Raw genomic sequence first — 72,089 nt, forward strand, 5'->3', positions numbered from 1 at the left:
TTCCGTGTACTATGATATCGAAATGAGTGTCCGTACGTGTCAATAACCTACATGTGTACTAATCTCGTTAGACACTAGGTCTTTCGGACCTCGTACAAGTTGTTCATCTTGAATTCTTTATTATGTTCTCGTTTGTCATCTTTGGAACAACTTTGTATTTTAGAGCGTTGATAGTTTACTCGCTCGATTGTTATGTACATACATGTATTCTATACGTATTGAATTATAGGTGAAAGGGCTTCACCCTTCATATGTCTTCGTGCCGCGCACACGTGTAATTGAGCCCTTGCTCATGCCATTGGGGCGAGCCCATGTCATCTATGTTACCGTATCTAAACCATGTTTTAATGTTATTGGGCCTAGCCCATGTCATTGGGCCGAGCCCATGTTATATTGTCATTGGGCCATAGCCCATGTATTAAGGTATTTGGGCCTAGCTCATTACTAGCTTTGATAAGCCCAATTCTAACTTTATGAGTCCATTAACATGATCTTGCGATTTTTACCAAAATGTTACCAAGTAGTAAACTTTAAATAAGTTCATTTTTCCTATGAAAAATACTTGGAAATTTGTATAGTTTTCGACTTTCCAGATTCTTGTTATCGATCGTTTAGATATGTGCTCGTTTTAATGTCTAAAATATGTTATTTTAGACTCGACTTTGTGGTAACTTGTTCACGATATCGATACGCCCAATTTGTCATCATCAAGTGTTATGTATTTCTGTTTCGACCATTCTATTTAATTGTCCGATTTTACTAGCATTTCTTGGACCATGTAGGAACATGTATGTATATTGTAGGATTGGATTCTGACCCGAACGAGTCAATCAGAGGAGTTTGATCAGATACAGGTGCGGAAAACAAGTACCTGACGTAGAAACAGCTAGATATGCTCTTAATTCTCTTTTCTGATTAATTTGACACCTTTTACATTCAGTTCTCACACCGGCAGCACCTCGGTATGGAAATCTAAGAGTTACAAATGAGGTCCTCTTTTGTGGTATTTATAGGTGAGTAGGTCCTCTTTTATGGACATGACGAATAAGAGGACCTCCTATGTACGAATAAGAGGACCTGTCATAAAAGAGGATCTCCTATGTCCGAATAAGTGGACCTCCTCTCTACAACACATATCTCTAGTTTTCTCGCAAAACGCGCCATAATCTATACATTACAATGAAAGACTCGATCTAAGACGTAATCAATAGATGTAGTGCACCAACAGACTCCCCCTCAGATGTTGATGGAGTCGACTATCGAGTCACAACAATGCTGTGTCTTCACATCTTCAGTCTTGATCAGTCTCTGGGCTTTTCTTTCTTTTTATCTTCAGACTCCCCCTCTCGATTTACTGGTATTCCTTTGTTCTTCAGTAACATCTTCAGGATCGTTGTCTGTCTTTTCATCTAACAGCTTCGTATCTTAACCTGCAAATTCTCTACCCAAAACATAAGTTTTACAATTTTAGAATAAAGATGTATGCACTAAAACAAACTCTTTCTCAAACCAAAACTGAAACTTTATCAGTGACAATATTGATGAACCACCTGAAAGGTTAGATTATGAAAACATTTAATTCCACACATACACTCCCCCTCAAATATTGCTCATCATGTTTAGCACTCGGAATTTTGAAAATCAGCTTTTCAATATCAGTTGTCGAAAATCTTTTTGATTTTTTCAAAATTTTATGCTAAAACACACTGAAAATCTTTTTGGATTTTGAAATAAAGAAATGTGTAATGTAGTAAAGAAATATATACAAAATAATATTTTTGTGAGTTCGTGTAAGAGGATCATATCAGTTTATGAGACAAGTCACCAACACCGTTAAGCTTCATTTCATTTTAAGTTCTAAACAATTCACCTAGATTGTCAGTATGTTTGTCCACCTATGTACGAATAAGAGGACCTGTCATAAAAGAGGATCTCCTATGTCCGAATAAGTGGACCTCCTCTCTACAACACATATTCTCTAGTTTTCTCGCAAAACGCGCCCTAATCTATACATTACACTGAAAGACTCGATCTAAGACGTAATCAAGATGTAGTGCACCAACATATATTTATTTTGATCACCCTATAGGTATCTAATACATACATATATATAGCACACATTACATGCATTTAGCAAGTTTCCAAAAATATATAATTTTTCTTACCAAAAATTATATTTACACATTGTTATATTTTCACCCATTTATTTTTGTAAAAATATAAGTTTAAGTTCATAAGAACTTCTTGAATATTTAAACCTTAAATATTCCCATCAAAGTTTCCATGATGACGTTTAAGACCACTAATCACGTTTAACCTTGTTAATCACCCTTTAATCCCTCTTTAACCGTGATTATATTTTTAGAAAAATTCGCCATAGTTTCCCCTAAAACTATGACGTTTTCCCACGTTATAAAAACGCGTTTAAATCACCAATCAATTTCCAAATCACCCTTAATTCATCAAACTTACACTTTTCATTATCTAACCTCAACACTTCATGAGCTTGTATATATATACACTTTTCCATGTAGCAAAAATTTAGACTTTTTAATATGAACTTTTATAACAATTATTTTGTATAACTTATCCTAAAAAAAGAACAAGTTCACTAATCTTCTAAAATTAGGTTTTAAGTTCATTTAAACCCTTATTTCTCCAAGTATTCCAAAAATTATATACATGGCTCATGAGCATGAAGATGATGATCTTTTATGATTTAAACATATCCATTTTTAAATCATATTTTTAAGTTCAACATAACCATATTATCATGCTTATAAATTACTACAACATATAAGCATTAAGATCATCATAATATCATTTTTCATACAACTAGTCTTAACATAATCAACATAAATAACAAGATTACACTAACTAGTTGCGCTAATCTACACAAATTAACACATAATATGGTTATATTTAGTGTTTATTAGCTTTGAGATTAGGGTTTTTGGTGTGATTTTTATTAATCTTTGAGATGATCAACTTGTACATCCATAATCTATACATAGTAATGAACTTAAATAAGGTGTTTAGGAGTCTTACAACTTTGCACAAGATGATTAAGAAGATTAAGAAGATGTTTAAGCTCCAACCAAGCTCCTAATGATCTTCCATGCTTAATCCATGCATTAATGACATTAATGTGCCTTGAAAGTAAGTAATTTATGGGGTTTAATGGTGATTAATGAAGTTTTATGGTGGGTTTGTGGGGTTCCTTGTTTGGCCGAGAATGGGAAGACAAGAATGGGGTTTTGGTTTTAATTTTCTTGTGATAATAAATGATAGAAATGGTAGTCTTCAAGTTATGGTGAAATGATGGTGTAGGCTAAATAATTTCAACAACCATGTCACAAGCCATACTCCATATCTTTCAAATTTCAAACAAGGTAAAGTGGGTGGGACCCACTTGTTGACCGAATTGACCATGGGGGGGGGGGGTATCATATGATTTTTTTTTATAAAAATGGTTAAAAATATAGATATTTTGGTCTTTAACCAAAGTACGGTGATTTAGGGTTTAATTACACCATTAAGAGGTAATTGGTGTTTCGGAACCAAAATTATTATTAACTAGATCCCTAAACTAGTAAAAATCATGTTTTGATACCTTGGTTGCCTTTCGTTCGGTCATGGGTGGATTTACGGCACTTTTGTGGCGTATCGACGGATTTTGTCGCGAGTTGTTATTTCACATCCGAACGATGTAGGGAGTGGTTCCGAGTTCCAAATTAGGCTTAACTAGTTCACCAGAGTTTTCATTTGGTTGTTACGATAACAGAAATACTGCTTACTAGCTCGTCGGTTCGCTAACAGACTAGTTTAATGCATAGCGATATAATATCGGAAGGTTATGATTCTGGTCATCTCATTGATATCCTTAAAATGTTTTAGTGTGTTTTTCATCAAGTGACATAATTCCGAAGTCCCGGAAATGCTTTGTTATAGGTTCGGACAAGTTAAAAGTGCTATATTTTTAGCCGAAATAGACATTTTTGAGATTAGGGCGTTATACCGGAAAGTCTTGTTTCTTTGCAAGATGTGTTTTCATAATAATGTTTTCTTATATAAATGGACTCAGTTATGTTATCTGACTGTCGTTTTTCAGTGTTTCGGTCTGATTTCACAATTTGCTGGCATGAATAGTGTAACCGTGAATAGTGCACGTGGCACTTTCTACCAACACTTTTAGGACGTTGTTTGCCTGATTTCGCAATGTGCCGAAAACCAACATATGTTTTAGCATTGTTTCCTTGTCCTAACCTTGTTATCCAATTAACGACACTGTTACGTAATTAAATTACGCTAAATGCATGAGATTATGTAAATAAAATAGTGATTAGTTTGTACGGAATTGTCGGTTTATTGCCATTTGTCACACTTCTGTTCCTCTTTATTAAATTTTGTCACTGGCACCTGAACACGGGGCCGTGCCCGGTCACCACGGGGTCGTGTCCAGAGTGCCAGTAACATAAAATTTTGCTTTTAACACCCATTTACACATTCAATCAACCTAAAAACTTATATTTGGGACACATTGAGGACAATGTGTACTTTAAGTGTGGGGGGATGCTAAAACTTTGAATCTTGCAAGTCCTAATTAACAAGCCTTACACAAAACTCTATTGGAACTGCTAATCACCCGAAAATTTTTTCAAAAAAAAATTCATTTTTTACTTGCCTAAGTTTAAGTTGGGAATTTCAAGTTCTAGCAAGGTTATATTTTTACAAGTTTACAATCGATAGCGTCGTGATAAAAAGAACCAACATAAGAAAATTATGAAACGGCATGACAAGCTTAATTAAAATTTGATTATATATACTTGATCACATAAAAACCCATTCCCACAAAAGTGAGTTTTGAGCCTTTATTGAGCATACAACTACATATCTTTACACTAAATGCTCATTTTTCGTTTCTTGTGTGAATAGCCGCTTGGTTCGTACGACTCTAGAACTTGCCACGACAATGCATTCCCGGTCCTTACCAACTTAAACCCGAGTAAGTAAATGATGGAGGCATTAGGACTAACCCTTTTTTTCTTTCTACACCATTATTTTTCATTTTTTACCACCTACCCAAAAATCCCAAAAGTTAACCCCTTTGAGCCTAAACCTTTTCATTTCTTAACCCAAAACAATCACCCTTTTTACCCACCTAAACCTTTTTATTTTAACCCTTTCTTTTAGTAACAAAGCTCGGTTTTTCTTATGACTTTTCAAAAAAAAAGTTGATGAAACCAAATAAACAAACAAGTTCATCAAAAATTAACCTTGTTTGAAAGAAATGGTTCATCAAAGTAAAAAAAAATTAAATTTATGAAAATAAAAAGTCTTTAAAAAACCGATGCTTTTTACGCTTTTCGCCCTTTTACTAACCACTAACCCAACCACCCACCTTTAGCCCAAGCCTAATCCTTCACCCAAAAAAAGTCCTCTTGATATTTACAAAGGTATATAGTTAAAAAGGAGGAGGATTGATTGCTTGGCAAGCCTATGGTAGGAGTAAGTTCCATGCCGCTCTCGAGTGATTCACTAAAAATACACCTTCGGCCGAGTGTTAAGTGATCCCCCGTGAGGTATGTGAACTTGTATATAAATGGAATTTTAAAAAGGCATGTTATGCCCTAATAAGTAATTTATCTTATGAAACCTTTTTAATAAATCATGACGAATAGGATTGTAAATAAATAAAAATAAAACTTAAATAAAGAATCTTGGAAATCCCGACACTCTATGACAAGTCCAAAAACCTTCTCTTCTACTCATTCCATTTGGGAGTGAAAAAGCCACATTATAAAGAGTTTTGCTTGAGGACAAGCAAAGATTCAAGTGTGGGGGTATTTGATGTGCACAAAATGCAACATATAAATTACATCAATTGTGACATAAAACTAACCCTTTTTAGTACTAATGTTGGAAAAGTGTGCTTTTGTCTTCCTTTTGTATTTTCAGGATTAAATGAGCTCAAATGAACAAAAGAAGCAAAAAGACAACTAAATCTAACACAAATACAAGAAAAGGAACAAACGTGGCATGCCCGACCTCCCGACAGCATCTTCCCAAAAGCAAAACAAGAAGACAGAAGGCTGGACACGCCCGGTGCTCAGTGAGCATGGGGGCGTGCCCATATGTCAGCAGAAAAGACAAAGTGATAGAAGCATCTACTGCCCACCAGGGGCCGTGCTCAGCGGACACGGGGGCGTGGTCAACTGTTGCAAACGCATTTAATGAAATTACGAATTGCAATTAATGAAGAAAGAGAGTCGTATGGACACGGGGTCGTGCCCAGGCTTCTGTTCAGCCTATAAATAGGAGTGCTTGGAGCTCTTGCAACTCATCCCTTGGCACACCACCTCTCTGACACTTCACCCACCACCCACCACCATCACAACACCGTCATGCACCACCATCATCCATTGTCCATCATAGAGTGCGTGAGTCGTCTCGGGATCCAAGATTGATCGTAAGAGTTCTTGACAATCAAAGGCCATGTTTGCCTAAGTCTCTTACATCACTTGGTGAAGACAAGTGTTTAGTGTAATACTTTTATTTTTAACCTTTTGCACTTTTTAATTGGTTTTGTATTAATGACTTTAATTACTAGTTTCTTATGTTGAAGGTGATTCTTCCTTATCGTTTGTCCGTGGTGTCTTAGCATTATTTTACTGTCTATATAAAACAAAAGATTTTCACCATTCATATCTCCGGTCTATATGGAGGTATGTTGGCTACCTGGTCGGGGGTTAAGGGAACGGTTTGGTAAGAGTCTTGCCATTGTTCAGTGTATAGATCCTGCAAAGGACCTGGGTCAAATTTAGTAGGACCTCCTTCAATACCCAACGGTATTGGATGGCGGGGGTCCAAACTCTTTGATACCCTGATAAGTTAAACTACTATTAAAACTTTAACCCGGCTACTTAGGGTAACGTCGCCTTCAAAAGAGGGGCCTACCACATTAAGCATTAATAACTTAATTAATTATCTTTCAATAATCCGACCCTTTAGGATTTTATCCTTGCTGACTCAAACTACTGGGTTGAGGGTAATGTCACCTTCAAAAGAGGGGCCTACTACAATAACTAAGATAATCTCTTAAACAAGTGCAAAAGTGCGAAAATAATCAAAGGTTACACTACACACGAGTCGAATCCAAGTGATTCTTCTTGTCTATCTGTTTTTACTTTTATTTTCTTTTTCAGCATTTTAGTTAGTTTTATTTTTCTAGTTTAAAAAACTTTTTCTAACATTTTGATTTGATTAGACGTTGAGGATAAACCGGTACTAAAAGCTCTTGTGTCCTTGGACGACCTCGGTATCTTACCAACACTATACTACGTCCACGATGGGTGCACTTGCCCATATGTGTGTTTAGTGTTAGTGAATATCGTCTTTATAAATTTAAAACTTGGCTAAAAAGTGTAAAAATGGCTTAAAATATACACCTAAACTATATACACACTAACACGCATCACGTATCGATGATACATAGATTGAAGCTAGCCCATAAAACGATTCATATTCTTTATGTACCTATTACTGCCAAATAATGGAAAATTATTATCAGTGGGTATGCATCGAATTGTGGCTTTACTATTGTATCCGCCACCACGATCCCATCGTAACCATATCTTCATTGTCCTTACTAACGACTCTTCACTTTTTGTAATCGTTCGTCGGGTCACAATGATGTAACCATTCACAAGTTCTCTTCTGTAAACCCAAGCCTTCAACTCGTCAAGAGAGATGGATTCCTGAAACAATGGTATGTTAGAACTATATGTATTGATTGAATAAAATATTACATGAAAACCCACTTTCTCCCTCTAAAATGTGACAATAAAACTTTAGAGAAAGTTACCTGATACAAACACATCTAATTATTGCCCTTAATACAAGTACACTGTTATATATAAAATCAACCTTCTCCTTCTAAAATCTATTTATAGCCCCACTTTCTCTCTGTAACATGTGACAATGAAAACTCTAGAGAAAGTCATACATGCTCCTAAAATCTATTTATAGCCCCTATACAATTATAAAAATCAATTTTCTCTCTCTAAAATCTCTTTATAACCCTAATTTCTCTCTCTAAAATCTATTATAGCCCCACTTTCTCTCTCTAAAATGTCACAATAAAAACCCTAGACAAAGTCACCTGATACATGCTCCTAAAATCTATTTATAGCCCCCTATAAATTATACAAAATTAACTTTTTCTCTAAAATATATTGATAGCCCCACTTTTTTTTGGGTAAAGGGTTACCCGGTGATTCTATTAAAAACAATCCCAAATAAGTACAAGTAGTGAGGATGTGTTCCACACTAGTTCATATATAGGACATGCCCCATATATGTAAGCCAAAACAAAGATAAACAACGATACCTATGACACCACAAAAAACCTAGTCTACTACACATTATGGAAAAATATCTAGTAGACAAAACAAACCAAACCAAACCAAAACTAAAAATCATCCTCCATCATCAAAAATGAAATTTCCACAGACGAGCAGCCCCTTGATACGAACCATTAACAACCTATCCATTGGAGAACTTCGAGGACGAGGTGCTTGCCCCTGCTTTCGACGATACTGGAAGTGAACCCGAAGTCATAAACTCATTAGTTTCATTATAGATTCCAATAACCTCCTCATCATCCGAGTCCTGCTGATCATGATTAGCTTCACCAGTTTTACCCACATTGTTACCCTTATCCACTAAAACATCAAATGGATTATGCGTTTTGACACTAGATGACGGACCCGAGGTAGTAGCCCCACCTTGAGACTTGGAACCTATCGGCCGATATTCAAATTTCTGCTTCTGTTTATTAACAGGAAACCCTGATTTCCTAGCCGCTTTCTTGCGATCCACATCCATAAAATGATAGCCCCACTTTCTCTCTATAAAATCTGAAAATGAAAACCTTAGAGAAACTCGCCTAATACATGCTCCTAAAATCTATTTATCAATCATACAATGTATTAACTACACAACTTAATTGATGTATTGCCACACAAAGTGCATCAACATTATATATATCAATAACATGTAAGAGAAGGGAATGCCATACTTGATCGGTTTCAAACGAAACATTTGGGTTAGGTTCTTCGAGGTTGTAACACCTTCCTCGAAGTTGTTATCACCTTCCTCATACTCGTTCATTTGTTGTTCTTCCACTTGCGAATAGTAAGTCCTGCATGCGTACTGCATATAGCGTTGTGCCACGTAAGATGGTTCAGCTTCTTCTACGAACTCCTAAAACAACTTAATGGTGAGACTTTGGTAACCAAAACGACAACACATCTTATATAGATTTTATACCAGCTTCAAATTGGGCAACACTCTCCAATCATTACAATGAACCATGGAAACAACCTCCGCATCTCGTTCAACGCCCTGAAAACGCTTTTGGAGACATATGACTTGTTCGAATGTTCACCAAAAACATAACTAACATCCCAAGAAGACATTGTGATACAGGGGCGGAACCAATGTTGAACAAGTCATAGCACGGGCTACAACTCAACCCCGTATTCGCAATGTAATTTTTTTTTGTTTTCGGTTTTATACATAGGATACCCCAAAACATATACGATGATACCCCTAAGAGAAAATTATGAAACTTGATATTATTCATTAAGCCCAAAACTTGTTTATCAACTAAGCCCAAATAATTAGTTTTATGATAAGTAAGCCCAAATTGTAATAACTAATAAAGCCAAAATAATATAATAAATGATCTTGTGCGTCTTATGGTTGAAACGAGAACACATAGTTCATGTTTTATCGGATAATGAAGCTAGTTTTGGTTTTACCAGTTGAATGGGCCCAAAATTTTTGAACAATGCCATATTTGTGCGGTCGAAAATGATTTTTTTCACAAAGTAAAAGATGATGATGTGATGAAACGATTTCATGCTATGAAAAAAAGGAGAAGGCAAATCTATTAGGTATTTATTTTACTTTATTTATTTATTTATTGTCATTTTTTTAATATTGTATGATTGCACGGTAATTTTTTTTATACCCCCGATTTAATGGGCTAGTTCCGTCACTATTGTGATACGAACGATTTGAACGGATTAATTTGTTTGTAATTTTTCATTTGAATCATATGGTCCCTATAAGCTTGGATTTATAACAAATTTCAAAACCTATATGACAAGTATAGGGTGATACGCGTCATATAAGGTTTAATGTTACACTTACGACCCTTGTATTCCAGAAAGTACAAAACCTACTGATATTCACTAATTTACACATATTTTAGTCCCCCATTTTATGCGTCTTCGGCCGTAAAACCGTCATTCGGATACTTAATCAGGTATATTTGTGTTTACAGGCCTAAAACAGCATACCAAACAAGAAAATGATGAAAACGATGATTTTTTTCGGGTGAAACGACAAAGCTGCGAAGATTCTGTGAAGAAATCTGATCTGGGCAAGTTGCACCCCCGTGCGGTTGGTGGCACCCCCGTGCGGATGCGACAACAAGGCTCAGCTCGGCGTTGCACACCCAGTGCGATCAGGAGTGCAACGAAATCTTGGGAACGCACCCCCGTGCGAATGGTGGCACCCCCGTGTGGATGCGACAACAAGGCTCAGCTCGGCATTGCACACCCAGTGCGATCAGGAGTGCAACGAAATCTCGGGAACGCACCCCCGTGCGAATGGTGGCACCCCCGTACGGATGTGATGACCAACACCAGCCCGGATATGCACTACCAGTGCAGCTGCTCGTGCCACCCCAACCCCGGAGACGCACGCCCGTGCAACCCATTGCACCCCCGTGCGGATCTGAAGACCGGTCAAGATCTGATGATGTCATGCGGTATGGTGAACAGTAACTCCAATAATGCAAAAAGTGAACGGTCGTGCCATAAAGTGCATGACCATGAGATCGCAAAATGATATAAAAAAACTTGCAGAAACATTCTGCTCGTAACTCTGGAATTTTGGAGAGCTCCACAGGCGATTTTCAGGCTCCGGAAGCATTAGCTTTAGCCCGGATTCAAGCCACATTGCCCGGTTTAGCTCGGTTACTATCCGGATTCTCATTCTTATGCTTGTTTATGGTTTGGTTTCTCAAATCTTTCCATAATTTTGTTATGTTTCAAGCATTTAGACTGATTATTATGTATTAATGTAAGCCTTTGGGCAAAAACACAACAATCCCTTGCTTGATTATAGCCATTAGTATGTTAATCTTTGTTTGTAATGACATTTGGAAGTATTTTCTATGATTATCTTTGATGATTAGTTTGCAACCTTGTTATTGATATTGATTTCTTGATTATAAGTAATTGTGTTGGATGATTGGTGCTTGGTTAGTTAAGATAGTTGAAAAATGAAGCTTAATTAAGCATGTATTAGTAAACTTTTAATTTGGTTAACTAGTTTAACTTGGTTAAAATGTGGGCACCATGATACTAGAAATGGTTAGTGGTTTAATAAAATGTAATTATTGTTAATCAAGAAAGCTTGCCCTCACAGAAGGACTCTAACGGGTTAGATGGTGTTGTTATGAATTCTTGCCATGATTTGTTAGCTTAGTTAGTAGTTTCGGCCAAAATTGCTATCTTGGTGAATTTATGCGTGCGATTTGTAAAATGAACTCGGTTGTGATTTAATCTAGTTTATGCTTGTCTTGGTGGTTGCATTGTGTTTATCGGTGTCGCTTTCCTTGTTTAAGTGAGGTTAGAAAACTCCTAACGGATGACTAACTTATTTTTAAGAGATTTTCATAGACATTTATCAATTGTAAGTTAAAGAATAATTTTAGGTGGTTAAATTGTGTTTATCGTTTTAGCTTTCTGAATGATTGTCATGTTAGGATTCCCGAAAGGGATACTAATTGTCTTAAAAATGGAAAATTGACCGAATGCTTCTAGTGCCAAAACCGACTTAGTTGACATGCTTTGGTTGTGTATTAAGCAAGGCTATTTATCTATTTTAGTATTTGAAATCTACTATGTTTTATAAGTATTTGTTTATGCTTACTTTAGTTTATTAAAAATCAAACAACTTATGTTTTTGCCGGTAGTTTAGTGACAAAGGTCTAGTATTATTTCTCCGCCCATTTCCTTGGATCGATACTTGGTTCTTACCAATACTTTACTACATATATGACGGGGTACACTTGCCTCTTTCGTGTGTGTTTTGATGTAAAAGTAATAATCACTTTTATAAATTTAAAACCAAATCGTGTGTAATTTCACTGTAAAAATATGTGTAGTCGCGCACACGTCAAGTTTTTGGCGCCGTTGCCGGGGAAATGGCGAGTTTTAGGAATGACCCGAGTCATTGTTTTATCGGTGTATATACTTGTTAGTATTTGTGAATATTTTCTTGATTATTTATTTGTTTATTTATTTGTTAATATTTCTTGATTTTAATTCATTTTATTCGTTTTAGAGATTATTTTGTACACTTGTGAAATTTTTTTTATTCCATTTATTTGTTCGAATTCGAACTCATTATTCATTTATTCTTTGAGTTTCCGGCTCTGAAAAAAAATCATTTTTATACTAGCCAATTCGATTAGTTTCATTGCTTTAATTTTATAAAATTTCGGGCCTATTTTCGGATTTTTATAAATTTTTCAGCCCATTTAAAACAATATTCTGTTTCTTTTCAAAAAAAAAACAGAATTATCATAATAATATAATATTCATATGTGTTGGTTTTTCGTTTGAGGTTGTTGTCCTCAACCCCCGCTCCCGACGCTGCTGAGCCTTCAGACGAACCCGAGCGTGATCTGAGGAGACGTCTTCGTGAGAGATCCCGTGCGGTTGCGCTGCAACTCGTAGTAGCTGTGGACGAGCAGGTGGTACCCGCTTAGGCCGAGGGCCCAGCCGATGAAGGACACATCATCATGGCGGACGACAAGACAAGAAGCATGTTTACGAAAAAGGCATGCCATTTACCGGTGGAGTTGGAGCATTAGGCAATGTGGGCTTTAAAAACCGTAAATCTGAATTTAAAAACCGGAGGTGAAGCCCGGTTTCTTCAGATTCATGATTTGTTAGATTCATGAATTGGAAGAGCTGAGACAACACGCCTATGAAAGCTCCGTGTTGTACAAAGAGCGCACAAAGAGATTGCACGATAAACGCTTGAAGGACCACAAACAATTCCAAGCGGGCGACCTTGTTCTTCTTTACAACTCGCGGTTGCGCTTATTTCCAGGAAAGCTTCATTCACGTTGGAAAGGACCATACACAGTAAAGGAGGTATTTCCTTATGGGACTGTTGCAATAGAGAACGCGGACGGCGTTATTTTCATGGTAAATGGGCATCGGTTGAAGGTTTACATTGGAGGGCCGATCGAGTCGGCGGTGGAGGTTATCGAGCTCCACACCCCGCATACAGCTTAAGTGTGGGGACATGAGTCTTGCTATCGACTCGCGGACAAAAATTTAACATGAGTCTTGCTATCGACTCGCCGACAAAAAAAAATTAGCATGAGTCTTGCTATCGACTCGCCGACAAAAATTTAGCATGAGTCTTGCTATCGACTCGCCGACAAAAATTTAGCATGAGTCTTGTTATCGACTCGCCGAAAAAAAATTTAGCATGAGTCTTGCTATCGACTCGCCGACAAAAATTTAGCATGAGTCTACGCTACTGACTCGCGGATTAAAAATGTAGCAAGAGCGTCTTTGTCGCTTTAGGGGTAAAATTGTCTATATTTGTGTTTTTGTCGTCTTTACATAATTTTGGTGTGTTTGGTAATTTCCGTAGTCGTGTACAATTTTTAATCATACCGAGCGAAGGTTCTATGTTAGACAAATGTTAAAACAGTTGCGTGTTGCAAAAATGGCGAAAACGGCCAAAAAGAGAGCTGAAACTGGTTTCTGCAGCAAACAGACACATCTGCAGATTTGGCATGGCCGTGCCATGGGTCGCACACCCGTGCGATTTCGGGCTGGCCTGCACCTCGAGTCGCACCCCCGTGCATTACCGAGGTCAGCGTGCAAGAATGGGTTAACATCGGATCCGCACGCCCGTGCGCATGGCCAGGGGCATGTTGTCCTATAAAAGGTGGTTCCTAACGGATCTTTGTCCTATATATATATATATATATAATTCGATTTGTTAACCTAAACTCCGATAATCGAAAACCCAACCAAATTATTTTTAATTTCTTTGTTAGACTCAATTTTCAAGTCAAATGATGACTCAGATTTTACCTTTTTTAATTGAGCCATCAAACCCTTCTGAGCCATCTCCTCCAACGATTCAGCACTAATCTCATTCACGTTCATCACCTCAACGACTTTTTCTTCTTTCTCGTTAAAAGTGATCTATCCAAATGGAAGTTCCTCTCCTGAGAAAAATCCTGCAAAATTTTCAATAATATCAAGAGGGAATATTTTTTTTATTTGTAATTTTTAGTTTTATTCCAATCACCAGGGCAAATTACATAAGGATAGCAGATTGACGAGCAACAAACTGCGCTACTATCCCCTTCTGAATAGAAAACCCTACTCTACTAAAAACAAAGCCTCGCCCATGAGGGACCGAAAAGTTGTTGTGGACCACACGCTGAACTCTAGCCAAGAACCGAACCGCCCCCAGCGCCAAGGAGCCATACGTGTTAAACGCCCGGGGGACAAAGGCATGCTGATTATCCTCACAAGCTTTCGCATGCTTTTCCACCTTCTTTGACTCTGCTTTCAGTACCGCTTGCGCCGCCAGAAACCCGTTTTCCCGGAACCCAGCTAGGGGGGGATACACCTGTGATATAAGCATGCTTCTCGCCTTCCTAATCAAAAACTAGCACGTCAGCCGGGCGTAGGGTGGACCTCCCTTCCGTCGGGTCTATAAGAAAATTAATCGGTGCCTCTTTCTTTGCCGAGATCCCTACTGGTCTGAGAATATCCATTAACGCGTCTCGAACAAAGTCATGGCGATACTTAAACCCCGGCAACTCTCTACAGTGTAACGCATGCTCCCCGTATTTATCCAGACATGCTTTAAGGCAGACTGGCCAAGTTTCATCATTGGGGGACACGGGGATCATCAGACAGAACTTAAGGATTGAATGGTACTACACCGCTGACATACGTTGACCCAGACCTTCAATAGGAATAACAGTTAAGAAATCCTGAGTGTGAGACCTCTGTAGGCATTCAATGACGACTTTCTGGCAGGGGAAAAATGGAAATCTTCTCCCAAACTTTGTGCGATTCGGTAACAAAGGGCATTCGCCAAATTTTTCTGTGGCTTTTTGGGGGTGGTGTCCTTGTTAGAGAAACCACCGAGATCAAGTCAGGTAGAGATTCATGCAACCATTCCAAAGCGCTGGCATAATCCGAGTCAGTGTCAGCAACCCCACTGTTACGTAAGATGTGGTCCTGCAACTCCCAAGATTGAGATCTGGAAGCCACAAAGGCATAGGCAGCCACATCCCGAGCTGAGAGAAGGCCCAACCCACCAAGCCGCATCGGCAAAGTCGCGATCCGCCACTGGAGTTCACCAAAAGAGGCCCCCCACATACGACACTGTCTTCTATTCCCTTTCGAAGATCTTTATCAAAACATGAAACAACATCATCCACAAAGGGGGGCTGACAAGTTCGCAAACCAAATAACAACTTTGCACCCCCATACAAGATCTAAGCAAGAGGAGTTCGCTTTGAGGATCCCGCAACAAGGGAAGGTTTCCCATAATGTCAACAGCTCGTGTTGCCCTCTTAGCCGCTAGACCACTAATAAAACTGGCATCACGGCTGACTGCCCCTCCTAACAGTTTGACACCTCTCTTCGGCTTCCCAATCTCACTGGGGAAAAGCCCTGGCCGGACCTTCACCCCATTGCATGTCGGCCAAAATATCTCTGTTTTTCTAATATTAAGCCATATCCCCAAGTCTGGACCCTTCGATCCGATGATGTCAAGAGCTTTAGCAACCTGAACAGCGTCCCCGATGACCATCCCGTCATCCAAGTACCAAATATGGAAAGGGAGTTTGCAGTTTTCCTGCACCTAAAGCATTAAGGGGTGTAAGGCTAGGAGAAAAAGCAAAGGTCCCAAAGGATCCACTTGTTGGACCCCCGTGAATGCCCCGATGCGCTCATTCCCCACGTATAGCCTAGCAGGCTGGGCATATAGAAATTAAACCCACGGGAATATGGATGGGCAATGGTGATAGACCTCGCGAAGCAAAACCGAACGGTAAACTAAGTTGAAAGCATTGGAAAAATCAACCTTAAGCATGGTCACGGAGCCATCTGAATTGTAACACCTCGAAAGTTTACGTCCTATAATGTATTGACACGTATCATAAGCCAAAGCGTGAGAAAGAATACTCTAGAGGGACTAAAGTTGACAAACATAGAAAGTATGTGAATATAAGGGTTCAAAACGTCAACAGGGGATAAATATGCTTTACAGTAACCCTGCATGATGCCCATACCTTCCAACGAATGAATCATGGATCATACGGAAAAAAATATGGAAGAAAGTGAGAGATTTCAAACTACAGGGGTTAAATGTGTCAACATGTTTAAGTTATACCTCTGAGTGACCTTTTAGCAAACCCGAAGCTTTGTAACGGTAAAATATGCTCACTAGAATGCACGATAAAAATTTCATGAAGTTTCGTTATAAAATAAGGAAGATATGATCAAATTCGTATATGAGGGGTTAAAGCGTCAGCGTAGAAAGTTATGACTTTTCGGGTAATAACAAGGTGACCAAGGACTTAACAAGATGGGTAAAAGTCTCGAGACCCTTATACGTAAATAAGAAGGGCTCATAATGCAAAGTTACCCCTTCGAAGAGCCAAGAGCCAAGCCTGTAATAATTGAAAAGATTTGAAATCTTACAGCAGGTCTCAGGCGGGCCGCGTAAGATTTAACAAAGGCTTACGCGGGCCGCGTCTGTAATAGAAAGATTTGAAATCTGTTAGAATGATTCAGGCGGGCCGTGTAAGGCTTAACAGACTCTTACGCGGACCGCGACAGACGCCCAGATACAGAAAAAGTAGACAGCAGCACTGTTCAGCCTTTTAACCGACTTAGATCAATTATTTCTTAGCATGGGCGACCCCTAAACAGTTCCTAGGCCTTAGGGGCACTTGTAAATGATCTGGGAACAATGGTAGACTTAGTTGTCATGATCTTGTGCAACCAAGAACATTATAAAAGGCCCTTGAGTTGCAACATTGTGTTCACTCATTTCTTCTGCATTTCTGGAGCTTCCTGGAGCTTAAGAGCATACCCTAAGCCTTCCTAATCGTGCATAGGACTTCAGTAAGTATGCTTAACCTTTCTTAGTTGAGTTTTTACTTAGTTTTAGCTTAAAAGTCAAACCATCGTAATTAACGATTGACTTAACGATTAATCATTGTTGGTCCAGTGATTAGTCGAATCAAAGATAGTTATAAGTTGGTAATTAGGTGGGCATTAAACCCTTAAAAGGGCACTCCCTGATTCCCACTCTAACTAGATCAAATGTCGGGTCAAAGTTGTTTAGAAAAAGTCAACATAATGCTAATTTATGAATTAGCACATAATTAACTATGTAGAAGGCATGTAACCTATTTTATCACTCATATAACTTGGTAATAAGCATAAGAACTGGTCTAAGCTTGTTTGATCCGACAATTTTCTGTTTTGACCCGGTTCGGAACCGAAAGTCGCAAAACTTTGACTTTTGCTTTGACTTCAGTTCTGACCTGTTTTAGTAGAGTCTAGAAATGCCTTAGGACTTCCTTAGGACCAGGTTACATGATACTATAACCCTTTGTGACTGGTTCATTGATTTTCCGAGTCGTTTGCACATTTCGTTAAATGCTTAAAAATTGACCATAATAACCTTTTGATCATAAAAAGAGAATTTTGGGAATGTGAGAGAGCAAAATCGTTGTTACTGATTTATAAACATGTCCCTAAAGTTTCATAACAATTCGAGGTCCAGAATAGGAGTTATGCTAAATAGCGCAATTAAGAAATTTTTGTTAATTAAACGGCGCACTTAGCATAAAGCCTATCTAAAACCCAATTTCGACACCAAACCTTTTACACACTGATGTAATATAATATTTTGAGATTTTTAAAGATTTTTAATTATTTTTAAACAGCTCATAACCTAAGGTTATGGCGTTGATTCGGTAAATACCGATTATACCCTTTTCGGGCATAAAATGAGTTCTACATAGTATTTTGACACAAATCCAATTGCTACTGATTTTATATAATAAATAAAGTATTTTGAACTATGTAACCTGATCAGAAAACTCAGATTTCCTGTATAACCCGGAAATCGCTTAAAATGGCTTTTTACGCGTATTAAACGCCTAGTATAGCTTTAAAACCATTTTGTCACATAAGACTTAACACCAACTGATTTACCCTGTTAAAATTAAGTTATTTTACTGATTTATTCAGATCCGAATCACAGGAGTTAAATTAATCGCTTTTATAATCTTTAAAACGACCAAAATACCCCTACGGGGCGTATAATGGGATTAAACTCGTTTTGGGCATCATGGGAGATATCCTACTGATATCACAACATATTTAGGGCATATTCAAATAATTATCCCAAGTTAAAAAAGTTTGTGCCTCGTGCATTCAAATCAATTTTATTAAAACTTTTCAAACCGAGTCGGTTGAATGTATTTACCAGTGTAAACTGACGTATTTTCCCAAAAAGGTTAAGTGCAGGTACTACGCGAACTAGGCTGGCTTTCTCCTAGCGTCCTCAATAAGTCTCGCAAGCTTGGATGTCAAACTGTTGAACAATGTTTCCTATTTATTTTGATCCCCCTGTGGATTATTTTCAACTGTTTGTGATACTTGATATTACAATATTATTCGGTTGAAATATATCTATCTTTTACTTCCGTTGTGCATTTAAATATTGTGTTGTTTGACTGTAATGTTGCCAACTACGTCACGATAATCCCCCACCGGGCCCACCGGTGAAACGTGTAAATATCGGGGTGTGACAGGTTGGTATCAGAGCCAACGTTGAGTGAATTAAACACTAGCCTTATGTGTTTAATCTCAATGACACAATTGCACATACTCGAGTCTAGACAAGAACTTAGGACGAATCCAAATTATTGCTTTAGTTTGTCCTTTATTGTTTGTTATTTATTTCAATTGCTTAATCAGGAAATATGCCACCAAGAATCAGAAGAGGAAGAAGAGGCAAAGGGCCCATCTCTACCCACAACGATCACGAGGCCGGGCCTTCTCACCTGCGAACTCCTTACACTACAATGAGTGCCGAACCCCAGAGGAACAAGAGGAACTATTTTGAGTCCGCTAGAAGGTCTGTCTCGCACAGTTCGACACCTTCTTACCGTCACTCTTTTGGGCCGCACTCGGAAAACGAGCCCGATAACCCTCAACCTTCATTCATACCTCTCCAGCGTTCCGTTTCGCACCGTTCCCTCGGCGACCCTACTCCTGTCTTTCAGGGCCGGTTTAACCCGGCAAACTTTATTCAAGAACCAGTGGGTTTTAACCCTCTTGGACCAGAGGACCATTTCTCAGAAGACAATGCAATGGACATGGATGAGGACACGGATCCTGTCGAACCTGCAAGAGGTACCCCCAACCATCCCATCGAGATCTCTGATGGATTATCTTTCCATGGAACACCCTATCAGGGTCCAAACAATTACCAAGCAAGGTTCAACCAGTATGAGTGGTACTTTACACCCTCTCACCATTTATCACCTCATAAGCAGCAACAACAGCAGCAACAGGATCCCTCCCAGGATTCGCGTTTCGTGGCAGTCACGCCACCGCCTCCATCGCCGCCAGTTCATCAAGCACCTCCAGAACCACCAAGGCGTAGGAGATCAGGCGCACGGATATCCGCGCGAAGAGGGGATTTTCATTTTAGCACCCCTCGACACTCCAGTGGCAGTCATTACCCGCCACTGCATGAGACCCACAAATGGGTGGACCTTCAAACCCAATTCAAGAGGCGAATTCTGCACCAGTTGCACCACCACCGCCACCGTTTGGTTATGATAACCCGATACCTACATACGCCTGTTCCACAGCATATAACCTGTTTGAGCTGCCAGCTCACACTCACTACAACTATATTGATGTCGACCCATACCTAGAAGCGGCGGCAAACTACAACGCCCTTCATCCCGAAGGACCTTATGGAACTCCTTGGGGAATGGGATACTCAACTCATGGGTATCCAGTACCTGCTAGACCTCCGGCTCAGCACCTATGGTAGCCGCCACATTTTTCCCTACCGGAGCAGGAAGAAATCCTCCACCGTTTAAACAGGGTGGAACGAGATTTTGAAGAAGAACGTAAGAACAACCGTGGATTCCTCAAGGGCCTGGCAAACCTGTTAAAAGGAAATAAGAAGCGAGATCATTAATCTCTATATGTAATATTGTCTTCCCTATTTCAATCAAGTCCCTGCGTGGACATTTATATGTGTATTTAGTCCCTGCATGGACTTGACTTTTAGTCCCTGCGTGGACTTGTCTTTTGGTCCCTGCGTGGGCTTGTCTTTCAGTCCCTGTGTGGACATCTATCCTAATATTGGTCCCTGCGTGGACTTGTTTTCTAGTTTAACCTCTGTGTGGGTAATTCGTCTATTAAAAGGTCCCGTTTAGGGCAGTGTGTAATCCTTTTTATGTTTAATGGAATGTTAAGATCATGAAATTCATTTTTGTCATTATGTATGTTATATATGAAATAAATAATTCAAAATCATTCCTTTTTAATATAATCTGCCTACCAAATATTAAATAAGAATCTCAAGGGTATAACCTAGCCTACATGTCTTTATAAGACTTGGCCAAGATGGTAAAACCTGTTTAAAAGATTCAGATCCCTGTTAACCTCTGTAAATATGTTAACACTCCTGGCAGACGTGATTTGTTAAAAATAACACACGTCATTCTTATATGAGGATTCTTCAAAAGATTCCTAAACCTAAATTAATGATCTATAAATCATGGGTTTAAATCATCAATTAAGATGATCATATGTTGACCATACATTGATAGTATAGTGCCTACGGGCCATACTCATTATCATATAAGACAAAAGACAGTAGTAGTCTATGACTCCCTATCAGAAAAGGGCAAAGAACTATGTTCAAACCTTCATGCCTTGATCCTCTGAAATCATGTCTTATAATTTAGGACGTCCCTGTGACTAGGCTTTTATGACACTAATAATATTGTTTATAATTAGGATAAGTTACCTTAAAATCCTAAATAAATGTGAGTAACAAATTAACTAAATATGGTCTATGTTTACCATGGTTAATGAATTACCCAATAAGGGCAATTCCATAATAAACTCCCAAATAAATTTATGCCGATATCTTATGTAACAGTTCAAGATACAATGGCTGATTCGGATGAAGTAAATAGTCACCCAAAGGAGAATCAGAATGATGCTCGGATTAATATAGCGGGTGCGGAACTCCAAGCATTAATTGACAATGCTGTTACAAAAGCCTTGGACAGGCAGTATAGCGAATCGAGCGGTATTCAGAGTTAGACTCTATCCGCACCGCATTCTAAGCCCAAGACTCATTCCGGGGCGCATACCAAGCCTCCCTCCAAGAAGGAAGAACCAAAGAAAGATGATGACGATCGTCACTCTTCAAACCATCATAGTGTCCCATCTCAAGGTATTGTGCTGAATCAAGGACCCCGTGATAAGGGTTGCTCCTACAAATACTTTGTTTCATGCAAGCCCCGGGATTTTACGGGGGATAAAGGAGCAATAGACTGCATGACTTGGTTGGATGAGATGGACACAGTGGTTGATATCAGCGGGTGCGCTGAAAAGGATGTGGTAAAGTTTGTGTCTCAATCGTTCAAAGGTGAGGCCTTAGCCTGGTGGAGATCATTGATTCAAGCTACAGGAAAGATTCCACTGTACAGTATGTCATGGGAACAATTTGTTGCCCTCATCCGAGAGAACTACTGCCCTCAGCATGAGGTAGAGAAGATTGAATCGGATTTTCTGTCATTAGTTATGAAGAATCTGGATTGCCAAGCTTACCTTACGAGCTTTAATACAATGTCAAGGTTGGTTCCCTATCTGGTGACCCCGGAACCCAAAAGGATAGCTCGTTTCATCGGGGGTTTAGCCCCAGAGATAAAGGCAAGTGTAAAAGCCTCTCGGCCAGCTACTTTCAGGTCTGTAGCTGATATATCCTTGTCCCTCACACTGGACGCGGTCAGGCAGAGATCACTGAGGAATACGGATACCGAGAAAAGAAAACATGATGATGGCAATTCACGTCGGTCAAACAAAAAGCACCGAGGAAACAATGACCACAAGAAGGGATTTAGTTCTAAGAAGTATGGGCGCCAATCTGGAGATAAGCCCAAGTGTAAGACTTGTCAGAAATACCACTTTGGGAAGTGCAGACTTGACACAAAATCCCAATCTCAGTCAAGGCCTTGTGGGATTTGCAAATCCACGGAACATAAAACCCTGGGGTGCAAGAAACTGAAAGACGCAACATGCTACAGTTGCAACGAAAAGGGGCACATTAAGACAAATTGCCCGAAGTATGCAAAGAAAGTTGATGAAGGAAAGAAGACCAATGCTAGAGTCTTCAGAATGGATGCAAAGGAAGCTGTGCAGGACGATAATGTGATCACAGGTACCTTCCTTATAAATGATGTTTATGCGAGAGTGCTATTTGATTCAGGAGCTGATAAATCTTTTGTAGACAATAAGTTTTGCAAATTGCTGAATTTACCTGTTAAAACCTTAAGTGTGAAGTATGAGGTGGAATTAGCAGATGGCACCTTAGAAACCGCCTCAACCATATTAGATGGATGTTTCATATCCATTAAGGACCACTCTTTTCCGTTTTCCCTACTTCCTTTGAAGTTAGCCGGTTTCGACATAGTTTTAGGCATGGACTGGTTATCTCATAACCAGGCCCAGATTATCTGTAATAAGAAGCAAGTGGTGATCAAGACTCCGTCTGGTGAGTCACTTACCATTCAGGGAGATACCCGGTATGGACTGCCGGAGCAAGTATCTATGCTCAAGGCCTCTCAGTGTTTGAAGAAGGGTTGTGTCATCTACATGGCACAAGTGACTATTGATGAGCCGAAACCCAAGATTGAGGATATCCCCGTCATTTCTGAATACCCTGAAGTATTCCCCGAGGAACTACCTGGTTTACCACCAGATAGACAAGTAGAATTCAGAATTGACATTATCCCTGGAGCAGCACCAGTAGCAAGGGCACCTTATAGGTTGGCACCAACAGAGATGAAGGAATTGAGAACACAACTGGATGAATTGCTAGCCAAAGGTTTCATTAGGCCTAGTTTGTCTCCTTGGGGAGCACCAATCTTATTTGTCAAGAAGAAGGATGGATCGATGCGTCTGTGCATCGATTACCGTGAGCTTAACAAGGTTACTTCAAGAATAGGTATCCATTGCCCAGGATCGACAATCTGTTCGATCAACTTCAAGGAGCAAGTTACTTCTCTAAGATTGACTTAAGGTCAGGTTATCACCAACTGAAGGTTAGAGATGAAGACGTACACAAGACTTCATTTAGGACCCGTTATGGTCACTACGAGTTCCTAGTGATGCCTTTCGGGCTCACTAATGCACCAGCGGCATTCATGGATCTCATGAACCGTGTCTGCAAACCATACTTGGACAAATTTGTTATCGTCTTCATTGACGAAATTCTGATTTATTCAAAGAATCAAGCTGATCATGAGAAGCATCTTCGATGTATTCTTTCACTACTTCAACAGGAGAAGCTTTACGCCAAATTTTCTAAATGTGAATTCTGGCTTCGAGAAGTCCAATTCCTTGGACATATGGTTAGTGAGCGTGGTATCCAAGTGGATCCCGCTAAGGTGGAAGCTGTCATGAATTGGCAAGAGCCTAAAACGCCAACAAAAATTCGCAGCTTCTTGGGATTGGCAGGATATTACAGGCGTTTTATTGAAAATTTTTCAAGGATTGTTGCACCCCTAACTTCTCTGACTAGAAAGAATGTTAAGTTTAACTAGGGTCCTAAGCAACAGGAAGCCTTTGATATCCTTAAACAGAAGCTAAGCAATGCACCTGTGTTAACATTTCCTGATGGAATAGAAGAGTTTGTGGTATATTGTGATGCATCACACACCGGGTTGGGATGTGTGCTTATGCAGAAAGGCAAGGTTATTGCCTATGCTTAACGTCAGTTAAAGGTGCATGAAAAGAATTACACCACCCACGACTTGGAGTTGGGTGCCGTTGTATTCGCACTGAAGCTATGGAGGCACTATTTATATGGCATCAAGTGTGTGATCTATTCTGATCACAAGAGCCTCTAGCATTTGTTCAACCAAAAGGATTTAAACATGAGGCGGCGACGATGGATGGAGACTTTGAATGACTATGATTGTGAGATAAGATACCATCCTGGCAAGGCAAACGTAGTCGCCGATGCCTTGAGTCGAAAGGAAAGGGTGAAGCCTATAAGAATCAATGCCAAGAGCATCGAGATAAAGAACAGTTTGAACGAAAGGTTGTTAGCTGCACAAAAGGAAGCTGTGCTGGAAGCTAACTACCCCTATGAAAAGCTAGGGGTAACTGAAGAACAGTTATTCTATGGCAAGGACGAAATTCTAAGGTTAAATGGACGAATATGGGTTCCAATTTATGGAGGACTTCGAGATGTTATCCTCCAGGAAGCTCACAATTCCAAATACTCCGTTCATCCTGGAGCTGACAAGATGTACCAGGATTTGAAGGCAAACTTTTGGTGGATAGGCTTGAGGAAGTCTATAGTTACCTATGTAGCTAAATGTTTGACATGTGCGCAAGTCAAAGCTGAACATCAGAAGCCGTCAGGTTTGCTGCAACAGCCTGAACTTCCCAAGTGGAAGTGGGAAATGGTGACGATGGATTTCATCACCAAGTTGCCGAAGACAAGGAAAGGAAATGATACAATATGGGTGATAGTTGATAGGTTGACTAAGTCAGCCCATTTCCTACCCATTAAGGAGACTTATAGCTCCGACATGTTAGCACAATTGTATGTAGATAAGATTGTATCTTTACATGGCGTACTGTCACACCCCCAAAATCCACCTGCGGATAACACCCGCTTCGAGGGCGTGACTGACCAGGATCCAGCCACCAATTATACCGAATACTTAAGTTGATAACAAAAGTAATACTTACTATTCATAAGCTTAGCAAATATTAAGTTCCGAGTTTAAAGATTTAAGTTCAAAACAGTAATAAATAGCGGAAGCATAAGTAAGGTAGTTTAAAACAAAGTTCATGTTTCAAAATAAGGTAACACCCAACACAAGGGTGAACAGACACTACACGTTCCCAAGCAGCAAGCTCCACCGTCACGGGTTACCTGCAAAGCATGCAGTAAGGGGGTCAACAATAATGCTGAGTGAGTTCACTAGTTGTCCAGTTTTAATTACCAAAAACTTTGTTTCACCGGTTAATTTATCCGTTTATACATGCCCTGGGGAGCTACCCCAAAAGTTAGCGACTAAACTGTTTTTCCAATACCGAACACTAGGTAACCGTTGCGTATCCGCAGGATGCCCCGATGTCAATGTTCTATCATCATTGACGGATTTCTGAGTACATTAGTTCACGCCCGTCCCAAACCAGGGCACGGTGTGAGGCTGGTAAACACCTAAATAGCGCTATCAACTAATAACCCGCTCGCCTAACCCGGCGACTAATCGGTATTTGTAGTAGGGACTTGAGTGATAGAGTTTCGTTTAGTGCCGTTAGTTGCAATCCGTATAAACAGTAATTAACCAAAAGATTTCCCAATACCCGGGAAGGAAAAGTAAGTTTTGTTCCCAATGACTAGGGAAGGTATGTAAATGGTATCCCCTTTTACCAGGGGATAGGGTTGTTAGTCTCGTGTCCCAAACCACCGGGACGCATGCTTTTAAGTTGTGAACTCACCTTGGGTTGCTCGGTAGGTTAAGGTTACTTGTCAATCACGTTGGTCACCACGTCCTAACATGGTTACCGGTATAGGTCAGGTTCGGAGTACAAGCATTCACGTAAAACACATATAGGCACGTAACTAACACGTATCAAGCATATAAGTAAACAGTGGGTTACTGGGCCGGCCTAAGTAATTAAGCAGTCAACAGCAACACATAATCCAGTCAACAGATAGTCCAAGTTAAACACATATGGGCCCAGTAACCAAGATGAACAGCCCACTCGCAACCAGCTGGTCTCGAGTCGCAACCAGGTGGTTTCGGCTTGTCACGTTGTGGTTGCGAGTCGTAACCGTGGTCTCGAGTCATCATGCTGTGGTTGCGAGTCGCAACCGACGTAGTCTCGAGTCGCAATCACGTGGTTTCGACTTGTCATGCTTTGGTTGCGAGTCGCAACGGTGCGGTTTCGAGTCGGAAGGCTGTCGTTGCGAGTCGTAACCTGTCACTTTCATGTACACGTGATGATGCAGGTGCATCAGTCCCTTTTGTACCAAGAATTCAGGCCCATTTTAGGAAACTACCAATAAGGTTTCACTAACACTTTGCCAAAGCTGAATACTAGTAAAGATAGATCAAACTTTGCCATTTTTACATCTTCAAGTCATATTCAAACAAGTTCATCCTATCTTCATATTTTTCTAGGGTTTTCATGCCAATATAAACACATATTTATGAACCGAAAATCACACATTTAACAAGATCTTGATGCTAAACAAGAAAACATACATTATAGCCGAAAATCTTATGCTAAACATCATCATTCTTGCAAGAAACAAAGAAGCATAGTGTAGTTGGCTATGAACACTTGTAAACTACCAATATCATGTCATTTTTAGTCATGTTAACACATATTCACAAACTTTACAAAACATCCTAATAATCATGCATAAACTACTAACCAACCATTTCTTAGTTCATACAACATACATACATCTTATACACAAAAGATAACCCACAAGATAGCACTAACCGGTTATGAGAGGAGGAGCCGAAAACAAAGAAAAGAGAACCGAGAAGATGGAATGTCCGAGTGATAGTCTTGACCGAGTTTCTTGTCCGGGATCTTTGCTTGAACCGAAAATAGGAAGGGATTGGGGTGTGTTGTTGAGGGTTTCTAGTTGAGAGAGTTTGAGGAGTGTTTGTGTGTGTAAAATGGAAGAAGTGGGGGAAAGGTGGGATATATATACAAGGGGATGTTTCGGGTTGGGCTTGGGGGTTTCGGCCCAAACCGGTTTCGGCTCAACGGCCCACTCGAGACCGAGTGGCCCACTCGCAACCGCCCGGTTGCGAGTCATGGTCTCGGGTCGTGGTCTCGGCTCTATTATATATCTATACTACATATATAATACATACAACACATAAAATGCACAAAGGATCACGTTTTCATTTAATAATAATCATATACACAAAATATTACAAGGTGATCGTTCGGAAAAAACCTCGAGTGTCACATTATCCCCAAGTTTTAAGAACTTTCGTCCCGAAAGTTGAAGCAGCCACTGCCAAGCTAGCGTGTTTCAACGGGGTGTCACATCATCCCCCCGTTAGTTTGGAATTTCGTCCCGAAATTCGGTTGTAGCTTCAGTGCTGGGGTTTTCGTTTGGGAATAACTGGGGATACTTGGACTTCATCTGGTCCTCCCGCTCCCAGGTAAACTCTGGGCCGCGCCGTGAGTTCCAACGAACTCGCACAAGGGGTATCTGGCTACGTTTGAGGGTTTTGATTTCTCGATCCGTGATCTCAATCGGTTCCTCAGTAAAGTGTAGCTGTTCATCAATCGTCAGTTCCTTAAAAGGAATTACAAGTGTCTCATCCGACAAACACTTCTTCAGGTTAGATACGTGAAAAACGTTGTGCACTGCACTCAGCTCTGCAGGCAGGTTCAATCTATAAGCAACCTTACCGATTTTCTCGGTAATTTCGAACGGTCCAACATACCGTGGATTCAGCTTGCCTCGTTTACCAAAACGAACCACACCCTTCCAGGGTGAGACTTTAAGTAGAACCCGGTCCCCGACCTGGAATTCTAATGGTCTCTTACGCTTGTCAGCGTAGCTTTTCTGACGGTCACGAGCTGCCGCCATGCGTTGCCTGATCTGGGAAATCTTTTCCGTTGTATCTACCACTAGTTCTGGGCCTGTGAGTTGACTGTCACCTACTTCCGCCCAGCAGAGAGGTGATCGGCATTTACGACCGTACAATGCCTCAAAAGGTGCCGCCTGAATACTAGTGTGGTAGCTGTTGTTGTAGGAGAATTCCACCAACGGTAGATGCTTCTCCCAGTTCTTGCCAAAATCGATCACACATGCTCTAAGCATGTCTTCCAGGGTTTGGATGGTGCGTTCAGACTGCCCATCCGTTTGCGGATGATAAGCGGTGCTCATGTCCAAACGTGAGCCAAAGGATTTGTGCATAGCTTGCCACAATTCGGAAGTAAAACGAGCGTCTCGATCGGAAATAATAGAAGTTGGCACCCCGTGCCTGGAGACTACTTCCTTTAAATAGATTTCTGCCAAGGTAGAAAACTTGTCTGTTTCCTTAATGGCCAGAAAGTGTGCAGACTTAGTCAAACGATCTACTATCACCCAAATAGTATCATTCCCGCGTTGAGATCTAGGTAGCCCTGTAACAAAATCCATGGAAATCTGTTCCCATTTCCATTTCGGGATTTCGGGTTGCTGTAGTAGGCCTGCTGGTTTCTGATACTCGATCTTGACTCTTGCACAGGTCAAACATTTGCCAACATAGGTTGCTATGTGGGCTTTCATGCCAGGCCACCAGTATGTGGTTTTCAAGTCGTGGTACATCTTATCTGCACCAGGATGTACTGAATAACGGGACTTATGGGCTTCGTCCATCACAAGCTCTCGTAGGTCTCCGTAAAGTGGGACCCAAATGCGCCCTGCCACATAGTAGGCGCCGTCCTCTTTCTGTTCTAGCTGTTGTCTTGATCCTCGCAGGGACTCAGCCCTGATGTTTTCCGGCTTCAGAGCTTCAACCTGAGCATTTCGGATCTGGGTAGGGAGACTAGACTGGATGGTAAGTTGTAATGCTCGCACGCGCCGTGGTATAGTGTCCTTTCGGCTGAGGGCGTCTGCCACGACATTGGCCTTGCCCGGATGATACTTGATGGCGCACTCGTAGTCATTCAGAAGTTCAACCCATCGACGTTGACGCATGTTTAACTCCTTCTGCTTGAAGATATGCTCGAGACTCCTATGATCGGTGTAAATGGTGCACTTGGTACCGTACAAGTAATGTCTCCATATCTTAAGCGCAAATATCACTGCTCCCAGTTCCAAGTCGTGTGTTGTGTAGTTCCTTTCATGTGTCTTAAGTTGTCGAGAGGCGTAAGCAATAACTTTCTCGCGTTGCATCAACACACAACCGAGTCCATGAATAGACGCATCGCAGTAGACCACAAAGTCGTCAGTGCCTTCAGGTAACGAGAGAATAGGAGCACTGCAGAGGTTATCCTTAAGCCTCTGAAAAGCAGATTCCTGTGCTTCATTCCACTTGTAGGTGACGCCTTTCTGAGTGAGTGTAGTGAGGGGTTGAGCAATCTTTGAGAATCCCTGAATAAATCTGCGGTAGTAGCCTGCCAATCCCAAGAATTGGCGAACTTCAGTCGGAGTCTTAGGGGTAGGCCAATTCTTTATAGAGTCGATCTTAGCTGGGTCGACGTGGATTCCATCCTTGTTAACCACGTGCCCAAGGAAATGAACTTCTCGAAGCCAGAAGTCGCATTTCGAGAACTTGGCATACAGTTGCTCATTGCGAAGGAGTTCGAGGATAAGGCGTAGATGCTGTTCATGCTCTTCCTGACTTTTCGAGTAGATCAAGATGTCGTCTATAAACACGATCACGAACTTGTCGAGGTAGGGTTTGCATACTCGGTTCATAAGATCCATGAACACTGCAGGGGCGTTGGTCATTCCAAAGGGCATAACGAGGAATTCATAATGACCATAACGAGTTCTGAATGCAGTTTTGGAGGTGTCTTTGTTACGGACCCTTAACTGATGGTAGCCTGATCGCAGGTCAATCTTAGAGTAGTAGCTCGATCCTTGCAGTTGATCAAACAAATCGTCGATTCGAGGGAGAGGGTAACGATTCTTGATGGTAACCTTGTTCAACTCACGATAGTCAATGCACATTCGGAACGTGCCATCCTTCTTCTTAACAAAGAGTACCGGTGCTCCCCAGGGTGATGAACTAGGGCGGATAAACCCTTTATCCAAAAGTTCCTGTAGTTGTGTCGAGAGTTCCTTCAATTCTGCGGGGGCTAGTCGATAAGGCGCACGAGCTATAGGCGCTGCTCCGGGAGCTAGCTCGATTTGGAATTCGACCTGACGATGGGGAGGGAGTCCAGGTAATTCCTCAGGAAATACCTCGGGATAGTCGCGTACTACTGGAAAGTCTTCAATCCTCTTTTCCTTTTCCTGCGTGTTGGTAACAAGTGCCAAGATAGCGGTGTGCCCTTTCCGTAAACACTTCTGGGCCTTCAAGAACGAGATAACGCCTGAGACTTCTCCGCCTTTGCCACCTTGTACAATGAGGGGTTTGCCAGAACGGCGAGGAATACGAACTGCTTTCTCTTGACAGAGGATCTCAGCGCGATGCTTGGATAACCAATCCATACCAATAACGACGTCGAAGCTTCCAAGAGTAACAGGGAAAAGATCGATACTAAACGTCTGACCAGACAACTCTAGTTTGCAACCCTTGACAACGTGTGAGGCCTCGATGCTTCTACCATTAGCTAACTCGACGACATGAGGAGAACTTAGTAACGAAAGCGGACGCTTAAGCTTCTTACTAATACGTAGGGATACATAACTAGCATCGGCACCGGAATCAAATAACACAGAAACATAACGATCATCGAGTAGGAACTTACCCGCCACGACATTGGGGTCATTCCTTGCTTCACCAGCTCCAATCACGAAAGCTCTTCCTCTAGCACCATTCCCAGCATTGTTGTTCTGATTGTTGTTCCCAGCTCCCTGATTATTGTTGCGGTTCTGATTCAGTTCAGGGCAATCCTTCTTAAAGTGTCCCTCAGCTCCACACTTAAAACATGCCCGGTTGTTTCCCTGCTGCTGTTGCTGTTGGGGTTGTTGCTGATTCTGTCTAGCTGGGAACTGACTTCTACAATCCTTGGCTTCGTGCCCCATCTTGTGGCATCGCTGACACTGGCCCTTGTTACACACTGCCCGCTGTGATGTCGATTGCACTTGTTGCACTTGGGGTGGTTCCCACGATAGCCACCCTGTTGTTGAGCGCCCTTGTTGTTTTCAGTTTTCCTTTGCTGTGCTGGGGCCTGAGTGGGGTTAGCATCCTTGCTTTGACTTCCTTCCCACTTACGCTTGCTGTCACTAGAAGTTCCAACAGTGGCACTAATCCTTTTGGGCAACCGGCCCTCTTCTACGGCCTGATCTGTAAGTTTGTGAGCAAGTCGAACAATCGGCTGAATGGTAGTGTGGTTGGCTGAAGTTACATGGCTTCGAATCTCTGGAGCCAAACCCTTGATGTACAGTTCGATCCTTCGGTACATTGGTCGAGACATGTTCGGGCAAAGAGCAGCATAGTCATTGGACAACTTGGTGTAAGTTTCAATTTCCGACCCAACCATCTTGAGTTCATAGTACTCGTTTTCAAGCTTGTGGATGTCATCCCGGTGACAGTATTCATCCTTAATCATATCCTTGAAATCCTCCCATGCCGTAGCATTTGCAGTTTCCAAACCAAACATCTGAATCTGCGCCTTCCACCAAGAAAGCGCGCTTCCTTCAAGCGTAGCAGTAGCAAATTTCACCCAATTTGCAGGCGGACACTCGCAAACAGCAAAAACAGCTTCAATTTTCTCAATCCAATGCAGAAGACCTATGGCACCCTCAGTGCCGTTGAAAGGGAGAGGCTTGCAATCCATGAAAGTTTTGAAAGTACACACTGGTGGTTGCGCAGGTGCATGCTGACCTATAGGGTGAGAAGCGAAACGTATAGGTTTAGAGGCGAAAAGTCGATGTGGCGGTAGGACCTAAACATCCTAAAACAACGAGCTTACCTATAGGGTGAGCTGCAAAAGCCGCAGCCACTGTGTTGAGCAGGTTAGTGAACTGAGCCTGCGTCATGTTAATGTTTCCTCTTCCGCGTCCACTCATTGTCTTCATAACCAGAAAACACAGTATGAGTGTGATGTCGTAGTGTAGCGAGAATGAGATAGAAGAGAGAGGTGTATCTATCTAGTTTAGGCACACTAGTACGTATAGCATAACAGGAAACATAAAGCAAACAAGTAAACACTGGTCCGAGCTATGAGGTCAAATGTGTCGAGCCTTGCACTTGGAGTGTAGTGTCGTTACGAGTCACGGGTTATAGTCTGGTTTTCTCCAAAAAGATTTTTCCCTTTTTTTTTAAAACCAAGTTCACTATAACCAATGGCTCTGATACCAATCTGTCACACCCCCAAAATCCACCTGCGGATAACACCCGCTTCGAGGGCGTGACTGACCAGGATCCAGCCACCAATTATACCGAATACTTAAGTTGATAACAAAAGTAATACTTACTATTCATAAGCTTAGCAAATATTAAGTTCCGAGTTTAAAGATTTAAGTTCAAAACAGTAATAAATAGCGGAAGCATAAGTAAGGTAGTTTAAAACAAAGTTCATGTTTCAAAATAAGGTAACACCCAACACAAGGGTGAACAGACACTACACGTTCCCAAGCAGCAAGCTCCACCGTCACGGGTTACCTGCAAAGCATGCAGTAAGGGGGTCAACAATAATGCTGAGTGAGTTCACTAGTTGTCCAGTTTTAATTACCAAAAACTTTGTTTCACCGGTTAATTTATCCGTTTATACATGCCCTGGGGAGCTACCCCAAAAGTTAGCGACTAAACTGTTTTTCCAATACCGAACACTAGGTAACCGTTGCGTATCCGCAGGATGCCCCGATGTCAATGTTCTATCATCATTGACGGATTTCTGAGTACATTAGTTCACGCCCGTCCCAAACCAGGGCACGGTGTGAGGCTGGTAAACACCTAAATAGCGCTATCAACTAATAACCCGCTCGCCTAACCCGGCGACTAATCGGTATTTGTAGTAGGGACTTGAGTGATAGAGTTTCGTTTAGTGCCGTTAGTTGCAATCCGTATAAACAGTAATTAACCAAAAGATTTCCCAATACCCGGGAAGGAAAAGTAAGTTTTGTTCCCAATGACTAGGGAAGGTATGTAAATGGTATCCCCTTTTACCAGGGGATAGGGTTGTTAGTCTCGTGTCCCAAACCACCGGGACGCATGCTTTTAAGTTGTGAACTCACCTTGGGTTGCTCGGTAGGTTAAGGTTACTTGTCAATCACGTTGGTCACCACGTCCTAACATGGTTACCGGTATAGGTCAGGTTCGGAGTACAAGCATTCACGTAAAACACATATAGGCACGTAACTAACACGTATCAAGCATATAAGTAAACAGTGGGTTACTGGGCCGGCCTAAGTAATTAAGCAGTCAACAGCAACACATAATCCAGTCAACAGATAGTCCAAGTTAAACACATATGGGCCCAGTAACCAAGATGAACAGCCCACTCGCAACCAGCTGGTCTCGAGTCGCAACCAGGTGGTTTCGGCTTGTCACGTTGTGGTTGCGAGTCGTAACCGTGGTCTCGAGTCATCATGCTGTGGTTGCGAGTCGCAACCGACGTAGTCTCGAGTCGCAATCACGTGGTTTCGACTTGTCATGCTTTGGTTGCGAGTCGCAACGGTGCGGTTTCGAGTCGGAAGGCTGTCGTTGCGAGTCGTAACCTGTCACTTTCATGTACACGTGATGATGCAGGTGCATCAGTCCCTTTTGTACCAAGAATTCAGGCCCATTTTAGGAAACTACCAATAAGGTTTCACTAACACTTTGCCAAAGCTGAATACTAGTAAAGATAGATCAAACTTTGCCATTTTTACATCTTCAAGTCATATTCAAACAAGTTCATCCTATCTTCATATTTTTCTAGGGTTTTCATGCCAATATAAACACATATTTATGAACCGAAAATCACACATTTAACAAGATCTTGATGCTAAACAAGAAAACATACATTATAGCCGAAAATCTTATGCTAAACATCATCATTCTTGCAAGAAACAAAGAAGCATAGTGTAGTTGGCTATGAACACTTGTAAACTACCAATATCATGTCATTTTTAGTCATGTTAACACATATTCACAAACTTTACAAAACATCCTAATAATCATGCATAAACTACTAACCAACCATTTCTTAGTTCATACAACATACATACATCTTATACACAAAAGATAACCCACAAGATAGCACTAACCGGTTATGAGAGGAGGAGCCGAAAACAAAGAAAAGAGAACCGAGAAGATGGAATGTCCGAGTGATAGTCTTGACCGAGTTTCTTGTCCGGGATCTTTGCTTGAACCGAAAATAGGAAGGGATTGGGGTGTGTTGTTGAGGGTTTCTAGTTGAGAGAGTTTGAGGAGTGTTTGTGTGTGTAAAATGGAAGAAGTGGGGGAAAGGTGGGATATATATACAAGGGGATGTTTCGGGTTGGGCTTGGGGGTTTCGGCCCAAACCGGTTTCGGCTCAACGGCCCACTCGAGACCGAGTGGCCCACTCGCAACCGCCCGGTTGCGAGTCATGGTCTCGGGTCGTGGTCTCGGCTCTATTATATATCTATACTACATATATAATACATACAACACATAAAATGCACAAAGGATCACGTTTTCATTTAATAATAATCATATACACAAAATATTACAAGGTGATCGTTCGGAAAAAACCTCGAGTGTCACACGTACCTGTGTCAATTATCTCTGACAGAGATACTAGGTACACATCTCATTTTTGGAAAAGCTTCCAACAATCTTTGGGCACGCGCTTGAATTTCAGTACGGCTTACCATCCTCAGACAGACGGACAGAGTGAGCGTACAATCCAAACCTTGGAAGACATGCTTCGTGCATGTGTGATTGACTTAGGTGGTAGTTAGGATAACCACCTGCCATTAATCGAGTTCTCATACAACAACAGCTACCATACCAGCATTAAGGCTACGCCTTTTGAGGCCTTGTATGGTAGGAAGTGCAGAACGCCCGTTTGTTGGGCGGAAGTTGGAGATGTCCAACTGACAGGACCAGAAATAGTCTTTGAAACGACGGACAAAATTTTCCAGATTCGTGAACACCTAAAAGCTGCCAGGGATAGGCAGAAAAGCTACGCAGATTTGAAGCGTAAACCTTTTAACTTCGAGGTAGGTGACAAAGTACTGCTTAAAGTATCACCCTGGAAGGGAGTGATGCGATTTGGTAAGAAAGGCAAGTTAAGCCCGAGATACATTGGATCATTCGAGATCATCGAACGTGTCAGATCAGTTGCTTATAAGTTAAAGTTACCTGAAGAGCTCAGTGGTATTCACAATGTGTTCCACATCTGCAATCTGAAGAAGTGTTTCGCTGATGAATCACTAGTCATACAACATATAGATGTACACATAGATGAGAGCTTGAAGTTTTTGAAAAACCTGTGTCGATCGAGGATCGACAGGTTAAGAAGCTTCGAAGGAAGTATATACCGATTGTAAAGGTTAAATGGGATGCTCGTAGAGGTCCCGAGTACACGTGGGAGGTAGAATCCACGATGAAAGAAAAGTACCCTCATTTGTTTCAGTAAATCTCAAGGTCGAGATTTCTTTTAAGGGGGTGAGGATGTAACACCTCGAAAGTTTACGTCCTATAATGTATTGACACGTGTCATAAGCCAGAACGTGAGAAAGAATACTCTAGAGGGATTAAAGTTGACAAACATAGAAAGTATGTGAATATAAGGGTTCAAAACGTCAACAAGGGATAAATATGCTTTACAGTAACCCTGCATGATGCTCATACCTTCCAACGAATGAATCATGGACCATACGGAACAAAATATGGAAGAAAGTGAGAGATTTCAAACTACAGGGGTTAAATGCGTCAACATGTTTAAGTTATACCTCTGAGTGACCTTTTAGCAAACCCAAAGCTTTGTATCGGTAAAATATGCTCACTAGAATGCACGATAAAAATTTCATGAAGTTTCGTTATAAAATAAGGAAGATATGATCAAATTCGTATATGAGGGGTTAAAGCGTCAGCGTAGAAAGTTATGACTTTTCGGGTAATAACAAGGTGACCAAGGAATTAACAAGATGGGTAAAAGTCTCGAGACCCTTATACGTAAATAAAAAGGGCTCATAATGCAAAGTTACCCCTTCGAAGAGCCAAGAGCCAAGCCTGTAATAATTGAAAAGATTTGAAATCTTACAGCAGGTCTCAGGCGGGCCGCGTAAGATTTAACAAAGGCTTACGCGGGCCGCGTCTGTAATAGAAAGATTTGAAATCTGTCAGAATGATTCAGGCGGGCCGCCTAAGACTTAACAGACTCTTACGCGGGCCGCGACAGACGCCCAAATACAGAAAAAGTAGACAGCAGCACTGTTCAGCCTTTTAACCGACTTAGATCAATTATTTCTTAGCATGGGCGACCCCTAAACAGTTCCTAGGCCTTAGGGGCACTTGTAAATGATCTGGGAACAATGGTAGACTTAGTTGTCATGATCTTGTGCAACCAAGAACATTATAAAAGGCCCTTGAGTTGCAACATTGTGTTCACTCATTTCTTCTGCATTTCTGGAGCTTCCTGGAGCTTAAGAGCAGACCCTAAGCCTTCCTAATCGTGCATAGGACTTCAGTAAGTATGCTTAACCTTTCTTAGTTGAGTTTTTACTTAGTTTTAGCTTAAAAGTCAAACCGTCGTAATTAACGGTTGACTTAACGATTAATCATTGTTGGTCCAGTGATTAGTCGAATCAAAGATAGTTATAAGTTGGTAATTAGGTGGGCATTAAACCCTTAAAAGGGCACTCCCTGATTCCCACTCTAACTATTCCGGTCTTCGCCTAATCTTGCATTCGAACCGTATCTTTCGTTGAAACTAACCGGTCTAAGTTTAGACTTAATTAAAGACCCGTTAGGATTCTAATAGTTTATTATAAACCTTCGTTGCAGAATAGGAGACGCGGTAAAAGCTACCCGCACTTGCTAATTGTGATTGATACTTGCAAAGGTAAATACTTTTAACTTAGTTTCCCTTATACGGGCTTGGGGTACGGTATATAAAATACCGCTTGGTCCGGCATTGAATCTTTAATCAAATAGAGATTAAATCATTGATATGCTCTGTTTTGAAATGTTTTGTTTGCTTAAAGCCTTTGGGGGGTTAATGACCATGTCTCGGATATCCTTGGCATCATCTTACGAGATGGCCACGACCTGAGCACGGGGTGTAGGCGTACACCCGTCAGTGCATAAATGAATAAATAATGTGGTGTGTCTATTGATCTTTAACCCGGTCTTCGGATCGGGCTACTAAACGCATAAGAAACATGTAAATCGTTTACAAGTATTATATTCAAATAATTATCCTAAGTTATAAATGTTTGTACCTCGTGCATTCAAATCAATTTTATTAAAACTTTTCAAACTGAGTCGGTTGAATGTATTTACCAGTGTAAACTGACGTATTTTCCCAAAAAGGTTAAGTGCAGGTACTACGCGAACTAGGCTGGCTTTCTCCTAGCGTCCTCAATAAGTCTCGCAAGCTTGGATGTCAAACTGTTGAACAATGTTTCCTATTTATTTTGATCCCCCTGTGGATTATTTTCAGCTGTTTGTGATACTTGATATTACAATATTATTCGGTTGACATATATCTATCTTTTGCTTCCGCTGTGCATTTAAATATTGTGTTGTTTGACTGTAATGTTGCCAACTACGTCACGATAATCCCCCACCGGGCCCACCGGTGAAACGTGTAAATATCGGGGTGTGACATGAATGAAAAAAACTAAGGTACCTCTTAGCGTTGTGCAGCACCGCCTCCGCTCCATTGGGGACCCCCACCCCCAAATTGGTAGTCCCTCAAGTACTTAACAGCTTCTTTCCCAACTTTCTTCATGGCTACTTTGGAGACCAATCTTCTCTAAAATTAGGGCTGGCAATAGATATCTCTATAAGACACGATTAGACCTGTTTACTGAAAAATTACACAACGAGATTTTTTTACTTTTTAAAAATAAATATAATTATGAGGTTAGGATCCATCATTTCTTCTTCTTGGTACATAAAACGTAAAACGGTGTTATAAACATGAGATATAAAGTAGTTAAACGAGTTGTATTCATGTTTAATACTTGTGTTACACGTGTTGTTAGAGACCTGTTAAACCTGATAAAACACGATTTGCCAGCCCTATCTAAAATATTTGGATGAACAATAAAAACACTTCTCCTCTTTGACATCATTTGTCGGTACTAATTCAGTTTCTGTGGTAGATTGTGTTGATTCAGCTTCAGTGACAACCTTTGATTCTTCTTTAATCTCAACTTCATCAGTCTTTGCTTCCTCAGTCTTTGCTTCCTCAGTTTGTTCACATGCAACAGCAACCTCTTCAAACTCTTTGATTTCTGCCATCAATGCTAAACCTTTTGTTTTTTGATAAAACTGAGTTCCAGTTAAATCCCTCATCATTGTGAACAAAAAACCAAAGCCTTTTCAGTAGAATTTGATGAAGATCTTCCCTTAACGAGTACATTCCGGACACCGCCATGAGCCACTCGAAGAGGAAAAAGGGGTTGTCATTGAGTCAAAATCGCGCTTCAAGTTGAAACGCGGAATTTTGATGTAATTGACAAAATGTTAGCATTGGCATTTCATCAAACACTTGAGGTGCATTCGTAGAAAAACTTCCAATTTAAATCAGTGGCGGAACTAGCCCAAAAAAGTTAGGGGTATCCTAATTTTTTTTTAGGATCAGTGGTATCATTTATATAACAGAAACGAAGTTGGGGGGGTATTTTTACACTACGAAAATGGAGTTAAGGAGTATTTTTACACTATGAAGACGGGGTTGAGTGGTAGCCCGTGCTACCCTATTAACCCTCTAAATCCGCCACTGATTTAAATCGATGGCCTTCCTTTCACCCAAAATTTGAATCCCTCACCCAACTACATCATAAAAAATGTTGTAGTTACCAATCCCACTTTACAGAATCGTTGTTTGGTGTGAAACATTGAGAATTTAAGAACCTAGATTTAAATTCTTTGCCAATGGATCACCACCACCTCATTCTCATTGAATACAAAGGCATAAGGTTCCTGCCAATTGGTTATCTAAAGGCATAAAAGAGTACCGGTTACTTTTTTTTAATCAAAATTGGCTATCTAAATTATAGTGACTAGGATCAAATAGTAGGAAACTGATAAAATATAATCTTGAAAAAACAATCCCCAAAGTTGGCGCCTCCGTCATTCATTCTCCACGCGGGTTGCCGGTCGGGTTGGGTTGAATTATACAGTCTCAGAGGTATTGATAAACGGTATGTTGAAATTATTTTATCTTTTATTTTTTTGAATAAAAACATCAAGGAAGGAGGGACTAAGCAACAAATATTCAAGGTTTAGTTCAACGGAAGTTAGGTGCTCACATTTTATTAAATGCCTTGCGTAGTAGATTAGATAAGTTTTAATTGGGATGATCATGAGCTAAGATGATGCATATTAGGATGCTCAGGATTATTCGAGCATACATAATTACGCATTGTGTCATAATGCACACCTGATCCTAATGATAATGAAAAAAACCGGACATTTTCAATAGAGGATCTTGTACATTAATCTAAAAGTGTGAAAAGTGTATTATAACAATATATATAACACTATATAACACTATATAAACACCGTATAACACTATGTAACACTGTATAACACTATATAACAAATATAACACTATATTTTATATAACACTATATTTTGTCTGATAGCATGTCTATGATAGATGTATAGTGCTATATTTGTTATATAGTGTTATATAGTGTTACATAGTGTTAATATCGTGTTATATGGTGTTACATAGTGTTATACGGTGTTTATATAGTGTTACATAGTGTTATACGGTGTTTATATGGTGTTATATAGTGTTATATTTAGTGTTATAATACAATTCTCACACTTCTGGATTAATGTAAAAGATCCCTTGCCCTATATATTAAAAATCAAAATGAATGAATAGTAAAATCATTGACCGATGAACAAATGGTATCGGGTACAGGTATCAGTATTAAATTTATCAAATCAGGTGTATTTTCGGTACCGAGCTTATCAATTCCTGTAGCAATGTAGCAATGCAAGTAATTGCACCGTTTAGATTATTTTTCATACACATAGTAAGTAAACTGTATTTCATTTGAATGAGGTTTTATATACATAACAACTTATTTTGCTTTCTTTTTTGTCTTTGAATGGATCAAACCGATTGAATATGGTAAGATAATGAAACCATTATTTGATTAGGGTACAACCACTTAAGCACAATTTACAACCATACATGCATACAAAAAGATTGAATTTAGTAAGGTAATGAAACCATTATTATTTGATTAAGGTACAAGCACTTAAGCACACATTACAACCTATATTTGGTTTTCATACTAATAATTAGCAACTTTTTGGTGTTTTTGGTGTTGTATACCATACATAGGGAGTAGGGAGTTTTACCAAAAAAAAAAAAAAAAAAAAAAGATTTTTCATTTCTAAATCAAAAGTTTTCATTTTTTGCATTTTAACCTTTTTGATTTTTTTACTTTTAGTCCAAACGTTTTCATCTTTTGTAATTTAACACAAACATTTTTTTTATTTTCAATTTTGGCCCTCCATACTTTTCATTTTTCGCAAGTTTTTCGTTTTACGTTTAATTCTAAATTTTGCAAGTTTACACGTTGTAACGTTCGTGTGGGGTTTACTGTTTTTTCGTCTATTTTTCCCCGTTTGACAGGTCTGTCGCAATGCGTCTATTTTTCCTCGTATGACAACTGACAAGTTCGTCAAAAAGCGCGAGTCCTAGATCGACTTAGTTATGTTTTTATGTTTTACGTTTCGGTCTAATTTATTCGCATTAACACACTGCTACTGGTGTGCATGGTTCAACGACTTTACGTCTGCTTTTCATTCGGTGTTATTTTTTTCATTTTTTATTTATTTTGTTTTGATGAGATTTTTCGATGTTGGTGTTCGCTGGCATTGGTGCTACTTGGCACGGTTTTACAACTCTCGTCGTAACGTGGGAGTTTAATACTAGTTTAATCCAAATGGTACATGTTAGTGCTTAAAGGTTCATATTACCCTATCTTTACAAGGATGTCCAAACGATTAAAATGTTAAAGCAAAATGCATAACAAACTAGGGGATTCTCCGCCAGCGTTGCGGAGCGATGACTAAATAATTCTCAACCAATTAAAACAATAGTACTATAATTTTGCTAGAAAGAAAAAGTAAAAATAGTGTTAGGCAGCTCTTTGACATGATTTTTAGCTGGGGTAAAGTCATATTTTTATTTTTACTTGGGGGAAAAATCAATTTTTTTTCCCGAGGGTAGAATCCTATTTTTAGCCAGGGGAAAACCATATTTTTATTTTGCACTGGGGGCAAAAACGTAAATTTGATTTGAGGGTGATATCGTAATTTTGAATCGAAGGGAAATTCGTAAGTTTTAGCTAGGGGCAAAAGCATAATTTTATTTTGAACTGAGGGCAAAGACATAATTTTAAACTGAGGGCAAAACCGTAATTTTAAAGTGGGCATAAAATAATAAGCTGGTGTAAAATCGTAATTTTGAGTCGCGGGGGGGGGGGGGGGGGTGTTATTTCGAACTGGGGAGAAAACGTAATTTTGGCTGAGGGTAAAAGCGTAATTTTTTTACCGAGGGCGAAAATGTATTTTTTTAGCTCGGGGCAAAAGGGTAAATGTACTTTGAAGTTGGAGCAAAACTGTATTTTTCAACTGGGGGTAAGAACGTAATTTTACAGTGGGTGTAGAATAATAAACTGGTTGGTCCAATGGGTATTGCTCGCCGTAAATTTTAACCAATGGTAGAGAAACACTATGCCAGGGGAAACGTAATTTTAAAGTGTGTATAAAATAGTAAACTGGTTGGTCCAATGAGGAGGGCCGACCGCCCATTTAAACCAATGACAGGGTGATACTATTCCCTGCCTAGAGTTATGCGCCACCCGCGTTGCGGGGTGCTACCAAATATTTCTTACTTTAATAACATGTGCGCGTTTATTTCGGTTAGTTATATATGCTACTTATAACACGATATCAAAAAAGATACATCGACCAAGTAAAGAAAAAACTATCATAGTTATGATAAAAAAAATAACTAAAACGATGGCAAGCGTGTAATTTATAGTTGGGGGGCAAAACGATAATTTGTCAGGACCAATTAGCGAGTGCTAGGCAGCTGTTTGACACAAATAAAAACTAAATTAAGTCAACCAAGTCAAATAAAAGACTTTAATAGTTTTTCCCAAAAAAACGATGAGAAGATTGCAATTTTTAGCTGGGGTAAAATCGTAAATTTAAACTGGATGTAAAATAATATTTTTAACTGATGGTAAAACCATGTTTTTATTTTGAATTGTGGGTAAAATTATAATTTTTTTACTGTGGGCAAAGGGGCAAACAAAAATTTTATTTTAAAATGGGGGCGAAATTGTAGTTTTAAAATGGGAGCCAAATTATAGGCAAAAGCGTATATATTTTTTTAACGAGGGCAAAATCGTATTTTTTAACAGAGGGCAAAATCGTATTTTTTAACAGAGGGCAAAATCGTAGATCTAAGTTGGTGGCAAAGCATAAATTCAATTTCGAACCGGAGGCAATATCGTAACTTTTAACAGGGGATAGAATCGTAATTTAACCGGACCTATATATATCTATTTTATGAAAAAAAAAAAAAAAAAACTATTAAAGTCGGCCGACATTTTTGGCCAACCGTTTGATTTCACTATTCCCGCTTACGTCACACACTTATGTTTGTATGTATTGAGAATGAGAATGAGAATGAGAATATGGGCAGAGAGAGCACGGACGATGCCAAGGTTGTATCATGTATTGAGCATTGACCATAGAAAGTGAATACCAAAACGAGGCCAAGAGCTCAATAAATTTTGACATTTGTCAGTCATGATAGTGGAAACACCAACTCCACTGGTGTTTGCCTTCTTGCACATGCCCACGTTAGCTTTAGAGCCTTGGAAACTATAACAAGTAGAGATCTCTTACACTTCGGGCTGTTTGTTTATCACTCTTAATGAGTCTTTTAATAGTTCAGACCTCTTACTGGTTTAGCACTTAATAGTTCAGACTGTTTATTTTACGAGCAGATGTCTGAATGGTTCAGACATTTGCCTCTGAATGATTAAGCATTATACAGAGTCTAAATTGTTAAGACCTTTAATCTGAGTTGGTTAGACATTTACCTCTGAACGGTTAAGTATTATACAGGTTTTTAATGGTTATGGTTCAGACGTCGACGTCTTACTGGTTCAGCACTTAATCATTCATATGTTTCCAAAGAGCCCCTTCCTTGGATACTCTACAATTTGCTTACAGTCATTTCCCCAATTCATTGAGCTTGCTTTTAAGCCATCCCTTTAACATATTGAGGGAGTTTGTCCCTCATATCCATAACACTAAGTCCGAACTAATCCAACTATTGGTCCGAATCTTTGACTTGTGCAATCAACTCCGTCAAGGATTAGTCCACATATATAACCCTCTTGTCCAATATGTCCACCAAGTCTGTGAACCCTCCTATGTAGGCTTGCAAATGAACCAAACGTTCGGCGAATAATTTGTGAACCGTTCTGCGAGAAGATTGTTTGTGTTCGTTCGTTTCCATAAATATTTAATAAGTGGCAATGTAATAAATATTTTAATCTTGAATGCTTGTTTGTGTTAATGAACATTTTGTGCTCATTTGTGTTCATCAATGTTCGTTTTCTTCCGTTGCCTAAAGTTAACAAACAAACACAAACAAGTACATTTCCTTAACAAACGAACACAAACATAAAATCTTGTTCGGTAAGTGCTCATAAACAGTTCATGAACACATATATTTCTTAACAAACGAACACGAGCAAGGTCGTGGTCGTGTTTGTTCGGTTCGTTTGTAGCCCTACTCCTATACCCTTCTTAGGTCCTTGTCATGCATCCTCTCGGCCCATATTCTTATCCCACCGGTAGACTTACTGCACTCTTGCCAATCTCCGTCATCATCCCTTGAATTGACGTGTATTCTCAAACACCCAATTTCATGGACTTGTCCCATGAGCGTTGTGCGGCGTCCTTCAATCTACAAGGGCAATCCATTATGTCCCGTCTATGATTGAGGTTCATTGGTTTCGTCATGCATTGGACTCATCAAAAGGATTGACCCAAACTTCTAACCAGTAGGGTGCCTAGAAGTGTAAGCTTATCTTGCACACGTGTTTCCTTAATTGCTTACACACGATCAAAAATAAAAGAGTGATGAGGAAACCATACATTGAAAACATTTCCCAGCAGTCTTAATCATCGGCAGTCACACTAGCACATTTATATGGCAAACCACTAGTAACTTTCTTTATCTAAATTATATTGGTACCACTGATTTCACATAACAAACTAACCTATTTCTAATCTCAGCATCGACGAGCTCATATCATCATTGAATACATTGGAAATTATATCGCAGGAGAGACCCATAAACTCATCATAAAATGAACAAAAATATCAATAACTACAACATTCTTCCAGTGATATCCCAACATTTTTTGTAGATTTTTAAACGTGTCATAGGCTATACACCATCAAGGAAACCAAACAAACCGAAACATGAAAAAACCCAATTTCAATTCATATATTTATAAATTTACAAATGCCACAAACGGCAACATGCCAATCACACTTTTTCCAAAAACATATAGGCATGATTCGATTTTCTAGCATCTAAATTCCCACACCACCTATTTTTCCGGTCACTGACGAGATCTGTGATTATGAACGCGTATAATAGAACGACATTGCAAACGAACATAACTGTGTACAGAGCAACGTTACTTGCGAACTGAGGAAGAAAGAACATAGATGCACAAATCTAAAACTTCTGACTGGATTTCTCGTGTTTAAGAAAAACGAGTGTAGAAACCTGTTTAGGATCTTTAAACATTACTTTCGGTGTTTAGACGGAAGTTTGGATAAAAATTAACTAGTTTAGTAGAAATTTCAGCAGCATAACGCCTAGTCAACACAATTTTTATTAGCTTCCATTTCATACCGAAAGAGTATACATCATTAAGCACTCAGAGAGAACACACATTCGATCTCCTCTCAACTCCAAAAATTTGCGCATCACTACCCTTTATATAGGCGTAGAACACCTAACGCAGGACTCCCACGCACATACTACTCATACATACGTAGATGACCCGCGTGTGTATGAGTCTTGAGCTCCTCTCATACTTAATCACACACACAACTATACAATATTCAACACACGCTCTAACTAGCCTATTCGCACAGTGATTGACACACAATATGCACCAACATATTCCCCCTTGTTTGTTGCTTTCGAATCTTGAACTTCAAATATAAAAGCCATGTTGAATATGCTGCAACTTCAATCAGGCATTTGTTGATGTCGTAGACTATGCATCAACAAATTCCCCCTCGATTGATGCTTCGGTTTTGCATCTGCACAGTTCCTAACAAATCCTCTGATTTGCTAAACTGCAATCTTCATGAACATTAACGAACTTGAAAATAAGCACTGCAGATTCTCCATTTCAACATTAACCACATATGTGTTCGGTTTAAGGCACTCTTTGCTCGATCCACCAATCTTCAAAACCCCGACCAGCATTTGATAGAAACTTTGACAACCACACTGGTCTACTTCAAATCAGCGAATACTCATGAAAATCTGAAATACCGTTTTCCATAATCGATGTTTTGCGCATCCAATCTTCAACTACTAACCAGTGTAAACACTAGCCTCCACAATCAACAAATCTTTATCGGATCAAAAATTATCTGGTGACACACTATGATCTTCAAAGTTATATAGATAGACGTTCTTCGAAGATCAATTATGTAGTCTTCTCCGTAAATGCATTTGACAAGCAACAAAATCTTCAAACATCAGTATTCCCTCATGGTTAGTTCACAAAATAAATCATCTGCTAAAATCCCAATATCTAGTCTTTTCTAGTTAGAGCTGCTACTAATCCCCTTTCATTGTTTTACCAATATACTAGTTGATTGAAAGGTCCTCTGAAAGCTGACGTTCAGTAAAGAGCCCCTGATGTACTTTGCAAACCAGCTTCACGAAGATTGAGACCTCACTTTGTTTCCAAACTGAAGAATACGAGATACTATGCATTACCAAGCAATTTGAATCAAAATAATCCGAATATTGTTGCATATCCTCTGTCTCTCTAATCTTCCATATCTTAATTTCCAAAAATGCTCTAATTTCAATATTTGACACTGAAATTTTTATCCCCCCCCCCCCAATTTTAGGCAAATTTTGATCCCTATTCTCTCTATATCTCATCAATGAGGAATATTATACGTTTTGGTCCATTAATAGTTAATTCTCCTTAATCAACGTTTATTCTGATAATTGTGACTACCCCACTTATCATTAACTCTTTGTGATTTCATCATCTGAAAACTCTGACGTGTCCCCAGATATCCATATCCGACGTTAAATTTTGGAAAAAAATTCTATCGCCATATTTCCTGGACACTCAGTCTCATCAAAACAACGTTCACATAAATCCATTTTCACCATTTTTTTTACTCTCATCACTTTCTCAGTGTATGAATGATGCGCCACACAGGACTCGTGCGTGCGTACGACTTCTACGCCACATGTGGTGCGCGCGTACGAATTCAACGCTCCAACTTGTTGTTCATAATTTTTCGATCCAAAATTTTCATTTCTTCAAATATGATAAAACCACCACAGATAGGTGCAAAAATCAATTCTGATCAAGAATATAAGTTCAATTTCACTTTTGGTCCGTGAATTGACCATCAATTTTGACAATTATGCTTCGGTGCCTTCGGTTTTACGTCTAAAACACTTTAAACGTTACGTTTGGTGTTTAGAAGGAAATTTGGATAAAAATAAACTAACCCAGTAGAAATTTCGGCAGCATAACGACTAGTCAACACAGTTTTTATTACTTCCAGTTCATATATTGAAAGAGTATACAACATTAAGCACTTAAGCACTGGCAGAGAACACACGTTCGATCTCCTCTCAACTCCAAAACTTAAGAAGTCCATGCGCACTACTACCCTTTATATAGGCGTAGAACACCTAGCGCAGGACTCCCACGCACGTACTACTCATACGTACACAGGACTCCTGTGTGCGTATGAGTCTTGCGCTCCTCTTATACTTAATCACACACACAACTATACAATATTCAACACACACTCTAACTTGCCTATTCGCACAGTGACGGACACACAATAAGCCACCAACAACGAGATACAACACAAGATAGTAGTCCAACAATATGAATACTAAAAAAAACAACCGAATGAAAACCGCCATTGAATACTCTTTGTTGCCGTTGACGAACGATCCAATTGTTTTGGGCATCATTATCAAGAGGTAGGACGAGAACATGTGACCTTTTTGTGGGCATCTACGTTGTTCGTGTGATCAGAATTTGGGTTAATTTTCATAGGAAGAGGCGTGATTATGGTTGTCATTTTGATTGAAGTTGTGGGTAGACCTCTGCAGTCTGCAAGAAGAAGGCCGCTTGTTTTTTAACGTATGTAGACTTCTAAAATAAACTGGTGATGGTGCACGGACGGTGGTGCTGGACAGTGGTGCTGGACGGTGGTGGTGGGTGGTGGACGTGGACGGTGGGTGGTGGTGTGGGTGGAGGACGTGGACAGTGGGTGGTGGTGTGGGTGGAGGACGTGGACAGTGGGTGGTGGTGGTAAATGGTGGTGGGTGGTGGGTGGTGGACGGTGGCGGTGGGTAGTGGTGTTTAACCCTCTGCATACCTTAGAATATCTTAAAGTGGTTGGGCCAAGTCTACACCAAGAAGAGCTCGCGCATATGTTTTTTTTAATGAAACTTCTTCGGAAAAACAAACAGTCTGTAGATGGCAATGTTTACGCGTGGTCTGCACGGCGCAGACAGAAAAGTCTGTGTAGATCTGTTTTACAAAAACAAACACCACCTATGTCTCCTTAACGTCAATGGACAGTTTGACTTTGGGTGAAAAGACTAAACTACCCTTTGTCCTATTGCACTTTGCGCCCATGTGGTTTCTTATTATTACAATCACCCACCACCACCACCACCACCACCACTACCACCACCACCACCATAAACATGTTCTCCAAACACTTGCATTTCTATTTTCATTTAATATTTGATTATATGAATCTATAGATTTTACTTAAATTCCATCACAAAATAAAATATGAAGATGACTTCCAACATCTAACCATGAGAATTACCTACACATCATACATGTTTTCAAATGCCTAACCTAGGTACATATGTTTTCATGTAAAGTGATAATTATGTGGTGTTTAATTAGTGATCTACAGTATGAGACTATTGGGTTCTATAAGTGTTTTGAGGAAATGCTTTATTGAACACGACAATGTTGTCTTCTCGATTGTTGTTAAGGCGTGTACATGTATTTAGACATCTTACCCAATTTGGTTTTCGTTGCAAGTGTTGTATCTGCATGTTAACACTTGGGTCATTAACAATTACATAGAGCGATATATTGTCACGAGGTTAAACTCGGATAAGAAGATGGTAATGTTATCAAATGATTAAGGATGCTCTTTACTTGTTTGACGATTTAACGAACAAGGATTTGATTACATGGAACTCAATGATCAAATGAGGTTCCGAGGTTTTTGACCGATGAAATTAGATTAATGATCCTACTTTCATGTTTTACTTCCTTTGGTGATCTTCTAATTGGTTCTTCTTTTCATGCTTACTGCATTAAAGAATCACTATGTAATAATACTTGTATCAAAATAGCACTTCTGCATTTTATGCTAAATGTGGTGAATTATTGATGCTACATTTACACAGGAACACTTAAAGGATGGAAATTCTTTGACTTGATGTGTAAATAGTTTGACTTTATTCCAAAAATGAATCACCGCCCGTGTTTGGTTGACTTGTTGGCTCGTTCTGGCAAGATCAAAGAAGCATCCAGTCTCATTAAGAGCATGTGAGTTCAACCGGATGAGAGCTTGTTTGGATCATTTCTCCATGGGTGCATTAATATTATGCACTCTAGGTTTTACCTTGGTGAAAAGGTGGTCAAATGGATGTACACTACAACTTCATAATGCATCATCTGGTATCAGTGGCGAAGCTTGAGATTTTCGACTTGAGGTCGAAAAGGTACATACTCAAAAATTTCTATAAAACGGGAGTCGAAAACGTATATACCAAAAATTTCTATACGAAAACTACACACTCTCCACTGCTGAGCGAAAAGTTCGGGGGTCGGCCGCCCCCTCTCGCCCCCACTATGTTGCGCCCCTGTCTAGTATGAACCAAAAGCTCAATTAATGTATCATGTTGCTGCTGATTGATACATGAATTCAACCAAAAGCTCATCTTCTTCTTTTCTTTTCTTTTCTTTTTTCTTTTCTAATAATAAACACAAAATACACATTTAATATTTGTAGTTTTCAACAAGAAGTGAGTTTAATTCCCAAACACAATGTGAGAGATTCGCCAACATCTATAATTTCCGCAGGGGCCAAGATGGTGATGGTGGTGGAGGTGATGGGGATGATGACGGTGGTGGTGGGTGGTGAGTAGTTGAAGTAATAAGAAAACCACTGGGGCGTATACTGCCACAAAAAAAAGGGTTTGCGGGTTTGGGTGGTAAGATTACTGTTTTTCCCCTAAACAAGACAGTCAACTAACGGTCCACTAATGGCGGAAGGCATAGTGTAATGAAATGCAGGCACAGGGAGCCAAAGTGCAGAAAACGGAAAATAGGGGGCAAAGTGCAAGAGTCGGAAAACTACAGGGAACCAAATTGCAGTTTACTCTTTATAATTCTGCAAACCAAATTGCAGGGTACCAAATTGCAGTTTACTATATAGTGAAATAGTGGCGTAGAAGTTGGGTGTATTTTGTTTTGTATTTAGTTTCGTTTTGTTTTGCGTTGATTTGTTTTGTACTGTACTGTTGGGTTTTTACAGCATATGCTGGCCCTGTTCTATGAATCATAGAATTTGACCGTTCCAAAAAAAAAAAAAATTTAAAGATAAACAAAATTCAGGTAGAGCATTGAATTTTACTTTCTAACCACTAGGAATTTTTTTTTTTTTTTTTTTTTTTGAACAGCAAAGATTACATAAACACTCCTCCTAAATTACATTAATTCTACTCTATGTCAGGATTTGAACCCTGATCTCTCCTCAAAAGGCATAAAGTCTCTACCACCCCACCAAAGTGGTGATGGCTTCTAACCACTAGGAATGAGAAGAGACTCTTTTCATCCACATTTAAGGTGATAAGACGGGTTATTTAATTAGGTGACAATTCCCAAAAGAAAGTTCAAACTAAATGAATAAGGGTGTCCAGAGTGGGCGGCAAACCCACTCGGCAAAGTCGGTTTACCGCGCGCTAACACCGCCGCCAGTGGGTTTCGCCGCTCGGTGAAGGGAGGGAAGCGGTGATGGGTTGCCGAAGCGGTGAAGGGAGAGAAGGAGAGAAAAGGGATGTGTGTGGTAGGGTCCATACCATCTCAACCAATTACACCTTTTTCCTTTTTTTTAAAAATAGTTTACCAACTCATGAAGTGTCTAACCATTGCCAACACTTTTGAGCATAGTTTAAACAATTAAGGTTGAATGACATGGCACACTCTCATTGGTTGATTTTAAAGTTTACCAATTTTAAGTGTCTAACCACTCCCTACACCCTAATGTTGAAATGAAGAATTAACAAAAGAAAAATAACTGCAAGTCAACAAAATGATCAGAGTAGCTTTAACAACAGTGTTCAGTCTTGGGGTAATAATAAATAACAAGGAAATTGGCAAAATGGGTCTGTCTTTACATAGAAGTCTACGAGTGCCTTCTGTAAATATTACTTCCTTAACAATAATAAAAAGGCAGGGGTTCAAGTTGCAAACTTTTGCCGCGCCATGACCGAACTGGTTTCACCAAGAACCGGTTTTGACCAATGTTGACCTTAACCAAACCAGTTTTAGGGCAAAGGCAGCATTGTTTTTCTATTTGGTGTAAATATAGGGCAAAGGCAACCTTGTTACTTTAAGCCACAATTTCCAACTCGATTCCTTGTTTCTAGACAAAAGCGCCAAAGAATAGTGGCTGTCGTTGCGGCGGTACGATCTAACGAACGATCTAATTGTGTTGGGCATCATCATCAGGAGGTAAAATGGGAACATATTACCTTTGCCCTAACATTACATTAAATAGACCCAAAATACACTAAACCTATAACACATTATGTCCTAAAATACCTGCATTCATCCCACATTTGCTTGGCCCACAACTAACATAACAAAACTAACCCATGATCTCATCAAACACATAAAACATGTGACATAAAAAAAACTAACCTTTGACCCGTTCAAACCCGACCAATGTACCATAACTTTAGCTCCTGCTCTATGAGGGATATGTAATGGTGGTGGATAACCATAAAGATCTTGAAATGGGGTCATCTGAATGGATGGATGTATGGTGGTGTTATACCACCATTCAGCTAGAAATAACCATTTGCACTGCGTAGAGGGATCGTCTATTGCCTTACATCTTAAGTAAGACTATTAACATATGGTTCAATACTTCAGTATATACATCTGACTAAGGGTGTTAAGCAATTAAGAGTTAACTGCCATTTTCGTCCCTGTGGTTTGTTCACTTTTGCCATTTCAGGTCAATTTTAAAAAATGCACCAGTTTTCCTCCCTGACATACTGGAAACGTGCCACTTCAGTCCAAAAATTAAAATCCTGTTAAGTCAGACAGGTTAAATGAAGGGTATTATTGTCAATTCATAAAATAAGATGAAAACAAAAGATATATGAATTGACAATAATACCCTTCATTTAACCTGTCTGACTTAACTGGGTTTTAATTTTTGGACTGAAGTGGCACGTTTCCAGTATGTCAGGGAGGGAAACTGGTGCATTTTTTAAAATTAGCCTGAAATGGCAAAAGTGAACAAACCACATGGATGAAAATCACAGTTAACTCAGCAATTAATAAAGCTTGAGAAACACCTTGTAATTTCAAAAATTATGGCCAAAAGTTACGAACAAGGGATCTCTATCAGACACAATAGTTGTGGGACAACCGCGTAACTTACAAATGAAAAAGCCCTTATGTTCAGCTACTCCAACCACGACGAGAATTATGTCTCTACCTTTCGACTTATCGCAGCCCTGAAATGAAATCGATAGATACATCTATAAACACAGATTGGGGTACATATAAAAGTCGCAATAGACGCGAAGAAGCAACAGTCTGTATTTGGCCCAATGACAAGTAAATGCATTCTTTAACAAATTTCCTACATCTTTAGTACAACCCTTCCACTAAACAAAAGACTTCAACTTATGTAGTTTCGGCTTAACTCTCGTAACAAAGTCATTTATAGGATTCAAAATGATCAACTAACTCCAAGAAAACAACACACAACAGGGTTGTAACATATGCCAGTATACATGTAATTGAAATCATATAATATGCAATTATGCAAAATCATATTGTAGATTATTTGTTTAATTATAAATTTATTATAGATTTAGAAATGCCACAAAATGCAACGACCCATTACACTTTCTCCAGAACAGAATAAGCATGATTCGATTTACCGGCATCCCTCATAATCTTCCAATCGCCGATGATATCTGTGACTATGAATTTAGACAACAAAAAGGCAGTGCAGATGAACATGAGGGCGTACAGAGCAACCGTAATTTGCGAACTGAGGAAGAAAGAATACAGATACACAAACATAAAGGAGATACCCGTGAACAGAAACCACATGGTTACTTTCAGCCAAAACTTCCGACTGGATTTCTCGTTTTTAGGCAAAGAGAGAAACCACACCAGAAAGTAGTCAACCAATATGAAAACTGAAAAAACCAACAGACTGAAAACCGCCATTGAATAGTCGTTGTCGTTGCGGCGGTACGATCTAACGAACGACCCGATTGTGGTGGGCATCATGATCAGGAGGTGAAACGGGAACCTATTACGTTTGTTGTCGGCATCTACGTTGTTGGTGTGATCGGGATCTGGGTTCATTTTCTCAGGAAGCGGCGTGGCTTTGACTGTCATTTTGTCGGAATTGAGGATATGGGATTACAAAACGGTGTGAATTGTAGTGAAATAAGCTTAGAATTGAGGTTTTATATAGTTGCAAGCAATCAATTGGAAATTTCCATTGAGTTTCTTGGAAAGCAATGTGTGAGGAAGGGTAGTGGAAATCACAAAGCAACTTCAGGCTTTAGGCTGTAGGCTGGGTTTTATCATTGTCACGTAGACATCAACTCATATAACTCATATAGGGCATTAGGGTGTAAGAGCATTCACATCCAATCCATCAAATTATACATACATTCCACTAAAAAACAACTCCTATATCAATATATTTCCACTAAAAACAAATACTTTTTCCCTCTCCTTTCAATTAAATAATAGAGTAAACTGCCATTTTGGTCCCTGTGGTTTGGCCAGTTTTGCCACTTTAGTCCAAATCTCAAACTTATTAAATCCAGGGCCCTGTGGTTTGCATTTTGTTGCCATTTTAGTCCAAATCTCAAAAACCCCATATTTTGACTGTTGAGAGCTGTCTATTTTGTCCTGTAGTGCAGGGGCATTTTGGTCATTTATCTTTTCATTTAATACATTAGTCCAGATTATTCAACACATTAAAAAATCTGCATCTCATCTTGATATGCAGATGTTCATCATCATCATCATCGACAACACCACCATCACTCTCTCTTTCTTTCTCTCCCCAAGCACCACCATCACCGCCATTGCCGTCGTCCAACACCACCACCACTGTCAGAACACCGTCGCTGACCCCGTCTCTCTCCTCTCACCCCGTCTCTCTAGCACCACCACCACCACCGCCATAACCTCCTTCCACAACCACCTGTTTCCACCATCACCACCCATTCAACAAGCACTCCAGTCCGGCGGCACAACAAAACCCCCTATTTTCGATTAACGAATTCGTGATTCTCACCCTAAATTCTCACCAGATTCTGAATATTCCAGTTTAATATCAATCATACAACCACAATTGTTTCTCTCTCTCACTAACTAATAATCACAAAAATGATTACATGTACATCAAAATCAGCGTTTAGATTCAAATAATTCAATCAAAACCAGTGAAGGTAATTTCCACCATCCTCTAAATTCCCCATCTCAAAACCCCTGAAAAATCAAGATTTAAACAAAACCCAAAAACAAAAAGCCACATAATCTGCAGATGAGAGAGAGAGAGATGAAAGAGAGAGAGAGAGAGGCAGTGGCATCCGGCGGAGGAACGGCGATGATGAAGATGATGACGCCGGTGGTTGGGTGATGATTTATTTGGGGAACGACGATGATGAAGATGATGACGCCGTTCATCAGCATCAATCATCACGGTTGTCTGTTCATCTTCAAGTTCCAGATCCACACATCTTTCTTCCCCCAAATCTCAGATCCGTCATCGGAGTTCCTTCCCCAAATCAGTGTTCTGCTGAGTTTCTTTCTAGAGAGAGAGGGAGGAGGTGGCGGTGGTGGTGGTGGTGGTGGTGGTGGTGCTATAGAGAGAGAGAAGGATGGAGGAGAGATCTGTGTAGAGAGAGAAAACTGAGAGAGAGAGAGAGTATGTATGGCGGTGGTGAGCGGTGGTGAACGGTGGTGATCTGTGGTGATGACGGTGGTGAACGGTGTAGAGAGAGAGAGAACTGAGAGAGAGAGAGTGTGTGTGTGTTTCTGTGTTGTTTTAGTGAGAGAGAGATCGAGAATGATGACCAAATATACAGCCCATCATCATAATCAGTCATCATGTATTATTACTTAAATTATATAATATATAATTAATTTTGTTTTAATTTATTAGAAGAGTAAAACCAAAATGACCAAAATGCCCCTGCACTAAAGGACAAAATAGTCAGGTTTCAACAGTCAAAATATGGGGTTTTTGAGATTTGGACTAAAATGGCAACAAAATGCAAACCACAGGGCCCTGGATGTAATAAGTTTGAGATTTGGACTAAAGTGGCAAAACTGGCCAAACCACAGGGACCAAAATGGCAGTTTACTCTAAATAATATTATCATTACATTTTTCTCTAACTTCCACTCACAACCACTTTCAAAATATATTAAAAAATTAGAACGGGTGAACAGTGTCCCCCCAAATATACAGATGAACAGTAACATTTTCTCTCTCCTCTACTCACAACCACTTTTTATACCCTTTATAATATAAAAACCCCTCCTCACATAATTTGATGGTTAGGATGTGAATGCTCTAAGGGGCACTCCTCAAAGAGGGGAGTCCCCTCTCTTATGCATAACCAATTCTCGTGTGTCATGTCAACTCCCCTCTTAAACTCCTCTAACACCCTAAATTGATGGTGGCACTCCCCTCTTAGGTGACTTGGTTTTTTATTAAAAAAAAAGAAACTTTTTCATTGGTTGATTGAATGGGGTCCACCTTCTCTCTCCTCCCCTCTCTTCGGTGCCTCCTCACCGATCATCCTCCCCATTTTTGGCTCCCCGCTGGACCGGCGGCACCTCCCCTATCGGGAAAATCAGTCACCGCACGGGGTCACCGAAGGTGCCCCGGGTGCCCTTAAAACCACTTCCTTTAAGGTTGAAGAGGGCACCCTAATAAGATGAGGGGAAACTTTTTTTAACCCAATCATATGTTGCCATATCATTTCCCTTTTATAACTTCCCTCTTGTCCAAAAACGTACGGGGTGCACCCCTCATGAGGTGAGGGAAAACCATTTAAAAAAGAAAAACATATTATTGGTTGAAAAGTTAGTGGGCCACCCTCTTCCTCTCTTCCCACAATCGGTGAACATCCACCGATTTTAATCCCCTTCATGCGGTGAAAAGAGATGACGACACCCTTCCCTCATGCGGCAAACCCTCCCCTCATGCATTCACCGTGAATGCCCCGCTCACCCTAATATTTTTTGCAATAATTTAAAACCTCTTTTAAATAATATAAAAAAAAAGAAAAATAAAAAGGAAATAAAAAAAGAAGGAAATCTTATTGGTGAAAAATGAATGGGTCTCACATGATTGGCGTTAAAATGGTCCTTAGCATGCTGGCGGACATGGTATAGCGCCCTCTTGATAACGTGCACAGGGTGGGGGAGGGTGCCATGGGGCGCCAATTTTGATGATGTGGCGGGGTGGCGCGAGGCCACACCCCTTGGCCTTAGCGTATCGGTAAATTAAATATTGTACAGTAAATGTCAATTTACGTCCATGAGGTTTACACCAAAACGCACGACCAGCCCTCATTTGAAAAACGCTACAATCAAGTCCCTGTGGTTGTCGATTGCGTTCAATAACGTCTATCCTTATATTTTCCAATTATTATCCATTTATTTAATTAATAACTTAAGAGGCAAAATGGTAAATTCGCCCAAAAGTGAAACCGGCCCTCCGTATTACTCCCCAAGCTTCTTTGAGAAGCTCATTTTCAATCCCCCCCACCTTCTTCCACACTTGTTCCTGCACCGGAGAAAGAATTACATCCAAAAACAGACGTGATTCCGACAACGATGAGGCAGTATGCGGTGATCTTGTTTACCCTACATGTGATCAGTACGACATTTGTCTTAATTTTGAATTTAATCTATGATTTTGATATGCGTGACGGTCGTATAATCTGAAATGCAGGTCACTCGACGACTCATTGGGATCCAATACCGGGTCCTTTTGAGGGGTTGAAGAGGGTTAAGGATTGAGCTCTGTTTTAGCAGCCGACCATGACTTCTACAGTGGTTGGTTGGCTGTACATATAATATATGTAACTATTAAGGTAACTATAAGGGTTAATTTTGGACTGATCCTGGTCATTTTTTGGTTTTTGGTGTTTATGATCAAGGTTTACCCTTCTTTTGTCTGACTATTAACTTAAACTTAAACTGTTATGATCATTGTGTTATAATGGATATTTGTCTTAGTTGTTGTGCATTAGGTTATGTTATTGTTGTTGGTGTTTGAACAGATTAGACTTGCATTCACTTGCATTAGGTTATGTTATTGTTGTTGGTGTTTGAATAGGTTGTGCATAAGTTTCAGTTTCAGTTGGATTCACTTGCATTCAGTTTCACCTTCAGGTTCATTTTGAGTTCTGCTTGTTGCATTCACTTGTATTCAGTTCAGATTAATCATAACCTTGCTGCAATCAGATTGTTACATTCACTTGTTGCATTCAGATATTGTAAGTTCAGATTGTTGCATTCAGATTGTAAGTTCAGATTGTTCATGTTGTTCATGTTGTAGTTGCAGTCCGTTCACTTAGGGTCAGTTCAGATTGTTCATATTGTTCATGTTGTTGATGCAGTCATGTTGTTGCTGTAGTCATGTTGTTCATGTTGTTGCTGTAGTCATGTTGTTCATGTTGTTGCTGCAGTCATGTTCTTCATATTGTTGCTGCAGTCAGTTCAGATTGTTCATGTTGTTGTTGTTGTTGTTCTTGCACTCATTTGTTGTTCATGTTGTTGCTGCACACATTTGTTGTTGATTTGTTGGGGTGATTGGTAATTAGATTTGGAAACCATTTGAATGTGGAGGAAACTTCACAAATTTTATAGCAGGGACCAATATGGTCATGAAAGTTTTGAGGGCTAGTCTTGCGTTGGTGGAAACCTCAGGGACTTGATTGTAGCGTTTTTTTTTCAAATGAGGGCTTCATGCGTTTTGGTGTAAACCTCAGGGACGTAAATTGACATTTACTCAATATTGTAACTCTTCCTCTCTGTAATTTTATTTAGTTAAATATTGCTTATTTTTTCAAAATGTAACATACCTCTCCACCTATTTGGACACCCCTTTATACAAAGTCTATACGCGTCCTTATAGACTTTTTGTTTTCCAAGCACCTATTTGGACACCCCTTTATACAATGTCTATACGCGTCCGTATAGACATTTTGTTTTCCAAGAAATGTCTGATTATATCATATCATGTTCAAAGGTTTCGACACGTCTCATACAGGTCTATACGAGGCGTATATCACTACCCCATATAGGACTCGTATTGGCCTAAATATTCGTATAGAACTTTTTTAAAATTATACGTCTCGTATAGGTTTATACGAAAATGACCATTTTACCTATAGTTTAGGGTCATACTTAGCCTAAACCTGGGGTGAAATGTTTTTTTTACCACGCTCGCCCCTCGTATGGGCCTGTACAAGACGCATACCAGGGTTTTTTTTAACAAACCTTTTTATAAAATATTATTGTCTTAGCAAAGTTTTATAAAAAAATAAGTAATTTAGAAAAAAACATTGTTTAATTAATCACGTTTTAGTATTGTAGCGTATATTATCATATGATATCGTATTGTATCGTATCGGTATCAGTATAAGTATAGGTATCAGCATTGCATGGCATATCAATATAGTATAAGTATCAACATAGTATAATATAGGTATCAGGATACTTAAAGCCTTTTGTGAAACTTGAAACACCTTGTTATGTTTGTGAACATGATACTTTGGTTTGTGTAATATCATTTCAAGTATTTAATTTAAATTTAAATTAAATACTATAAATTAGCAACTTGTTTGTGTATATAGGTATTGTACTTAGGCTGGAGGGTTTGGTATAAAGCCCTTAGGGGCTTTATCACGCCTCCTCAGCGTCACGTCAACGGCACATCACACAGAGGGCTTTAAAGCCCCTTCCTTTAACTTGAAGGGTGTGGTATAAAGACCCCCTTTAAACTATAGCGCCTCCCCTTTAACCAATCCTTCATCAATCCACTCAAAAGTTGCTCATTAACGTGATGGCGGAAGGACCATGGCGCCCCCCATTAACTCTGGCGGTGTGGACGATGGCGCCCCGAGGGCGCTATGGTGGCTGAGGTGGCGTTAAGCCACACCCACCGGCCTTAATGCTTATGGAGTGTTTGAAAAAAAAATTTGAATATTTTACTTTTAACCAAAAAGTATTTGATAAATTACTTTTAACCCAAACCTATTTGATTTTTAAGTTTTAATCTAACACTTTTTATCTTTTACAATTTAACCTCACATCTTTTTCATTTTCAACTTTGATCGCCTATACTTTTCATCTTTATCAAATTTTTCGTTTTTTACGCTTCGGTCTAAATTTTGCGAGTTAACACGACGTAACGTGCGTGTGTGGTTAAACGTTTTTACGTTTCGTATTACGCTTCGTTATAAATTTTACGAGTTAACACGCCGCAACGTGGATGTGTGGTTCAACATTTTTGCGTCGTCTATTTTTCCCCCCATTTGATAGGTTCGTCACAACGTGCAAGTTCTAGATTAACTTAGTTATTATTTTATGGGTATTATGTTTCGGTCTAATTTTTTCGCATTAAAACGCCGCAACTTCAGAGTGTTGGTGATTGTTGGCATTGATGCTATTTGACACGATTCGACTCCTCCGCCGTAACGTGTTGACTCCCCCGCATATCTATGGGTAGAACCACTCTTTTAACTTTCTTTACCTCCTATATATTGCTACCATCAATTTCACATACAAAAAAATGAACAAAAATATAGATTACTACAGCATTCTTCCAGTGATATCCCAACATTTTTTATAGATCTTCAACATGTCATAGGCTATATATACATGACTGATGATCTCATGAAAGAAACCAAACAAACTAAAACATAAAAACACGCACTCACCGTCTATACTTTCACATGGCACATCATAAACTCATATATATGTCAGCTTGTCGATTCAATTTGAAATCTCTATAAAAGTTAAAACACATGAATTTATAATTTTGCAAAGGCTACAAAATGCAACAAGATAACTACACTTTCTCCAAAACCGTATAGACATAATTCGATTTTCCGGTATCTAAACCATCCAATCGCCGACGAGGTCTGCGATTATGAACGCATATAACAGAACAGAAGTACAAACAAACGTAAGGGCGTACAGAGCAACCGTTATTTGCGCACTGAGGAAGAAAGAATACAGATACACAAATCCAAAGGAGATACCCGTGAACAGAAACCACATGGTTACTTTCAGCCAAAACTTCCGACTGGATTTCTCGTGTTTAGGCAAGGCGAGATACCACACCAGAAAGTAGTCAACCAATATGAAAACTGAAAAAAACAAGAGACTGAAAACCGCCATTGAGTAGTCGTTGTCGTTGCGGCGATACGATCTTACGAAGGATCCAATTGTGATGGGCATCATGATCAGGAGGTGAAACGGGAACCTATTACGTTTGTTGTCGGCATCTACGTTATTCGCGTGATCAGGATTTGGGTTAATTGGCGTGACTTTGACTGCCATTTTGATCGGAGATGGGATTAACAAAGAAAAAAAAAGGTGAAATCGGAGTGAATTGGTGTTTTGAAAGTTGGGATGGAAATTTATAAATAGAGGGCGGGCAAAATAGTGAAAGCGAGTATATTTCCATGGAATTTCTTGGCAATTACAAAGTTACTTCGCGGAAGGGAAAAGAAAGCTCACAGGAAACTGAACAACTTTATCAAAAAAGTGAACAAAAAAACACGGGGTGCAAGCAAGGCCATGAACCGGTTGTGGGGTTATGTGAAAAATGGTAAGAGGGTGGTTGTACAATGGTATACGATATGGTAGAGGCTCATTTTTGGAGGATGATCCGTCACGTAAGTGTTACGTAGATCGGGTGTGAGGATGGCTAAAGAGGATGGAGGTAAGGAAATGGGGGATCAACCTAAAATATATATGTATATGTTGTATGTATATGTGTGTGTGAGAGTGGAGGCCCGTCGAATTCATCACACCGTCGACGATCTCGAAGAAGGAGGCACGGCGACAAAGTGGGGGAAACGCAGAGGGGGCACGGCGTCGGGGCAAGACGGGGTGGGGCGGTCCCCATACCGTCCAGCCTAACATCACATAACACCAAATATAATCATTACTTAATTATTAATTTTTTATTATTTTTTAATTAATCTTTAAATTTATAAAATTTAAAAACTAATAACATTTCATTATTCCATATATAAATTATATAAATTAGCAAGTTATATGTGCATCATGAGTTGTACATTGTACTTTGAGCATTTTTCAAAAAAAAAAAAAAAAAAACTTGATTTTTTACTTTTAACCCAAAGGTTTTTACCTTTATTCAATTTTAACCCTATATAATTTGTTTTTTAACATTAACCCAAAAATTTTCATTATTTGAAATTTAACTTCACACTTTTGTCACTTATAGTTTTCATCTTTCGCAAATTTTCGTTTTACGTATAGTTCTAAATTTTTCGAGTTAATACGACGTACCGTGCATGTGTGGTTCAACGTTTTTACCTCCATTTTCCCATGTTTGACAGGTTCGTCGCAACACGCGTATCCTGGGTCGAGTCAATGTTGGTGGTCGATGACGGTTGTGTGACATTAGTACTATTTGACACCGTTTTACGCCCCGCTGCAACGCGATGTGTTCTTTGGGGGGGTTTTCAAAGAAAAAATGGTTATGTATATGGTTGTCGTAATGTTGGCTTTGGGGGTTTTCCAAAAAAAATGATTTTTTTTTACTTTTCACCCAAAAGTATTTCATAAATTACTTTTAACCCAAAACTTTTTATCTTTTGCAATCTATCCTCATAACTTTTTTTACTTTCAACTTTGGTCCTTTATAGTTTTCATTTTCCGCAAATTTTTCGCTTTATGCTTCGTTCTAAATTTTGTGGCTTAACACATCGTAACGTGCGTCTTTGGTTTAACGTTTTTACGTTTCGTTCTAAATTTTGCGAGTTAACACGACGCAACGTTCGTGTGGGTGAACGTTTTTACATCGTCTATTTTTTCCCCGTTTGACAGATTTAACATAACGTGCGGGTCCTAAATCGACTTAGTTATAACTAAATAATTCCCGTCACATTGCGACAGATCGCAATCCTAGTTAAATTAAATTAAGAAAACATTACAATAGAATTAAAAAACTATCTAAATCTTAAAGATTATAAATAATGATTATTATTATTATTATTAAGTAAATGTATACTTAATATATTAAATAAAAAAATTATATAAGTTAGAAGCTTGTTTATGCTTGTGAATGTAACCTAGCTTGATAAGTGAAATTTGGGCTTTTTTTTATAAAGGGCGAACCCCGGCAAACATATCATAAAACTAATGAAAAAATTACACCTTCAAGAGGGCATACCCCCGACCAATCCCCGAAACATGCTTCGGGGAAAATTTGGGCTTAGGTCACTTTATTAATCATACTTTATTTTTGGATGTCGCTTGAGATTTATTAAGTTAATCTCAATCTCTAGCAAATCACAAACAGCCTGACTCATTTACACTATACGATTAAAATTGTTGGGAAGAGACGTGAAAAGATGTGTGATACAAAGTAGCTACAACGCGAGTTTCGTAAACGCATATTTATTAAATGAACTTGGTTCGCATAATTTGTTGAAATGGGAAATCAAGTTTCATTCTTAATGTGTTTGGTCGGGAAAAGAATTGGAATCTGAATTATATATTTATATATATATATATATATATATATATATATATATATATATTGTTGACGAAGGCTTATGAATAGTAACTTTATTTTTATAATAATATATAGCTTTTTATTATTTTATTATTTAATATTATAATAGTATATTCACTTTTAATTTAACATATATTTATATTATTATTTTACTTTTGCAAAACTATATTTTCTTTCTCATTATAACTTATTTTTTTAATTTATTTTTTGATGAATAGCAACTTTATTTTTATAACAATATATAGTTTTTGTTATTCTATTATTTAATATTATAATAGTATATTCACTTTTCATTTTATAATATTTTTATATTATTATTTTACTTTTGTAAAACCATATTTTTTTTCATTTATAATTTATTTTTCTTCTTAAATCATATTTCCGTTTTCTAATAATTTACGTTTGTTAATTTTTTCTAAAAACTTAGGTACAAGTTGTGTTTAATTATTTCTCTCTACATTCTGGTATAAGTTTTGTTAAAAAGAAATTGTATTCAAAATAGAGTATTTATTTGGTGTCGTAAAACGGTATGATGATAAACTAAACCGATTCGGACAGTTTAACTTTCTAAAAAACATGCTTCAATTTCAAATAACGTTTGTTTTAAATTGTCATTTGCTTCGTTTCGCCGCAATGCGCGACGTCAACGAATCTAGTTGAAAATTAATTCCCACAAGTTCTTTTACATAAATGATCTCAAAATCCTTTCAAAATGTGAAGTAATTCAACCAAAGTCATTGGAATCTTCGACCACTCACGCTCATCGCATTCACCACTCTTATATGGTTGTCACCGTCGTCACCCACCGCCCTAAACCCTAACCACCACCACGAACCGCCTCGCCTCCATTGCAACCCACCTTCACCGCTACAGCTAACATCTGATCCCTCCACGAGCACTTGACTGCAACCTCCACTATATCATTGACCACTGCTTGAATCACCGTCAGTTCAGGTTAGCGGGTGGCGGTCGTGATTAGTGTTAGGGTTAACGGTTCAGATCGAGTCGACGACAATGGCGGTCGGGGTCGGGTGTGACAGTGGATGAAAATGACAAAAAATCTCAAATCTCAGGGATGATTTTGGCAAAAAAAAAAAAAAAAAAAAAGAAGAAGAAAGAAAGTTAACCTTTTGGATGAAAATGGCAAAAAATCCCAAAAGTGAAGGACTATATGATACAAAAAAGTTGTTTTAGATGAAAATGACAAACGTACTTAAACCTCAGGGACGATTTTAGCAATTTACTCTTTAATTATTATCACAAGTGCTATTAACTAAGCTTTATTCTTTCGAGAAACCCGATCAAGTATTCCTAATTTTGTATTAGGGCAGGGGGATAGTAATCACTCACCACTCACTCATTACTCACAACATCCAATCAAGTTCCGCCATGTCATCAACTATTATTCCATCACTCACAAACTTTTTTAGTGGAAATAGTCATCACTCACAACACCCAACAATAAACCCTCATGTTCCCTCACAATTTCCATTTTTCACGGTGTAATAATTTCCATGCGTTATAACTATCACTCGTGATAGAGTATGGTGGCGGCGGTGTGCGTAATAGTTTCACAAGTGATGAGTGATCCATCACTCACCACCCCTCCTGCCCTTAGTATATATGTATCTTATTGGTACAAGTATTTTCCATGCTATTGTTTATTTGTTTTGGGTTCTAAATTTCCTAAAGTATTTACATTTTCTTAGTGTAAATTTAAGCTAAGGTGCATATGTGTATAGCCGAAGAATTTGTTGATCCAAAGTATCATAAATCTAGAAGTAGAAAAAATAAAGTAATTTAATTAGAAATTCTAGGAGTTAAGTTTTGGTAAATGCAAATAAATGAGTAATGTAGCCATAGTATAGAACATTGAATTTATAAGAGGAGACGGGGCACTACCGTTATACATTGTATAACGCGTTATGGGTTAAGGCCTTCCCACCGCCACACTTTGTATAACGCGTGATAATCGGTTGGAATTGTTTAACGCGTGGAAAGATTAACGGCGTGATAGTTTGGGTTTGTGAGTGGAATTGTTGGTTGGGGGGAAATTGTTGGGTGTGGTGATGAGTGATGACCACCCCCACTAAAAATGGTTGTGAGTGATAGAAAAATGGTCAATGACATGGCGAAACTTGATTGGTGCTTGTGAGTGATAAATTCTATCACTAGTGATTCCACCCCTAGTCCCCTAATATAGCTAAAGAGTTTCTAGAGCAATGATGTAGCCATAATATAGAACATTTGAAAATGGAAAATATATAGTCTTATTAATGAATAATATTCACACTTTCACCCATATGGAGACGGAGTTATAATCCAACTCTCCAGCAGCGTCTGAACTCTGGTTCTCTGGCAGCCTCCAAATGATCCAACACTTAAGGAGATCATCGATTACGAACAAATAAAACATAAACAAACTACAAAACAGCACAAGGGTGTACATAGTGAAGGTAAATTGCGGGGGAAAGAAATCCGCCAACTGATAAATTGATCCGAAAGGGAGAAGCGTCAGGAGAAACCACATATTCAAATTCAGACAAAGTTTCTGAACCGGTTTCTCGTTTTTGGACAGGTAGAGGTAGAATTGTAGCAAAAAGAAGCCTACAAAAACCGACGTAAACAGAAGCGCCAATGGATAGTCCTTACGACCCACAGCTTTGGCGATCGAACCGGAGACAGTAGGTGTCATGATGACGTAAAACAATGGGAGCCATAGGTGGTCGTGATGAGGATCTGTTTGGTCCGTTTGGAGCATGGTATCAGGGAGTAAGGTTACGTTCTTAGGATGATGAGGCATAATTTGAAGTGTTTGGTTGTAGGAATTAATTAGTGTGGGATGAAGAAGAAACTATGGGTGGGTTTATACTTATATGTGTGCACCTGACTGACTGAGGTGTGAATGTCTTGTTTCCATGAAGTTTCTTTTTTTTTTTTTTTTGGCTCATTTCTTAGCATTTGTGGAGAATCGACGAGGTAACCGATGGGTGTAATAAGTACGGAAAATCATGGGAATCTTCCTTCATTTTTTTTATTTATATACCTACTTTTACCTACTTTTTTACAAGCATTGAAACACTGGTTAACACAAGGTTACCCCAGCTGACTGTCTCGTAGATTAAGGGTTCAATCTCTTCCTCCATTCGCCCTTAGCTGATATCCTACAAAACAGAACACCGGTGACTCGCCACAGGAAGGGGAATAGGGGGGTTCTCCTTGTGACCATCTTCTGGCGTGAGAATAAGTACTGTTCTGAGGAGAATAGTATGTGTTGAGAGTAAAATAGTGAGAGAGCAGAATCCTTAAACCTGAAGGAGGAGTCCTCTGTTTATGGCCGAGGGATGAGGGAGGAGGAGGAGATCTGCCAGCTAGCCAGTGGGTGCCAGTTGTCCGACCAAGGGGAATATCCTTTTTGTTCCCTCTGTTGTCGCCAGTGTAGTGGATGACGTGGCGCGCTCATTTGTCCAGCTGGGCGCTCGCTGGTACTTGATGTCGGCCTGTCCTCCAGAGATCTTGCAGTGGAGGCTGGCGTCCCTCCATTGGTGCCACATGTCGTCCATTTTGTCTGGAGAAGCATCTTCTTTGCAACTGCGATTTCTTCAAGAAGTTTTTGAAAGCTTCTAGACGCGTACGGATGATGTGGACGCCATGTAGGAAAAGTAGTGTGGTCCCCGTGCCATGTGTGCACTAATTTGGGACCATACCTCTTCAAGCACGATATAAAATTGTACACTTTTCCATGAGCTTTTCTTTTTTTATTTTTATGTAACAAATCGGGCACAAAATTAACATTGGCACGATATAACACGCACATGTCTAGGGTCGTTTTATATAAAATCCGGTTGGTCGTTAAAAAAATTTGTGTCATTTTTCGATTATATTCCATAGTCGCTGCATTTCCGCTTTTGGATAGACGTTTAATCGCCTAGCTGGTTGTTTGTCTGTGCACGTGTCGACTTTTTAGCCCTAAACGGGCCTTTTTCGATTGTTAAATCTATTGATTCGCTTATCTTTTCTAAAGAGACATTCAAGAAAAGCATGGGTGACAGACTCTTTCACCCTCGAGCAGTCTATGCAGCAACCAGAATTGAAGTTGATACCACGGATGAGAAGGTTACTAGACACGGGGATACGGTTTTGAAGAAGACGCCAAACAAAGCATTTGACTTTGATGGAGAGCCAGCTAGTCCAATCAAAAAACGACTTGTTTGAAACATATAAAACGCCCTCGATGACTCACCTAGCCAATTGAACCGAAAACCCCTTGGTACGATCAGGTTGCCACGTCCACGTATTCGTCGAACTATTGAACAGGAAAAGGTTGCCCTTGTTTCCTCAAACTTTATGTAAGAGTTAGAATCCAAAGTAATGTTAAACACAAAATCATTTCACAACTTGAAATCTCAACAAAAACACTTTAAAAAGCAAGAACTCAGGAATCAAAATTTACATGAACGCAAGTTACACTTTACTTTGAAAATAATAATCTAACTTATAATAAAAGACTTCAAATAATGCCACATGGTATTCTCTCCTTCAACCTCATAAATTTTATTTATATTTGTTTAATAAATTTCTTCTAATATTAATATTAATTAATAACCAATATATAGATATCACTTATTTTTATCCTTATCTTTATCTAAAATTAATAAATAACTTCAATTTGGCAATTTAGACCCTTTGTTTTTTTATACTTTTAACCAAAAATTTTTCATCTTTTGCAATTTAATCCCAACTCTTTTTTATTTTCAATTTTGGTCCACCAAACTTTTCGTCTTTCCCAAGTTTTTTGTTTCGTTCTAAATTTTGTGAGTTAACGCACCACAACGTGCGTGTGGGGTTCAACATTTTTAGTATATTTTTTCCCGTTTGATTGGCCCGTCGCGTCACATCTATTTTTCTGCGTTTGACAAGTTCGTCCAACACGCGGGTCCTGGATGGACTTAGTTATTTTTTCTATGTTTTACGTTTCGGTTTAATTGCTTAATGAATGCATTACTGTTTGGGTGATAGAATCACGAGATAGAGAGGGAGAATTTTGTCGAGATATGGATTTCACTCCTGACTCAACGCAAATTCTCGTGTTTATGGTAAAAATGCGCGTCGAGCAAGCGATCTGTTCGAGAGTTTGCGGTTTTCACACCTAATCTCGACCCAATTACTTGTTTGTGTTTGAAAAGTCGTGCTTATGCTAGCCTTAGGAAAGGCTAAGTGAGAGTGTTCGACCTTAGGAAAGGTCGATCCTGCACGAAGCTGTAGTATGCGATGTTCGCGCAAGAATAAGTTCAAGAAAGCATAACAGAAATAGGCTTGTGCAGAACCCCTACCGGGTTGCACGAGGCGGTCTGTTGGTACTTAGACTATAGACTAGGTCATTTCTAAGACATTGACCCAGACTAGGTCGAGTCTTGCCTAATTCCCTATAGTTATGGCTCTAATACCAATCTGTCACACCCCAAGATATACAGTTAAGAAAATCAAGAGCAATGGTGACATATATGCGGATTAGACACCAAAAAATAAACACTCAAAAAATGGCTACAATTTAAGGAACCGATGGCGGAAACATCGGGGTGAGGCACTGAGCGAAATAGATTGTCCAAGAGAAACCATAACAACTAATATATTACCAAATCCTTAACGTTAATATCCTATATTACTAACAGATAAAGTAAAAATAGTTATTACAGATAATTGTTTTCAAAGACAAATATTGTTCCGACAACTCATAAATTTATTTGTGGGTCTCTAGACCACCTAAACTTGATTCCATGATATCCAGCAAATAAAAGCAACCTAAACACCTGTCACATACGTTAAAATAGGTCAATACACATAGTGTAAATGTGAGCATACAAGTTTAATAGTATAATAGTAGCGAAAACGGTTTACGCATAACCAGCATGTAACACGTTGAAATGTGAAGCAAGTAAGGTATCGACAATGAAATATGCACAAACGTGACTGCGAGTTGTAGAATGCGCAACACATGTCACCACTATGACACGTGAGAAATACCCTTAACAACCCCTGTCCACGACAGGTGCTGAGTCCGAACTATAGTACTATCGTTGCTAAGGTGTCAGGCAACAATCACTGTGTAAACATAACATACAAGCATTCATCGAATAACATGTATAACATGCAGAGCGGTTAGCGTATAAAAGTAGTTGCGTTGTGTGTCGATGCGATTTGATATAAGTAACGTATGTAACACCCAAAAGTGCGTTAAGCAAAAAGAGATCGAGTATACTCACAGTTCGTGTTTAATAAATAAACACAAGCTTGGATTGATAGGATCGCTTGGGAGATTAGCCTGATCATAGTACGACAGTATAAGCGTTGGACAGTGCGTAAAACGGTGCGTCGATGAGATAAGTGATGAATGGTGGTTCGATCGGATGGCCATACGGACGGATGGTCATTCGACTGAGGGAGGTGTGTTTGTGAAATGTTGAACTTTTGAAGTTTTTGTTGTAGTATAAGTAAAGTCACTCGATCGGATGGTCATCCGAACGGATGGCTGTTCATTGAAACTGATGATCTTTGAAAATTTTACAAAACTTTAAGTGTTTAACTTATAAAATCAAGTCACTCGGTCGAATAGTCGTTCGATCGGATGGTCGTCCTATCGAACGGCTTTCCGATTGAGTAACCAGTTTAGTTTGGGAACTTGTAAAATCAATTAAGTTTAGAAAAGTTTGCGGTTTGACGGAGACGGTGTGAAAACGTGCTAAACAACGGAAATCTCATCAAGTCCAACTCGTTCGATCGGACGGGAATCACCCCGTTCGATCAGAACCAACTGTTCTTGACCATATTCAACCCGTGAATCGGTCGTCTCTTTGTTAGAAATCCATTCTCAGCCCGTTTCTCCACTAGAGAATGGGTGAAGAGCCTGAACCAGTCCATATTCTAACGGTTTTTGAATGAAAAAGTGAAAAGTGTTGAAGAAAAATGGAAATCAGTTGGAAAATGTTTAGATTTAGGCGAAATCAATGCTTAAACATGTAGAAATCCATTAGATCCGAACCGTTCTTGATGAGATGAGGTCACACTTCAATGTTCATAAGAACTCCATGATGACATCATCTTAGAACAGCCCGAATCAGAGGATTTCACGGTGGAAATGTGAGATTTGACGGTGAAATTGATGAGAAAGTGTGTAGTGAAGATGAAAGTACAAGATTTGGAGTGAAAACTTACAAGAATCGCGAGAAATCAAGAGAAAAGAGCTTGGGAGTGCACTGGTCGGAGGGAGCTGTCACATCAAGTGAACAGTTGATGTGACTGCTGAGTATTTATAGGGGGAGAGGTGAAAGGCGGTGCAAAGTTGTGTGGTTCGGACGGTTGTTCGATCGGATGGCCATCCAATCGGATGGTCATCTGGTCGGATGTCCATTCGACCGAATGGTCGTTCGATCGGAGGGCCTTCGCGAGTTGGTTTTCCTACTTTCTTTTTGTGCGTTGAGCGTTGCGTTGAGTTTAGCGAGTGACGAGTAAGCGATGCGATAGTTTTAAACAATAGTTACACAAATAACATGACTAACACATAACATAAAAGTATAACTTATTTTCGAGTCCGCGATGTGATTGTGTTGCGATAGAGTTGCGATTACGTTTACGAATATCACCTTTAACATAAATAAACATGCACAAGTAAAACACATAATAACACACACACATAAAGCCAATAATTGCGATTCGAGTTGCGATGGGATAACGTTAGGTGGATTATCGTTTAATCGCGTTTGTCGCATTGTTACTTCACATATTACAAATCGTAGAACAAAATAACGTAAACTAAAGTATCGATTATCGGGGTTCGAGAGTACAAGCAATAATTAAGTCAGAAATGACAGATCTGATTAGCAATCTTTTCTTCCTTTGACTTTGACTTTGACTTAAAAAGTCGGGTTGTTACAGTCGGTGACGCACCATGTCGTCAAGGAATCATGTAGGCAGCAAGTTAACGCGTCAGCAGAAAAGTGGATTTTGCACAAGGCGCTGGCGACGCGGGGGTAGGCGTCGGTGACGCCTATCTTTGCTTGCTGAATCTTCGGGTGCTTCATTCGTTGCTGTATGGTGAGCCGAAACTGTCATGGCGACATATCACCATGAAGAACATTTGGGATACGAGGAACCAGTTTAAGCGGAAAATGATTCCGTTTGTCCGCTTAATCAGTGCAATGATCGTGCAACAAAACCACTTGCCCGATAATTCACTTTGGGTAGTCAAAACCATTGATGATATTGATTTTTCAAAGTGGCAAAAAGGGTCGCATATCTACGTGGAGGCGGTTGGTCAGAGGTACTGTTAGGCCCTAATTAGGTTTATGGATTAGTGGCTAAGTGGTTTAGTGGATATAGAGTGGGCTTTTATGGAAATGGGCCTAGGGTTTAGGGAGCATCCTCCCTGAACACTTTCTATAAATAGTAAATTATATTTTAGGAGCATGGTGTTTGTGACATCATAGAAAATCTTATGTTTGACAATCTATGTCATGAACCTTACAAATCTCATTAACTAATAACAAACACACAAATAAGAAAATATTAATCATAAACGTATGTTGGTGCAGTCATCTGTCGACTAAGTCTAATGTCGAGTCTCGGTTACGGAGCGGATCTGATCAGGCATGACATCACGAGTGACATCACCCAAGTGACATCACAAGTGATGTCATGAACTCACAAAAAAGAGTTTAGCCGTTTAATGTCTAAAGGCACAAGAAATATGCATTCACAAGAAGACAAAACATGTTGCCATGTTTGTGTTGATTGGACATTTTGATGGTCCAATGAGGTGTTGCCATCTTGAGGACCAATGAAGAGAGTTTAATGTGTTGTCAAAAGTTGACATGATGCATCGCTTTTAGAGTACATCATTCGGACCGCTTTCATGACGTCACAAGGTGGATCGCTTTTACATTACAAGCTGAACCGCGTTTATGTCAAATGGGAACCGCTTTAATGAACGTTGCTGAACCGCTTTTACGTACATGTCCTTCAAGCGGTTCACAACTACTATATATAGGTTGTGTTATCATTTCATTTGTAACGAAGTTTAGAACTGATACCGAGGTGCTGCCGGTATTTCCTCTTACTGTAAACGCTGTAATATTAATATACAAGAGGATTAAAGTGTGATACAAGCTGTGTATACGTCCGTTTCTTTGTTTCCGCCTCTGAAACGGATTTGAGCTCTTCCGAACGACTCATTTAGGTCGAAGTCCGATCCTACAATTGGTATCAGAGCCAAGGAGGAGGAGATCTCGCATATACAGCTCGTGTTCATCACTTTTTCTGCTTCTACACCTTTCTTTTTCGAGAAACGCAACTTTTTACGGTCAAAATCGCTTCAAATTTACATATTGTGTGCGGAATGATGATTTAACAAAACC

The sequence above is a fragment of the Helianthus annuus genome, chromosome 15 (genome assembly GCF_002127325.2).
Source record: "Helianthus annuus cultivar XRQ/B chromosome 15, HanXRQr2.0-SUNRISE, whole genome shotgun sequence".
Taxonomy (NCBI): domain Eukaryota; kingdom Viridiplantae; phylum Streptophyta; class Magnoliopsida; order Asterales; family Asteraceae; genus Helianthus; species Helianthus annuus.